The 72,089-nt window shown below is 42.9% G+C and overlaps 3 protein-coding genes across 3 annotated transcripts; 2 read left to right on the top strand and 1 right to left on the bottom strand.

Moving 5' to 3' along the window:
* Positions 1 to 14,375: 14,375 nt before the first annotated feature.
* On the bottom strand, positions 14,376 to 19,482 carry spata2 (spermatogenesis associated 2). Its single transcript, XM_020112822.2, has 3 exons — positions 19,353 to 19,482; positions 17,635 to 18,420; positions 14,376 to 17,045 (listed from the first exon to the last, which is right to left on the bottom strand). The coding sequence occupies exons 2-3, from the start codon at positions 17,983 to 17,985 to the stop codon at positions 15,696 to 15,698; spliced, it is 1,701 nt and encodes a 566-aa protein (XP_019968381.1). The 5' UTR covers positions 17,986 to 18,420; positions 19,353 to 19,482; the 3' UTR covers positions 14,376 to 15,695.
* A 1,684-nt stretch (positions 19,483 to 21,166) lies between these two features.
* On the top strand, positions 21,167 to 26,427 carry rnf114 (ring finger protein 114). The gene is made up of 6 exons (XM_020095864.2): positions 21,167 to 21,371; positions 22,208 to 22,358; positions 22,566 to 22,672; positions 24,364 to 24,478; positions 24,569 to 24,676; positions 24,764 to 26,427. Exons 1-6 carry the CDS (start codon positions 21,235 to 21,237, stop codon positions 24,827 to 24,829), a joined length of 684 nt encoding a protein of 227 aa, XP_019951423.1. The 5' UTR covers positions 21,167 to 21,234; the 3' UTR covers positions 24,830 to 26,427.
* Positions 26,428 to 64,331: 37,904 nt separating this feature from the next.
* mafba (MAF bZIP transcription factor Ba) lies at positions 64,332 to 68,230 on the top strand. The gene has a single exon (XM_020096392.2). The coding sequence runs from the start codon at positions 64,929 to 64,931 to the stop codon at positions 66,138 to 66,140; it is 1,212 nt and encodes a 403-aa protein (XP_019951951.1). The 5' UTR covers positions 64,332 to 64,928; the 3' UTR covers positions 66,141 to 68,230.
* The last annotated feature ends 3,859 nt before the right edge of the window (positions 68,231 to 72,089 follow it).

The raw sequence follows: 72,089 nt of genomic DNA, 5'->3' as shown, positions 1-72,089 counted from the left end.
GACAGCGTCATCCACCCCGATGCTGGGCTGGTAGGCGAACTGCAACGGATCCATCGATGGTCCAACCAGAGGGCGGAGATGGACGAGGACCAGCCGTTCCAGTGTCTTCATCAGGTGCGATGTCAGCGCCACTGGCCTGTAGCTGTTGAGGTCTTTCGGGTGCGGCGTCTTTGGCACCGGCACCACGCAGGATGTTTTCCACAGTTGTGGAACTCTCCCCAGCTTCAGGCTCAGGTTGAAGACGTGCTCCACAATCCCACAGAGTTGGTCTGCGCAGGACTTGAGGAGCCTGGAACTGATGCCGTCCGGACCTGCAGCCTTTTTCACCTTGATCTTCCTGAGCTCTCTCCTCACCTGGTCGGCAGTGAGGGACAGATCGGGGCTCAAGGGCAGGGTGATTGGGGGTGTGGGGGAGGGTGGAGGTGTGGGAGGAGGTGGGAACATCAGTGGGGGGGGTGGGGGAGTAGAGGTGGGGGCAGTGATGGCTGGCTGTGATCTGAGTGCTGTGAGAGAGTGAGTGGGAGTGGGGGTGGGGGGAGTGGAGAGGGGAAATACAGAGTGTGTCGACAAGGGGGGCTGCAGCAAGGACGACTGGGCTGGGGGAGGGTTAGCTGTCTGATCGAACCTGTTGAAGAATAGGTTCAGGTCGTTCACCCACTTCTGATCCCCCTCAGCCTGGGAGTCAGCCTGTCTGTATCCTGAGATGGTCTTCAGGCCTCTCCAGACTCCGCTGACGTTGTTCTGCTGCAGCTGATCCTCCATCTTCTTCCTGTAGCGGTTCTTCCCCTCTCTGATCTTCCACCTCAACTCCTTCTGCACAGTCTTCAGTCTCTCCTTATCTCCAGACTGAAAGGCCCTCTTTTTCTCCTTAAGAAGGACCTTTATGTCTGGATTAATCCAGGGTTTGTTATTGGAGAAACACCGTACAGTCCTGGTGGGTACAGTGTTCTCCATGCAGAAGTTTATGTAGTCTGTGATGCAGTGAGTGAGACTGTCAATGTCCTCCCCATGAGGATCACAGAGTTCTTCCCACACAGTTGTTTCAAAACAGTCCCTCAGAGCCTCTTCAGTCTCCACAGACCATCTTCTCACTGTGCGGGTCACAGCTGGTTGCCTGTGCACGAGGGGTTCATACACAGGCCGGAGATGAACCAGGTTGTGGTCTGATCTCCCCAGGGGGGGGAGGGGTGTTACATTATATGCGTCCTTGGTATTGGCATACAAAAGATCCAGTATTTTATTGTCTCTGGTGTGGCAGGTGATGTACTGGGTGAATTTGGGTAGAGTTGAGGAAGGAGAGGCATGGTTGAAGTCCCCAGAGATGAGGAAGAGAGCTTGTGGGTGCTGTGTCTGCAGCCTGCTCACAGCTGAGTGCAGGACATCGCAGGCCTGTGTGTGTGTGTGTGTGTGTGTGTGTGCGCTGACCACACATATTTCCTTGATTCCCCATGTTACAGCACTTCCACATCCCGTCTGTTACCATGACAGCACCATATGTCTCCTCTTCTATCCCTCTCTTTTAATCCCCATTTAATTCCGCTCCACATTAACTTCTTCCATAATGACTCATGATCAAAATCCTTTGTACAACTGAGTTTCTAGATAACCTGCTTTCACTGTGGATGTTCACCTGCACCCTGCTTCTTAGTCACAACCAGTTTGTGATCATGTTTAGGATATGATGTCTACACTTCATTGAACATAGCATAAAGTGGTTATTTGTGTAAATGATTGCAACATGATCCAGTTTTGTGATCATTGTCTCTGACCTCTTGATATCCCCAATGACCCAATGACAACTTGCTAATGGACCTTATTTGGATTATGGATGAAAACTGCTGCATTTTATCATTTTTGATTTCATCTGGTTGCTCCTGACAGTTAGACCAACACTTTGCATGGCAGCTGGCTGCCATCAGTGCTGTGTGTGAATGTGTGAAACATAAAAGAGGCAACCTGTGAAGTAGTATTCCATCAATGCAGGCTAGCTTTCACCAGCAGCTAAAGCCAGGAAGAACAAATCGTTTTCAAATGTGTCAAACTTTCATTTAATGGTTTTGCACCAGTGGCAGATGTCACCGCAGTAAAAAACAGACCTGAATCCCCAAGACCATCATGGGCTTAGTTAAGCATTCCAAGACACTCACCCTTTGCTCATCGAATGTTTGTGAGAAATCATGTCTGCTTAATCCACTGCTGGCTTCAAGAGTGTGTAGCCATTTTTGCTCTGATCGACATTTACATATTGCAGAGTCCTTTTTTTGTATCAGAGTGATGCTGGTAGAATATATGGGTTTTTCATTAAAGGCATGCACTAAAGCATTGGGTTTTCATTGTGGATATTCCATTTAAATGAAAAAGAAGTAAATATAAAAAGCAAGTGAGGTTTCAAGCTGACAAGAGCTACAAGCCACCAGCTTCAAATTTAAGGGGTTCTTCATTTGGGAGTAAAAGATAGTTAATGTTCCAAGAACCTCTTCTTTTCTTGAATGTCATTCACTAAGATGACACAAAGAGATACATATTCTATGGACATTTTGAAATATGATGATGACATTGTGCTATTCAGTGAAAATGCACCAATGAGCGCTGTATTTTTTCTATTCAGCATATGTAAATGAGAACTCAAATAAAGCAGCAAAGTAATCTGGAGGAAAGCAGCATGTATCTACCCCATATGTTAGCTATTCAAGTCGTTATGTTTTGTGATAGCCTGATCTCCATTCATTCCCACTACCTTCATTTACCCTCATTCTTATGTGCTGAAGTACTGTACATCAAACATTCCATTGCCAAATCAGGTAAATTGGCAAGACACAAAGTCAAGATAAAACAGAAAGACAGATGTGTCTCCAAAACCCAATGCATACCATCGGCCTGCCTTCTCACAGTCCTGGAGGAACCTTTCCCCTCATTATTATGCAAGAGTGAACTAATAAGGCTTCTAGCTGTCTTATGGACTACAGTTTATCTCCTGTATAGGGATTTCTACCCTAGATTGCCAAATATTCAGCTTCGTGGTTGGGCAATTGCTGGTCATAATCTCTCGGTTCACTCATCTACCCAAGGCTTATCTTGACATTTATTTATTTTTCACGGAACACCTCCCATCCAACACTCCTCACGTTCATCTGAGCTCCTCAGCCACATGGGGAATTGAAAAGCAAGGGCATGGCTAAGAGAAACTTGAGGATGCAGATTCCAGTACATGATTATAATGTGCAGGATTATAATGGAATAATTAACATTCAATAGATAATAATCTTTTCATCTTTGTCATTAGAAGATTTGCATGTTGATGTCATTACGCATCAACGGCTGTGTTGTTTTCCTAAGCCGATTCTCAAGCTGTGTTCTTGTCCTCCAACCAAGGACTTCCCTTGAGGTTGGAGGACCTTGATCGTCACACCAACACTTGGTTGTTAAAATAATACAATGATCGTCATAAAGGTTAAAAGAAATAACCTTGACTATTGGTTTGAAAGGGTAAACAAACAGTTGCCACTCATGTCAAAGTCAACAATTATTTGTTGAACCTCTCATCCATCCCAACCTTCTCACCTTCTCAGTGGACTTTGTTGCAATATAACATCTACAGACTTCCTGCTTTGCTCCCAACACAATCACAAGAAGGCTGTGCCCCTTAAATGTCATTTCAGGGCATTTGCTACTGCATTTCTTTCACGACGTAGACTCAAATCTATGGTCTTATTAAGCTGCTTGCACAAACAGCCACTGGGGTTGAGATAATATTTATTCTCTCTTGTATATATTTTGTTATTGTAAACTTGCATGTACATTAAATATATATATATATATATATATATATCATTGACATGTATGGTCATAACATGAACAAATACAATATTTAAAAAATATATGTACACTATATATTCAAACATATATCTTCATATATCTAGAGGATGTATGATGATAATGATTATACATCACCCTATTGGTAACTTATATGGTGACAGCATTACTCTTGATACAGGGGCATACATGTTATATATTTCATTTCTGTATTGGGTGACTTACTCTTTCTGCTCTGTAGTAAACTGTGCGCCTCATTTGACCAGATTCACCTGCAGTGGTGTTGCTGAGCAGAGATCAAACAAGGCTGCTTCTATATATCGAAGGGCCAGTAATGATGCTGAGGTGAGGCTCTCTAACTTTCCACTGAACCATGGCTGCTCACTCACAGCCACACGGAATCATGCCACTGAAATCAATGAGAGCAGCTACACTTAACTCTATCCTTTTACTCCACTAAATCCTGTGCACAGAAATCAGGGCTTATTAAAAGATTAAAATAATATTTTAATAAATAAAAACAGGGTTCATTTTTCGATGGGTCATGAGTTAATATATGATAATTTCATGTCATTCTAATTTCGTAACAGGTCAGAGAAAAGTGTTGACATTCCCAACTGCCTCTTGGTTTCTCTCTGTCATACAATATGTTGCTGAGAAGTGGTGTTGTCACAACTTTACCACTTCAATGCCAAGGACACCAAACTTTAACTGCATTTAACATAGCACATGAGAATACCGGCTGTCGCTACAACAACTTGTCCTCTCACCCTAAACACAAACTCTATATACTATGACACCTAACCTCCTCCTTTGCTCCTGTTATTACTGTGACCTAACAATGTTAAACTCCATCCACTGACAACCTATGAGCACAATCTTTCCATGTGTCATGGGGTGAAATTAATTGAGTGTGGAAAGATCCAGACTACAGTTTATCTGTTTTCACGCTCCAGGACTTGGCTGTAAATCTGATTGGAGTCACAATCAGCAGGTCGACCTCTCATCCACCCTCCCTCACTTCCTGCTTACCTTCTTTCTCTCACTCAGTCTCCAATCTGATCCTCTCACTGTCTCTGCCTCCTCTGCTGTCAGTCCTCGTCTTGCTCTCCGTCGACACGTCTGTCCCTGGCTCATTCCATTTCTGTGGATCACTCACCTGCTCTCCTGCTGACTGCTTCCATCTTCATCTTCTCCCTGTTCCCACATCCCTCAGTTTCTTTTCATTTTCCAGCACATTCCTCGAACTCCATTTCCCCTCTGTTGCATCATCGCACTTAAGCCGTCACATCATTTCTCATCATTTCATTTTTATAAGCATGTGTCTCCCATTGGCTTGTCACCTGTCATCCAAACCAAAAACCCAACACACACAGTTACACACACACTCTCCTGTCATCCTTAAACACTTAAAGGCTTTCCATTCATGCATCTCCTCTGAGGGGAGGACAAACATATAGCCTGTATGCTCTCCCTCAGCACTTACATGATGCACATCTAATATAACCAATTGCAAAACACCTGCTACTTTTTGTGTCCATCATTATAATCTATGTATTGTTCACATGATCAAAACTGTCTTCTTCCATATGCTAATGTACAAAATTAAGCGAAAGCTCAGTTGAATGGGTAGATGTGTGTATGTGCTCAGTTATAACTGAACGACATTCCACATGGCACAGCATGCTATGTATTCACCATGCCTCCTTATTATGTATGACTCATGGATGCAAATTCCCTTAACTAAGTTCAGGACAAGGATGAAGGTAAAATATTTGTAGAGATAAAAGTACCTGATTCTCTCACATTAGGGGACACTTGTGTTGATGGATGCATAAATTATTTTTGTCCCTCTTTCTGCAGTTCACTGCTTTAGTTCAGGTTTGTACCGCAAAAGTACAATGAGCAGTTCTCAGCGGGAGCGAAGCAAATCTGCACCGCATAAAAAGCATAAAAAACCATGAACATAAAATAAAGAAACACTACCACAGGTTCTCTGTCATGTTTGGAAGGGGAGGGTGAGGTGAGGGGTATTTGGCTTCAATATGCAACTTCACCACTAGTTGTCACTACATTCTACACACTGAACCTTTAACATAAAAAGCAAGCAAAGGAACACTGACTTGCAAAAGCAAAATCACACAGCATGGTGGTTTTATAGCAGTATGAATTTGTGCACATATGATTTAGGTCAATTTATTTCACAGTTATAATGTTCACTTTGGTAGGTTATGGAGTTATGAGGGTCAGTACGAACCAGAACTGGGGAGTTAATATGTTCAGTCCCATAGTTGTTTCACACACAGTACATGTCTGAGGGTGTAAATAATATGATAATAATTAGATTTAACAAAAAGACGGAAACATCTTAGAGGTCTATTTCAAAAACAAGGACACCAGAGCCAAGGGTCAGACATCATACATTAGTAAAAATGTTTCAGGTCATTTCAACACCTGCTGCTTTCTGACGCTCAGTAAACGACAGCGTCTGATCTACTGCTGTATCTTATAATAAATAGCCTGTGGTGTGGTAGCAGTTGCTGTTATATCCCAGGACGACAATTAGGACATGGACAAAAAAAAGGATTGAGCACAAGGTGTACTAGTACATTAAGTCATAAAGCATGCAGTCGCAGAATGTGTAATAAGGGTTCGTGATCACAGCCAGATAACAGATGATGTGTTCAAGTGAAGAGGAAGGTGAATTCCTGACAAGCATTATATATGAGCAGTGTTTAGTAGGTGCAAACCTGGAGGTTAAATGTGAGGATGTGATGTGGGTGTTGAGTGGTTGCTCTCAAGTACAAACATTTCAAGTACTATTTACCTACACACGATAACAAAAACATAAAATACCTCAGAACACATACTTTTGTGTGAAGTTCAAATTCAAGAACAGTAGATTCCTTTTGTGTTTCTTTTGTAAAACCTTTACCATTAGAATCAATAGTTTCTGAGTTTGTTTCTTAATGTGAATGTATGAGAAGACATTGGTCATCAGGATATGTGTGGCTTCCAATGGACCATGTATATATGAAAATACACACACACACACACACACTGAGCACTGTGTCCATTGTCATTATTACAAGTATTCAACATAAGCAAAGTCATATTTTACGATGTTGTCTTGTGTTATTGATAGTATTATCAAATGCATGAGTACTGAACATTCATTTTAAATGTGTCTTAATCACTGATTTTGTTTTTAATCCTGTAAATATACTTTTATAAATGTGTGTGTATTACATCCAATTGTAAGTTAAAATGTGTTTTTAATTTGCTACCCCACAATAGATTCATTTTTCTGTTGAAATCTGCCGCTTTTGATGCAGATTATTGGACTTTGTTGTTTCTATTATAAGAGCTGGAAAAATTACATCACTACTGCTACATCACTTGACCTTGGAGGAAATGTGAGGGCCACTCTAATGTTTATGATTTATAGTAAAATGTATATTAGCATTCGATATGAGTGAAAAGCAGCAGTGAAAAGTGTAGTCATGCAATTTATGGGCACAGCACTGCATCCTACTTATCACAACTCATTGCCGCTAACCACATCACGGCAAGTCCATGTTTCTGTTGGGAAATTGCTTCAGCACTATGGAGCAAATTATGTGTTACACCTTTTTTTTGCAATAACAATGACCCAAGGCTGTTTTATAATTTTCAGCTATGACAGAGATGAAAAGCTGGAGTGAATGTGGCAGCCACTCAGCCGTCTGATTTTCTTAGGACTTCTATAAAGGCCAATGTACTGGAAATAAAAAGGTGAATGCTGACAGAGGAGAGAATATTCATACGCAAACTCATCACTACAAGTAATTAACCTAAGGCAAGGTGTTTGCATTATTCAAAGAAACTTGATTTGTCCAATGACAGTTAGTATGAGATAACAAAATAAAAATACAGAGGGAAACTGAACAGAGTAATTTTGGATGTGAGGTGCATCTTGAGCATCTACTGTATAATACAGCCTGTATTATACAGGACTAAATAACTGTAACGACAATTATTGTTCACATGCAGGAGATTAACAAAAAAAAGTCTTGGTCTAAAGTCAACATGATGATTACGATTATTTATTCATTTATTGGCAGTTTCAGTCCTCCACAGCGGCCTGCAGGAGTGTCAAGGTTGTGTGTGGGTGACATGGACATGTGAAGCACAATAAATTGTCATCATCCATCACAGTTTACAAATAATCCATCAGCAACTACACTTTATTTGTTTAATTCATCATTAAACAATTCACCTCTTTATCATTGTGTAAAATTGATTTTGGCCCACTGCATCTTCTTTTTATCTCATCAATCAGGAGAACAACCTGTGGGGGGAATTTTACACATAGCAACATGCCTCATTATCTATTGTGGGTCTGAGAACTTGATGCATTGCAACTAAAGAAAAGACAAAGACATATAAAAGCAAAAGAGGAGAATATCTTCACCAATCTGATAAAAGTAATGTGACAACTAATTATTGAAAGGTCCAGAAAATCCAATCAAATACTGAAACGTGTTGCAAATACAGGAGCTGTGATCAAATACAGAAAATACAGCTAAATATACAAACGCATGAAAATACAGAAAGTACATCCAATTACTGACTATGTATGCAATTTATATATAAATTATGATTCATCCATCACAATAAAAACAAAATGCAGTGGAGAGAAGAGGAAGGGAGAGAGAGAGAGAGACAGAGAGAGTGTGAAAGCGAGGAAGCCTGTGAAGTAATTAAGCAGTGAGTAAAGACGAATGTGGGTTTAAAAGGTCCAGTGTGTAAGATTTGGGTGAAAGGGAACTATTGGCAGAAATTTAATGTAGAATAATTTTGATGTTTTCACTAGTTCTTTTCATCTAAATTGTATGAATTGTAGTTTTCTTTACCCCAGAAAAGGGCCTTTATATTTAAATACCTTATATTTACATCGAGGGGGTCCTCTCTATGGAGGCCGCCATGTTTTTTACATTAGTCCAGACTGAACAAACTAATCACCTTTTGAGTTTTTAGAACAACTGAAGCTACCACAGGTTCGTCTTTATGTTTGGAAGGAGAGGGGGGGGTGAGGGGTGTTCAGCTGCAACATGCAATTTCAACACTAGATATCACAAAATTCTACACACTGTACCTTTAAATCTCGTCTCTAACACCCTCAAGTCTTCCTCCTACCCCGCTCACCTCATTCCTGTCACAAGTGCATGTACATGTGTGAATGTAAAAGCGGTGTATGAATTATCCCTGGCATAGGTGCAGCGTTAGGAAAGAGTGACATTACATGTGTGGATGGACAACACAGTGATACACACAGTGTGGTGCGGTGTGACCATTACTGTCCTGATTAGGAGTGACACGATTTCAGATTATAAATGCAGTCCATTAGAAACCGCGCTCACCTTCCCCAGCTAATGATCAGCTGCTCCTAACCCCCAACTGTAGAAATCTTCTGCTGCTGGAATCTCACAATGAACATTGGAATTGGCCCATTTTATTCAACAATTATATGTCACCATGGAGATGGTTGAATACATGGAAGGATTATATGCATTAAAGAATACAGAATATACCTACATATGCATCTCTTAATGAATTCTGTACAGTGTTGTCTAAATTAATCATTAACTAAGATGACATATTACTGCTGCTGGTGGATTAATTCAAAGGCTAAGCAGTTTGCCATCAGTCATTATCTTTCTTTCCTGCTGAACAGCAATGTTCATTACTCATTATGTCTTCGGTTCCCTCGAGGCTGGTAAATGCTGTAAGTCAGCACAGAGCTGACATGTCCTGGAGGAGAGGGTGATGCAAGGACTGGCACTCACTCTGCATTTCAGTCACTGCAGAGGTTCTGCTGATGTCCATCTCTGCCTGTCTCCTCTCTGTGTTGGATAATCTCAGCTCCTGCTATCCTTCATCTAACATGGCTTCGTTGGAGGAAGGCGCTGATCCAATTATTATAAGCAAAATGGAAGATTATTTGGACTAGCTATGGGCGGCAAGCTCCAGTTCTCATTTGTTAAAGGACTGTGAGCCAAAATACACATCTGCAAGTTTACCCCAAGCAGGAATTCCTAAATGATCTTCTGGTGGTATATGAAACATGTCACGTGGATCTGAGGTACCAGCTAAATGAAGATTGTTAATATAAAAAGGAATTCCAACCTGAGCTTCGGTTGGTTCAAATGAGAGATCCTGTCTCATATTTAGGAACTGCACATCACAAATTAAAGAAAAGGAAACAGTCAAATATTGAACATACTCATAGCACTCACTTTTGGTCATCTATAGGACGCTACCCAACAACTGTTGGGTGGTAAATAAATCCTGCTCATGTGAAATCTCATTCATAGCTCTGTACTCACCTCATCAGTTATTTGTCTCAGATAATGTTTCATGTCACTCAAGCTCACTCAAGGATGTGGTATGGGCCGGCAAATAACTCATTATATTTCCATGTGGCTCTGGATCAGGGGGTCCATCCAGGAATATTTTTCACTCTATTTAACATGAGGAGCGTTTTCTTTACTTTTTTAAATTGTATTTCTCAGAGAGTAAATCATGGCTCTTAGTGAAGAAAACAAGGCACAATTCAAATAAAAATGAGGATCTAGTGAATTTAAATTTGGTTTCATGTGAAAGCGGTTGGGCTTTGGTGCAGGTCAACGTTATTCCAGTTGTTCATGTACTTGCAGAGGTGGCAAAAGTACTCACATTCTTTACTTAAGTAAAAGTACAGATACTTGTGTTAAAAAAGACTGGTAAAAGTAGAAGTACTGATTCAACTCCTCTACTCAAGTAAAAGTACAGGCTCTGAAATGTACAAAAGTAAAAAAACTTCAATGATACACGATGCCTCGTTTTGAGAATGTAAGGAGTAGAATGTACAGATATTTGTATTCAAATGTAGGGACTAAAAGTAAAAAGTTCTCAGGAAAATAAATACTCAAGTAAAGTACAGATACAATCTAGTTAAGTACGGTAACGAAGTATTTGTACTTCGTTACTTTCCACCTCTATGTACTTGGTTAATGTGATGTCAACATCTGTTCCTTATTTTTAACAAAGTAAAAGAAAACAAGTTCTCTGGTAAATCCTCACTGTCAATTCTGTGCCAGTACATGTTTGCATTTGATCACTTCTATACCCAACTCTGTCTCCTCTTGCCTCGTCAGAGACATAAAGGTTTTCAGAAAACAGTGGAGCAAAATATGCAGAGAAAATGGGGCTGCCTCTCCTCTGTGGTTGACTTTCTCTAATGAGGATAACTGAGGCAAACACATACATTCAGTATTCCAACTGTTTCCCATCTTACCCATATATCTGCTCACAATGTTAAGTGATATTGATTTTAATGACTAATGTCGACCCACCCAAGGAGCAAATGCCATCAAATCTCACTTGGGACACATATATTAGGTTAAAACACACTTTTTCAGCAGGACTGGTGTATTTTAATCAGCTTTAGTCAATGTAAATGTGGGTGTTTGTTGCCATCTATTGGTCATATAGGGAAAAGCCTAATTATGCAGGTCACGGGAGCCAGCAAACTCAAAAGCTCATACATGTCTTGAGTTTGTGAATTAGGAAATAGAAACAAAGTTAGAGGATTGGGTTTATAATCATTTAAATACTGAACTGACAGAAGGTGAACAAATGATGTTAATGTCAGTAGCAGGAAAGTTTTGAGGCTTCAGTGATGTTAGATGAAGAACAGTGCTAGATTGTCATGGTACACATTTAAATGTGTGATTCCAACAGGCCAATTAACTAAATAAAAAAGGTACAGTCATTTAAAAAAGCAAAACTATAGTTGTACTCATTCAACAGTAAAGTCTACAAACACATAAATTCAAAACTCCACACCTCCAAGACAGAAAACAGTATTTTTTTTCTAGAATTTTATTCTTTAAATTATTTTATAAAATCTCATTTACATTTCTCTCTATGTATATATTTATATATATTCACCAATTAACAATTTTGGCTATTTTCCCTTTCCACCCGATGTATGTCCATATTGATATCAAGGTCTGTACCCCTTCACATAGACATTGTGCAATGATCCTCAGTGCCGAAGGCGGAGGAAAGGAGGGTGAGGGTACATGTAGGGGTGAGGGAGAGGAGGTGTAAGTTTGGGCCTTTTACAGAGCATGCTGAGAAAAGGGTTTTGGAGAAACACGGAATGGTAAAAACGGGGGCTGCCTAACTACACCACCACTATCTATATCAGTAAGAACCACACAAAGAGGTAAAGGGAGCATTGACTTCCACGGTGACTTGAGTATGGGTTAAACCAATCATGTTCAAATGGTTCAATGTATTCAAAGACACAAAATAAAATAGCTCTTGATTCTCTTCATCAGTACATCAGTACTTCCTCTCCACAGATTAATAAAAAGTAAGCTCCACGTCAGATATTTACCTACAAGTCAGTTGTTCACCTCAAGATTAAAATGATGTCCACAAACTTAGCAGCAGCCCTGAAGACTGTTTAGCCCTTTGTAGAGACATCTACAAATGATTAGTCCGCTAATCCAAGTCAAAGCCACGTCCCATGATGTGCAGGTAGGTATCTGTGTTGATTTTTCACCTTCTAGGCTAACATCTACAGACACAAGGCTAAACTTTAGAAAGATCAAAGATTTCTCTAATATCAACTGTACATCCAGCCAAGCCACATGATTCTGTTTCCTACTCCAACAGGAGATTTGTTCTTCATTTGGCAATATGATCACTCTTGCAACATGGCTCAATACTTGTGAAAAGTCTTTGTTGCTGGTATGATTTGCGGTGAACAGAGTCGAGCAACTGAAATACATCTGTGATAAATATTGAAAGAATTCAGAGAGGCTTCATTAGATGAAAACCAACCTCCCCTGAGGTCGCTCAAGATCTATGTGGTGCCCATGTTAGTTAATGTTGACCCGAGAACATCTTTCAAAGAATCCTAAAGCTACATCCAAATGCTATCAAAACATCCCTTCTTCATTTTGTTTTAAAAGAATGAACATACAACAGGATTTTAAGGGGAAGGAATGGACAGCAGTATGAGATCAGACAATAGTCCCTCAAACCAAATGTCTTTGATCATATTTGTAAGAAAAAGAAAATATTAATAAAATTTGAATCAGCGTACATGATTACTATCACAGATTTCACCCCTGTAAGACTATTCTATGAAAACTTGTCAATAAAGTGGGAATTTACACATAATTGTGTCAATATTTATGGTTCAATATTACGGTTTTTGAAACTCTGCTTGGTGTTTAATCTATACTAACACACAATTTATTATCTTATGTATTTTTTATGCTTTCCTGTGCTGTTATAAAACAGGCTTTAATTCATGTAGCTTGGCAAGACCATGTCATTGTTTACAGGCTGGTACAATGTAATGTAAATGACCAAAAACCTAAAATACTCCAGGACATGACAGCTGAATGAGCTTAAGGCATCAAGAGGGTTTTCCTTACAGAACATAAAGGCAACCAAAGCCTACACAGTCCGTCAAAACAACCCTTGCAATATACTGCATTAATCATCTAATCTGATCACAAAATCTTCCCTCTTAATTGGTGACAGCTTTAAATGTTAATTGTTTTTTAGCTGTAAGCCCCAAGCCTTTGACTTAGACTAATAAATTAGTTAAAATGGTCATGATGAGGAAAACTCATGCTAACCAAAGATGCACCTGATTAAAGGTCTGCGGCTTTCTGGGTCTAAACTATGCAAAAAACATGTTGTAAACCTGAATTACTTGGAAAATCACCACAAAACTTAAATGACTGCAAACTTGAAATCACTATGTTGTAAAGGTGGGTAGGCGCAACAACATGAATCCCTGTTAAATACAGTGCAATAGCCATTTAATTCAATTTAAGAATTTCCTCCAGGAGGCTAAAAAAATTAAATGTTTTAAACAAGGTGTTAATCTTTTCAGACCATAGTATAACACTGCATGAGATTTAAAAGTTACAGTGCTATGTAATTAACTTTGCAGAAACACAACATATAAACTGAGAAATTAGATAAATCTCCAGTGCTTTTCGTTAAGTCTCTTCATGATTGAAGTGTTTGTTGCGCTACTGAACTAAGGCACGTACTTCTAATTTCAGTTGTTCATGTTTTTGTGTCAACCCCCCCGTATATACAGAAACTGTAACCAGCCACAGCTCAGGATTATCTCACAGAATAAATAACCTCTGTTAACATTTAACAGGTGAAAGAGAACTATTGGCAGATATTGAATATAAAATAAATCCTAGTGATGTTTTCACTAGTGTTTCATCTAAATTGTACAAATTGTTGTTTTCTTTACACCAGAATGGACCCCTTATATTTAAATACTTTATATTTACATCAGGAGTGGGTTCTTCTACGGAGTCCGCCATGTTTTTTCCAGTAGTCCAAACTGGAAAAAATTTAAACTAACAACTGAAATCTACCACAGGTTCTCTTTCATGTTTGTAAGGGGAGGGGCATTCAGCTGCAACATGCAACTTCACCACTAGATGTCAGTAAATTATACTCACTGAACCTTTAAAAATGGGTAAATCTGTTGATTGCAAGAGACATTTTATAATCAATCAAAACAAAAAGTGCAAATCAGAGAAGAATAATGTAATAAGCTCAGTATTTCTTCAGCTTTTTGGGCTCGTTGAAACCACAATGTCAAACTGGGTGTGTTCGCTGTAGCCATTTGAGGTAGACAGAAACCGTGTCAGAGATTACACTCTCATACTGTCTAAGACCAATCAGCTCACATGCTATCAGAACAACTGCAATTGCTTGTGGTCCAGTGTGAGTTTCCTTTGACTCCCACCTGAGACTGACAGGGGACCGCTGATCTGGTCGGAGAGAACTACAACATCATGGTCCATGGAGATGTAATGAAAGGGAGGGGGTAGAAGGCTTGGAAATGACACAACTCCACAGGCTATATACCAGTAAGAAGTCAACACCATACATCTTCAATGTCTCAAGTCAACAGCAGCATTTAAACCTCAGTCATATAACCAGAAACAATTGAGGGTTAATTTACAAGGCATAATCTTTTAAATAGAATATATGGCATCTGACCATTGTCTCAATATGTCCCTTTGAGATCTCCCACCCCACGTCCCAAAGACACACATTTATACCCCAAAATCCCAATGCCACACCTCATGCCCATTTAACAGTCTCACATTGTTCTACAGAATAGATTAAAAATATATACTATTGACTTATTAACGTCCAGTGTATTTTTTCTCTGTTTTCCTTACATTTTTTAAGTTTAAAAAGATCTCCTTTGTCACAATGCAAGCTCAGAGGTCTTTTCTACACACACACACACGCACACACACACACACACACATATACAGTATATATTTATTTATATATATATGTATATATATATATATTTATATATTAGAGGAATTTTTAGCTGAGAAGTGAGGCAAAGTAAATATGTTCATTTGGACGGAATTCATTCAAGATGAGAAGGAATTAAACTCTCTTTTCTCTAGTTTCCCTTTTGAGGAGGACAACATTTAAGGAATTTGGGAAGCGCTACAACATCACATGACTACTCAAGAGCAGGTATCAAGGTAAAAGGAAGAAGAAGAAATAGATTAAAAAGGCCTGAACTTGTACAAGGCAGAGAGAAGGGCACACGATCTGGCTCTCTGTGGCGTGTGCATTCCAGGGTCCTACTGACAGCAAGAGAAAAACGTACAAAGTTCAAGAGAATGTTAGAGAGAGCGAAAAAGACCATCAGATAAAGGGCAAGAGAGTGAGTTGTTTAAGTGGTAACAGAGCTAAAGCAGTAGTGCAAGATTACACCATGGGGTTAAGGGAGGTACGAGAGGGGAGAAAAAATATTCAGTCTGCCTGATTCATCGGTACACCAGGTGAGATATAGTGCCAGATTTGAAGTTGAGCTGATGGTTGGGCACAAAGCTGTGCTGCGGATTCTTTCGTGTGCAGATATCCTTTGCATACAAGCCCATGCACGAGTCACAGGACACCTTAGAGCAGTTCACACAGGTGTGCGTTGCACCTGGCTTGTTGCAGAACCCGCAGCGCGATCCCCCCAAGCTTATTCGCTCACTGCTGACTCCCTTTGGTGTTGTCAGGGCAACAGACTTGCTTGCAAACAGCTTTGTGGACATGAGGGTTTTTTCCACCATCTGGGGGTGGGGGTGAGAGTGCGAGTGAGTCAGTGTGAGGGGATGCGGGTGGAGATGGGAGTGGGAGTGGGTATTCGAGTAGACAGAGAGCTTTTCCTTGACAGGGATGTATCCATCAAGGGGTCGTGGGGATTTGGGGTGGTAGTCCTGGAGGCCACAGCAAGGGGAGGGGTCCACATCATGACAGGCAGAACAGAGGATCATGTCACACCTCTGGCAGGCAGCCATAGTTGAGCAGCTCAGCCCACAACCTTGACACTTCACACTACCATGAGCTTTGAGCAGCCACCCGTCTCTTGCATCCCGAGGCTCTCTGGATGGAGGTCGAGAGGGAGTCTGCCTTCCCCCTGTCCCAGCACCGCCCCTCTCAGTGTACAAGTCAATCTCATCCAAAGAGGACAGGTGGTAGGATGTGTAAACATCAGCCGGGGGAGGCGACTGAATTGGGAAGAAATCTGCAACAGGGCTGTAGGAAGGTGGGGCTACCACAGAGAAGAGAGATGCTGAGGTGCTGGGCCTGATGATCTCATCCTTCATATCTTCCTCTGCATCCACAAACAGGGGCTCCTTCCTCAGACTCAATGAGGCCTTTAAGACAGGCTTGCTAACTGCTGGATGCCAGTGACCAGCCCCATCCGTAACATCCACAGACTTAGATGGTCGGCTACCTCGCCTCAGGTGGTGGGCATGAGGCCTTTCTATATCCATCGGCCGCACAGACAGACGAGCCATATCTGCCCCAAGGCTATCACGTCTGCGGAGCGCCTCGGCACAGCCAGCTGCGTCATCTCTGCAACCCCTGCGGAGTTCCAGGGCCTCCAGCTCTGAGGCTGAACCGCGGGCCAGGGCCACTACCTCTCCCAGAAGACGACACTCTGCCTGGGCCAGGAAGAGCTCAAACGCCAACTGGCGCAGATGATTTGCTCCTCCTGGGTGCTCCTGCAAATGGAACTGCGAATCATGGTCAACCGCGTAGCCAATGGTGCGCATTACAGATCGCAGTTCAGCTTCAGAAATGGCTGACTGCAGATGGTACACGTACGGGCCAGTGAAGGTCTAAAAGAAAAATGAGTTCATCAGCATTAGTGTCAGTCAGTTAAAACAGCTTGACATGATTGAGCAACACTGAGCCTCACATGTTATTCCTCTGATATCATATAATTCAAAGTAAAGGGTTTCATTTAGTACGTATGTAAAAATATAAACAGCATATAGATGTTGCCTAAAAATAAAACATTTGGGTTTTACCTTTAACACACTGTACAGTGTTCTTAGAAAATAAATACTCCTTTAACAAGAATTATATGGAGGATATGCAGATGTAAATTACATTGTAGGATGTAAATCTCGGGGAACCTTAAGTCATGATGCTTTATAGAAATGATTAGATACACAACTTTTAGGCTGATTTCAACAGTATAAAATAATATTTTGTTTATGTGAGGGTGATTCAATTTTTCACAACTTTATTTCATGATTTTGAAATTATACATACAGAGGTTAAGTAATTTATCGAATTGTGATCAATACACACTCCTGGGGAAAACAATATCAAAAGCTAATGGTGTTCAAGATTCAAATTTTGGTTGATATCAGCATTAAACATAAGAATAAAATGTCAACACTGTGAGTCTACTAAACTCACCTTTATACATCTGAACTCCTTCTTCCAGGGGAAGAGTAAGAGGTTGGTGCAGATGGTTTCCAGAGTATGAAAGGCTCTCTCCAGGCTCCTGAGGTTGCCCCCTCTCTGGCAGCGGAGAGAGTTCTCCACCACCTCATAGAAACGCACCATGCGGAAACGTTGTGCAGGATCTGGCTGGTATGCCCCTAGCAGAGCTGTGGCTGTGGAGAGCAGGGCCTCACTGTCCTTGTGTCTGCTTTTGTCCCCCTCTGGTGCAGCTCCAATCCCTCTGTATTCCCCTCCCTCCTCCAGGCGCCTCTCCAGTGCCGTCACATACCTCCGAAACAGGTCCTCTTTTAACTTGGCATCCATTATCGGCAGCAGACTATCAGTCAGCTGTTGTACTTTTCTGAGAGAACCTCACCCCTTTTGGCACACACTGCACCAGGATGCGATGCTCAGGCACCATTTTTTGCCACCATTATTCACCCCACACACGGTCTCACACTCAACGTTAATAACGTTTTAGAGAGGTGGAAGAGGAACGAGACGTCACGTCTGATCAGCAGCACATCCTCTAAACAGCGTTCAGTTGGCGTAGCTAGGCTTGCAGCCTGTAGGGATGCCTTCTTACGGGCATCTCTGGTACCGGCTCATAGTCTGACTTGTTTCCAGTCAAACAGGCCGATTGTTTGTGTCTACAGTTGAACTTATTCCATTCCTCGGTTTGAGCATGTGCAGAGTTGAAGGTCGCTCATCATGAAGACACGTACATGGTTGAGTAATTTTTTCTGAGCCGTCTTCAAGCTGCAACGAAAACAGGAGAGCAGTCAGAAAATAGGGCAGGAGGGACATTGGGCATCATTTTATTCTGATTCATTGAATGCTAATCCAATCCACAAAAAATACAGTCGTAACAATCATCGTTAAAGGTGAATACAAAAATCGAATGGTTCAGATAAGAGGGGGCGTGTATGAGTACCAGAGAAGCAGTGCATGTGCTGTGTGTGGGATGATGTGAGGATGCATCGTGTGGCTTATTTAACAGCCACTGGGTTGAAGTGAGATTATTATCACGAAACACGCCACCTCGACACACCATCTGAATTACAGTGCTCATAACCAGCATCGACACTTACGGTCGACTGTGCCTTTGCTCTTGCGCTCCTGTTTGCGCCAGTGAATGTGTGAGCTACGTTACAGGCGTGTAACCCGTGGTACCCTCCACTTAGCATCGGTTTGTGTGGGTGTGTTTGAGACTCAAATCTGATAGCAGGCTTGAACCCCAGCGAGCTGACCGGCTATTCCAGTTACCACACACACACCAACCTTAGCGAGCAGCCGTTTAGCGAGTTAGCATGTCTAAGCTAATAACAGCATGTCTTACTACTGCGCATCACAAGGAGCCACTACACCACGACCCACGCTAACAATGAGAGAGAGAGAGGGTGTTTATCCTTAATGACTCTCAACCCCGACTGAACCCGATGCCGTGGCTGGCGTGGGCCCCCAGCTGAGCGCAGGCTGTGAGCAGTGAACGCCCATTTCTGCGCAGCTGTCTAGCTAACAATTGCTGTAGCTAGCATGGGCGGTCTGTGGCTACATGGGAATCTGTGGCGGTTCTTCCAGCCAACTGTCCGGACAGTAACCGTGACCCCGGCTCCAGGTCTAACGCTGCCTCGGTTGAGAGATCTCACCGTTTTTATCCGCTGAAACACCCTCAACCCCGCACACCTTACCTTTAGCACCTGCTAGCCGCGGCTAACTACGCCTCCTCCACTGTTGGAAATGCCCATCGTCGCACCGCGCATGCGCAGAGTTGTGACAGGTCAGCAGCATCAGGGGCCCACGTGCTGAGGAGGAGAGGACGCAGAGCCCACGAGCTGCATCACCAGCAGTGTTGAAGTGTGAGGTTTGTTTTGGAGACCAAAATATAATTCTATAAAAATTCACATACAAAATATTCAACTCTGCAAAAGATTTAGAAGCAAAATGAATATGTTTTATTTACCAACTAACGTCATACAAAGTAAATAAGAGAAAAACTTAAAACTTAACTTAAAAATCATTATTTGGTGTGAACAAGCTTTGAAACAGCACTATTTCTACTTGGAGCCTGGTAGTTTGTTTTATTTTAGAACCACCAGCGGATGTTAGTGACTTGTCTTCAGTTATGTACCTAAAATATTTAGTATATCTGCAGAGCACTCAAACAATGATAATGTCCAGGAAGTAATTTTAAGGGAACTATTATTTTATTCACTTCACTGTTATGGTTCAACTTCATACAATATTTTAAGTCAACAACTAAGTGATGTAAATCTTTAAAATGGCCATTATTCTTAGCATAATTAAAGATAATAATAATAATAATAAAGTAAAGCATTGTCCAATTCCAGCTTTTCCAATGTGAACTTTTCTGTTTTCTCTGTTTTGGTCGCTTAAAACATGATGTCACCAAAATATGCAGCACTTGATCATTTTATAAAGAATGTCTTGATTAATTGATTATATCTGGGCTTGTAAAGTCAAGAGCAGAAGCAAAAGGTAGAAGCGTTTAACTCCGAGGTGAAGGATTGTGCAGGAAGTGGACTCTGTTTCCTTATTGGTATGTGTTTGCCTTTAATCTCGATCTAACCTTATCTCTACCCTGAACATGTTTTGTCCTATGATGCATAACATGGCCCCAACTTGACCCTAATCTGCCATCTCGTCCAAGCCTGTTACCACACCCAAGACACAAATAATGTATGAAAATGAAAAATCTGTCTTCATTCAGTCCCATGTAATTATTGAACTACAGAAACATAATCCATTTATCATTGTATCATGGTACGTTGTTTATCTGGCTATATTAGATTTAGCCACCACTTTACCCAGCTCTAAAACCCACTCCTGTTCTTTTGGCAATAATTCTCAGGTAGGTAAAACTAGAGCTTAATGAGCAGTGAGTTGATAAGCTGTTCAAGACACTGCTTGGCCAAAATCAGAGACCAAAAACTGTCTTACTTTTTCTTCTCAGCAGCTGACTTTAAAGTCGTTTGAGGCTGTTACCTGTTTAAACTGGGTTAAGTGACCAAAAGGCTTAAGTACACATGAATTTGACGGCTGAAATCCCATGTCGACACTCTGACAAAACGTAAACACCATGATGACATGTGATCAATGTGTTGTTGAGGCATTAAAAGTACCTCATATAACCTCATGTAACCTGTATGTTATCGACACATATGTGTTTGAGCGTCTTTGCACTCTGCACCACTGAACTATGTCCTCTGGTAAGAATTAGGAGTTAAATGTTTCTTGTCCACACGTATGCACATATTTCTATTGTTTATGTTGTGAGTTTCTGGTGGTCTGTTGTCAATTGTATGTCTATTTGTGTAAGTACACTGAGCTCAACTACACCGGAGTCAAATTCCTGGTATGTGTACTCATACACATCAAATAAAGTTGATTCTGTCAATGTGTTGTTAACGTGTTGTTTACGTGTAGATGGCGCGTGGGAAAATGCACGTGTGTTTGAACCGTCGCGCTTTCCGTACCCCGCCCTCGCGCTTTAAAACAACAGAGCCAGCAGCCGGTGACGTCACTGGGCGACTGATCCAGTGAAGAAAAGAAATGGCGATGCTCGGAGGCTTCAGCGCAGCTCAGCACAAGAAAAACGTGTCGGACGGCGGCGGCGACGTGTCAGAGTTCGTGTGTCCGGTCTGCCTAGAAATCTTCGACAGTCCCGTCAAAACACAATGCGGACATACGTGAGTATCTTTGCCTTTATCTCCTATTGTCACCCTCTGAACCCACGTCCACCAGCTGCGGTGCGATCGTTCGAGGAGAGAATAAAGCGACACAGCGCTTGTTTTCAAACGTGTCGTGCAGCCACACTCACGTCACCCCCTCCCCGCGTCTGTCTGCTTCTACCACAAGCTTTCAATTGTGTTCTACTCGTTTTAACGTTGGATAAAATCATTGCCAGCTCGCTCAATCAGTTTCAGTTTTGTTTACACCGATGAGGAGGCCTCACCTGGGAGTTGTAGTTCAGATCTCCGCTGCTGGAATTCTCTAAATCGTTTGAAAGACTACAAATCCCTTCGCCCTCTTGAGGTGGGGACTTCCCATCTGAATTACAGGAAGCTCTGGTTCCTGAGCTGTGCAGGGATCATCCAGCTAATGTCAGTATCAAGTTCTTCATGTCAGACATTGTTGTTCATGGCAGCACAGAAAAAAGTCCCCACAGGTCAAGTTAAAGCCGATCACACATGATCAAGTGTCAAGGTTCCCATGGTGACTATCCCACATCCGTGTTGCTCAGAGTAACATCTCATCGAGAAACTTGGGAAAGGCCATTTCCCACAAACCAGGACAGTTTGGATTTTAAACGAAACTTTTAAATTATTGTTTGTACCAAACCTTGTTGACATTGTGTGAAAACAAGACACAACCACACAGATTATCAGAAACCTGCATAACCTGCCTTCTCACGTTCCATGTAAACATCACATCTTGAACATGAAACCAGTGTAAAGCCCCGACACTAGTGCACATGATGCAAACACACTCGCTTTCTTCCTCATCGGGCCATTTCTCTCATCAGGTTTTGCCAGAGTTGTCTGCAGGAGTGTTTGCGACCACAGAAGCCCGTTTGTGCTGTATGTAGGGCCACGCTGGGCCACTGGACTAAAGCTGCTGACTTAGAGGCCCTCATCCAATCATCTGTGGCAGCCTGCAAGGGATGCGGAGCTCAGGTATGACCTTTGCAAAAGCTGTCCCAAGGTATGAAACTGTGTGTCTTCCGGTCCTCCAAGAACAATTCAAACCTTGTTCAAACAGATGAATGTATACCATCAACAGAAACATGATAGTGCTTTTACTTTGAAACAGGTGCAGGATGTAGGGTACATGATGTTGGTCATGCAGTGGTAGTTACTGACATGTGTTCTCTCATTCTTCAGATTGGCCTTTCTCAGATGAGAAGCCACACAGCTGCCTGTTCAAAATACCAGGATTACATTGAGGAGGGAGTGAGGACCACTGCCCAGAGTCAGCCTTCCATTATCAGGTGAAGAAAAAAACACGACTCTCAGTGGCTTGACACTACACTACAAGTGTAGCAGTGGACATTTTTCTCATGACAACAACGTTACTGATCTACACAATACGTTTTACAGCAACAGATGTGCTGACTCAGTAACTGTAGAGATGTCCGCAGTATCCCTCTAGCAGTGCACTTGAAGGTGTGTGCAGTGTTAATTACAGAGACGCTGACGGCCCACAATGTTTAATTTGTTTAAGCTTTTACACTTCTCATAATAATATAAAAGATCTGTTACTTACACTTTTGAACCGTTGCCTCATTGTAGAGTAGTGCAGAGCTCTGAACTGCTTTCACTCTCTCACTCTATCAAACCTCCCCCTTAAAAAAAACACTCCTGATGTGACTCTGCTCCTGCTTGGAGCAGACGCTTTCATTTTCACTTTGTAGCTGCACAGACAGACTAAGTATTTATAACTAGTGCTTTACAAATTAGAGTGTGTTTGCTTTTTTGCCAAATGTGGGAGCAACCGCTGACACACGCAAATAAATTATATTGATACCTATTTTTTTAGCATCTGATAAGCTTTTTAAACTCTTAGGTCTCTTGCTCATTTCATGTCTCACTGATCTCTAAAACAACACCCCTACATCAACACAAGTGTTTACAGCCTCCCTGTGAACATATGTATCGAATATGAAGCACTGCATTGTGGGATGTCTTTTAGGAGGCACAAAGTAGAGGTGGTTCTGAGGCCACTATATACTGTTTATAGGGTATACGCTGCATTTTACACAGGATTAAGGCACTCAAGAAACTGTAGTGACCCAGATGTACATTTCATTCATTTTACATAATTCCTCATATGATACAAAGGTCTTACTGGGATAATTTAGAATCTGCATAATGTTTTTCTCACCACCCGCTTTCCTTTGTACACAAAACAATCAACCGGCAGGGTGAAGCCATATGTACGTAGCTCACAAGTGCAAAACACAGTCGTAATGAATTCTTTGATCATTTAGACTCAGAATGAACCTTTTCAGTTGAGATAAGACTGAAAGCTTGTGTTTCCTCAGCCTGATAAACAGAATTGTCAGTTTGTTTTCACTTGGAGACACTAGCAAAAAACACATGATGTAATGTATAATGTGGACATGATGACGAATCAGATTGTGGCAGTTATAGTTGTCACCCAGAATTAAATAATATATCTGAATTAAACACCCAGTTAGTTTAATTCAGATGATCAATGATATTGCTTAGCTGTAAGATGGCATTTAGTCTAGGGATGTGTGATATGACGATAGTAGATCGTGAATCTGTTGTCATCTTAATCTGCATGTATGCTTGACTCATCCACCCATCCCCCACCCTAAGGAATTATTTTATCCAATTAAGAGACCCACACACGCATGAACATTCCACTCCACCTCCACTGGTGTTATGGTGGTAACATATCACACTTGTGTCCGGGCCAAAGATTTGCTTAATAGTCTTTAAACCAACATGATAAAAAAAAAAAATTGTGATAAGATCTTGGATCGTGATCCTGCCTGAAAAATTCTTACCAGTTAATGCTTAATATCATTACAACCAAATTGCAACATTCTTATATTTAAATAACAAATCTCTTTGAAGAAAAAAAATGTAAATGAAGAATAGGTTGCATTTTCTATTTTTAATACTTTCTCTTTCCTTCTAAATTTCTTTCTAGTCCAGTGCCAAATCGCTACACCTTCACCTGCCCGTACTGCAACTGCCAGAACCTCGATCAGGACGGCCTGGTCGAACATTGCACTTCCCAGCATGCTCGAGATACACGCCAAGTAGTAAGAAATCAACATTGCATTGTGATCCCACCAGTTCTCAGTTTCCAACCGAATCATGGTTGAAGTCACTCTCACTTTGTGTCTGTTCAGGTGTGCCCCATCTGTGCCTCAATGCCCTGGGGGGACCCCAACTACAGGAGTGCTGATTTTTTCCAGCACCTGAAGATCAGACACACCTTCTCCTATGATACATTTGTTGTAGGTTAAGACCCTAAACGCTATATTGAGTGTCTGTTTGCATTTCATCCATCAGTTAACAGTTTTTTTAAATCTTATTATTTGCAGGACTACTCTACAGATGAGCACACGATGATCCAGGAGGCTCTACAGCGCTCCCTCTTGGACAACTAGAGCATGAGGAACAACCCATCAGAGCAGGAATCCAGTGACGTGAAGGGTAGATTGTGAAGTCTTGAGAAGACCAAGCAAAACACTTAATCATCATCCATCGATCATAAGGTTGTTGGTACTGTATTACTATGGGTAATCAGTTTCACAGGGAATTGGTATTGTAACTATGAATCTATTAGGTTTATTATTCAGATAATAAATTAAGCAATATGGTTAAAGAAGCATATTGTACTGTCTGATTTAGGATACAGTGTTTCTGGTGTGATAATCTTTTATCTTCCCCCATGAGTTGAGTCTGTAGATTTGATAGTTTGTTGAATATCTATTAAACTATGTTTATTGAAGCTGTTCATCGATGACATGTTGGTGTCATATAGCCAAAAACTTCCAAAGTTGTGATTAAAATCAATACTTGATGTTATGAAAGGGTTTGACCACTAGGTGGCTAACTATTGCCAGCAAACAACGAGCTTCTCTCTGAAGTCATCGGTCAAGTGATGTTAACAGTAATATATAATAAAATACTCAAGAGTGACGATGCATGTTTACTCTCAAAAGAGAAGAGGGTTTTTTAGTTTTGGTTTATTAGCAGATGGAAGCACTGTTTTTTTTATGTTGTGTCTGGGTGAAGTGTGTGTGTGTGTGTGTGTGTGTGTGAGAGAGAGTGTGTGTGTTCTCTCTGTTTTCAGAGATCTACTGGAAAGAATAAATAATACAAGGGTCAAACAAAGCCAGAGATGGCTGTTTGCTTTATTGTAATGTTTCTCCCACATGTCTTTGTGCCTGCTAGTAGATCTTGTTTCTGACTTCCAAAACTCATAGGGCTAATACGTCATCCAGTGAACCAACCGATAGCAGAACATTCAGTGTCTCAAAAGGTCAGCGCATGTGATTCTTTCTGTTTTATTTGGTGAGAGTTTCTCTGCATGCTTATGGCCATAGGAGGGCAGTAGAGTTCCACCGTTCTCTGGCAGGTCGGTGGACGACAGCGCTGACACTCACCCAGCTGTGTTGCAACACATTACTCAACACAGATTTCATTCTAAAATGATGTGCCCGGCTCAAATGAGTTGGTGTCCTGCTCAGTTTATTAACAGTTTTTTTCTTTTTTTCCAAACGCATTATACACAGCTGTCACTGGTCTTTTGAAACTGAGGTCTTGGTGGAGTTACATGTTATAGTTTTAGCTGAATAACAATTACTTCACCTTTAAACAGTTGATGACGTGATATGACTTTTACTGTACCTACTGTTGTGTGTTTTTTCATTTCAAGTGTCTCGGATCCTTAAAAAAGGAAGAAAATCATATTTCTGAACATCACTACCAATGGTTGTCTAGAAGAAAAAAAGAATCGACATTTTGTTATTTGTGTCCTTCCAAATACTGGCGGCATGTGATGTAATGAGAATTTTGTTTGACTTTTTTTTTTAGCTAGATATTTGTATTTTAATTTATAAAATGAGAAATGTGTCTTGTTTTACATGTGTTGTTTTCCAATAACTTGTAATTGACCTTATACAGTAGCACAAGTCTTCACACACAGATGCATTGCATTTGTCTTCAACCGACAGGTAAATAAAAACAGCATTCACCCAGATCAAGTAGCTCTAGAGCAGAACCTTAATGCCTTCTCACTTTAGTCTTTGGTGCCACTTAGGCCTCAATGTCCATTATACTCTCCAGTAAAATGTGTAATAATTTCTGTATGTGTTTCTCATGTATGATGACCGTTTTTCTTTTCTTTCTTTCTTAATATATCTCTCATTTTCTTTTGTCAGCCCTACTGTCAGGGGGTGCTAAATCCTGATAAATTAAACCTCTTTAATTATTTAAACCCTGGCCCCAGAAATCAGGCACAGTGATTTATACCTGTGTGTATGAGACTTGTGGGGGGAAGAAACAACACTCGCTGCTTTGATGGATGACCTGTGTGTGTGTGTGTGAGAGAGAGAGAGAGCAGTTAAAGGGAACGTAATGTCATCAGTTGAATCTCTTGATTTGCTCTGCTGTCATAAACGGGGAAAAGGAAAAAGGTGTGTGTTAGTGAAAAGAACAAATTGTGGATTCTATTAAATGACACAAGCAATCTACAAACTTTTGTTGATGTATTGGAAATCAGGACGATGCTCTTGTCACACCCACAATGATCTTTGCAATGTGTTTCTGCACATTCTTGAATCCGTGCTGAGTTAATGATGAAACTCAGGCCCTTCGGTGTACATTGTCCACAGGGAGAGAAAACCCTCTCATCTCCCTTTGTTTCCTTTGTGCACTTCTTGTTTCTGTAATTACTGTAGTTAAATGATATTACAGTCTCTCACCTTGCTCTGCAGAGAATCTCACCCACCAAACTTCTTGATGTAGTCCCCACCCCCCCCCACACACACACACACACACACACACACACACACACACACACTCCCCAATCAGGTTTTTGCTCCTGGCAGAGAGAGGAGAGATGTTAGCTGTGAGAGAACTAACGAGATACTTGAGTGCTTCTGGGCAGGAAGGAAGTCGAGCTGAAAAATATGGCAGAGAGAGAGAAGTCTTTCTTGTCTGTTTGGTGGCGGAGCTAAAAAAAAAAAAAAAAAAAGAGGGGGAGAGGGGGGCCAAGGTGGGGAATAGGAATAGGAAGAAAGAGGGAAAAGGGGAAGACAAGTGAACACATTGAATAAAAATTTCATAAAGTTCAGCATGTGGTTTCTTTGATGCGAGCAATAGATGGTGTGCGCAGTCTGCAGGCTCTGTGGAGGCAGCAATTAATGCTACATGTACCCAAAGGCACAGTGCGAGAGGCGTGGGGACGGTGGCTGGTTTTAGAAGTGTGTCACAGCACCACTCCACCTTAGACACCCCTTCACCAGCCTATTGTTTTCTTATGTGTTTAAACCTCCTCCTTCCTCCCGATTCAAGGTGCTGTGATTGAAATCCATGCATCCCTGAACCTCTGAGTTCATGCCTCCAGCTGCCTCAACTGATTATTAGCAAGACATTTGAACAGATGAAACTATCATAAGCTCAGTCAATATTTTCTTATATTGTTGAAATTGCACAATTCTGAAGGCCCCAGCGGCCCCATGCACACTCAGACTCCTCTCTGTCTGTCGACTTGACTTTTGGCAGCGGTCCGCAGAGCTTTCCGTTTGAACCAGGTCCAGAGAGATGTTCTTCCTCCTGCTATCACATGTATCACAGAGTACATTCTGCAATAAGTCACCCAAAAATAACCTTTTGGAATATCTATGACCACAATGTCCATCACCATGATAATATCCATGTGATATCCAACAGAAAAAGGGTGAAATGTAGTTTTGTGTGATACATGGAAAGAGTGACAAAAGACAGGAACTCCTGAAATGCCTGGAAAGTTCTCTCTCTTTCAGTCGATCTCTCTAGTTTTTGCTGAGGCAGGTATCTGTGATGAGGTGTGGGGCGTGTGAGAAGAGCACTGGGAGTTTGCTCACCATAAAAAATTCCTCAAAGTAAGGAGAAACAGGAAGAGCGGGAATCCTGCCGCCCGGGCGCTGCCGCACGGCAGGCCGGTCCTCTCAAATGTTTGAACAGAAAGCGCCAGTGGGCTTCCCTGACATCAATCCTGGTTCTACACCAACTCTTCTTCCGCTTTTAAACTCTTAACAACCAAACCCCCCCGCCCACCCCAGCCACACACACACTTCTTGTGTTGCTATAGCCTAAGAGCGACGAGTCTTAACTTTGATTTTATAATGCCTGCAACCAACATGGCCCTGTATCAGCTAGAGTGAAACTTGCATATCGTGTGTGTCTGCCCTCTCAAATATCACAATATTATGCCAGAGGTACTCAGAACGGCAGGGATTACACAGATTATATTTACACTTGTCTTCAACACTATACTCTGTGTACTTTACTTAAGTGGCTGCAAATAAAACTCTTTGCACCAGTTTTCGTAGCCTCTCCGAAAGCTTGGAAAGTTCTCAAAATCCCTGTTTCTGCAGAAATGTTCTCTGGAAGTGAAAATGAATATGAAACACATTGATAACTATCAGGAGAATTGCTAATCATTGCATCCTCATTTATTTATTTATCTATTTGAAATCTGCACTGTACTAATATTTGAAAGTTAAGCCCTCTAAGGTGCAAGCGAAAAGTCCCTGGTGTATGTGGATGTGTGTGCGTGTGTGTGCACTCATGCACTGGTATGTGCGCTTGTGTCACAGTGGAATAGCGGGCCAAGTGAGGCGAATGGATCTAAATATTATCCCCCACCCTCTCAGTCTCTCTCTCTCTCTCTCGCTCTCTGTGCGTCCCCCTGTAGACCAACTAAGATGTGTGTGTGGAAGAGAGCGAGGCCCAAGGCTATTATTCTCCCATTAATTTTTCCATTTGAAATCAAACCTCGGTGGGGGTGCATGAGGGAATCAGGAGGGGGGGGGACCACAGTGGGCTTAACCTATCATGGTGGGGGGGTGTGAAGTGTTGGTTGTATTAGCGTTAATGTCCAATAGGGGAGGCAATTTCACTTTCAAAGGGAGCCTCTGTCTCTGCAAATTCCTGAGTCGTCCTTGTCCAGCAGGCCCAGAGAGAAAACACGCTATTATTATTAAGACACTATTGGTATTTTGGATTTACAGCTGCATGGTTGTTCGAACATTTTTAGCTTTCATTAGTTTGAGATGTGATTATCAGGTACATAAACCGTTCACTCGCACCAGCCCAGTCCTGTGAATGTTCTTTTTCTATCTATTCCACTTCCACTGCCACAAACTTTTACATCATATACGAATACTCTCACATCTTTATATTCCTCAGCACGCGAACATTTGATAAGACCTGTTGACCTCCATTCCTCCCCCCTGCCTACCCACGCAAACACACACCTCCTTTACCTCACGCTTCCCTTTCCAGCCTCCTTCAATTCCAATCACGGCCCCCCCACCCCCCTCCATCTTTCTTTGAAAAACGCCAGTGCTTGCTAATCTGTCAATCACATGTTGTCCTGTTGTGGCAATGATAAGGGGTGGGGGGGCTGCGTGGTGGTGGGCCGTACACCTCCAGCAGCTCACGGCTCAGAGCAGGTTGATGATTAACCAGACAGGTAGTGAGTCAAACTGCTGACAGCAGAAACACACTGACAGCTGATTTGGAAGACAATGGTCCCGCTCCCTCTACTTAACTTGTCACGGCAGTCAAAGCACCTTCTCTATTAACTTCTGACGTATCCGCGAAGATGGAGGGAAACATTCAGGGGCTGCATTTCACTCAAGCACAAATATAAATACTTCAAATATTGCTGAAGATCTTAGTTCTTGCACAAAATTGTGATCATACCATTAAGTAGTTGGCCATAAAAACTGAAGAATTAAATTCTGAAGAACAGTTTATAAAGTATAATAGTATAATGGGCATTATTTAAGTACTATAAGTTGTTATTACCTCCAACAAGGACGTTATGTTTTAACTACCGTTTAGTGAATAGTTGCAGGATTCAAAATTAAAAACCATTGAAACAATTTCCCAAGGAGGAACCTATTCAATTTCGGAGTGGAATCCGGACCCAGAAATTGTTAGATAGGGCGTTACAGCCTTGGTGGAGGTATGTGCTCTCTGACTGCCCTTCTAGTCGTGATAGGACTTTGAATAGCGTCATCATAAGATCAACTGTACATCCAGGGGGAGAGGCTGTGGTGTCAGAGCTATGACGGCGCACAAAAACCAAACCCAACGTTGCCTTGTCTCTCAGATTAATAGTCCAACACTTCCCAATTATTAACCGGCCCTGTAGTGTACCATTCGTATTCACGGCCATTTACCTCCCTCCACTTCCTGTCCTTTGTGTCCTGTGTCTTTATAGGATGGGAATGGATGACACAGGCAGATCTGTCAGTCAAAATGGCAGTCGCTCCCCCAACCAGCAGTGATTGCCCGTAAACAGCCGTCCATACACCTCCACCGGCTCTGGTCCCTTCTCAGCTCAATGAGTAACTAACCTGCAGGTACTGAATCAAACTGCTGACAAGCATGTGGAGGGGGAGTGGGTGGGCGGGGAGGTGGGGGCTGTGTAGGTGGATGGATGGAAAGACAGAAAAGAAAGGGGGGGGGGGGGTAAAGATGACGATGACAATGGCATAATTTTATAACCCATACCTTGGTGACGTAACCTTTAAGTTTGCACCAAAAAAAAGATGTGCACCTTTCTCATCTCTCCAGCCACAGCCTGAAATATCCCTTCTCCCCCCTCATTTCTCCTTCTAAGTGATGGGCTGTCCCGCTCTCATCTTGTCTTCTTAGACAGATGAGTGCTGTCAGCGCTGCCATCACTGCCCAGCTAAACATTAATGACTCTCTTGCCTGACAAGTGTTGGCGGGGAAGAGGGGAGGTGAAAGGGGGACGCCTCTGGACAAAACCAGGGATGAAAAAGGAGAAGTGATGGCTTTATCTGCTTGACAGATTCCCCTTTGTCTCTCTGAACTTGCGTATATGTATGTGTGCCATCAGCAGATTCTTGGCTCGACGTGACGGTTTTATTGCCCTGTTTTCCCCTCGTCTCTCAGGAGCTGGACCTCTTTGTATTCCCACTGCCCCTCATCCTTCCTACTGGCATTGCTGGCATTCCTTCAAGTATCTGTGCAAAGTGCGAGTGTGTTTGAGCTGCTACTTATTTGTGGGTTTTCACTCATGTTTCCTTTGTATCCTCGTGTGCATTTCTTGGATGGAGCATCCTGGACTTTGATGTTGGCAACTGTGATGGTGGTGGTGACGGTGCAGGTCACAGGGAAGAGTCATCCCAGAGGGACGGGTAGTGAGAGGAGAAGAGGATAGAGAGAGGAGAGGGGGGGGGGGGGGGGGGGGGGGGCTGGAGAGAGGGAAAGGCTTATGCCAGTGTAGTCTGTGGGTCAGTTTTAAATGTATTCAGTTTTCTCCGAAGTGAAATACTTGGAATATTTCTTTATTACTCTCCACTGTATCCCTCCTTCCCACTGTGGTCACTTTTTCCACACTTTCACTGGTCTCGCTCTCCGTGTTGTCACTCAGGCCTATGGTCTCTCTCCCCCTCTCTCTTTTGAATTATTAACTCCCCAGCTCAGGGGAGTGAATGGGTACTGGAGATCCGGCGTCACGTTGCCCGCTTTTCAAAAGTCTGTCCATTTAAAGGGGGTAAAGTTGCCGGTCCCAGCAGCCCCTGCCTCATGCACACTCACACACAGAGACCCAAATTCAGGTCGTCAAACCAGTTCAGGACCTTTTTTCATTATGACCAGCTGATTATCGGACAGTGAGATAAACAGTCAAGTGTCTATGTCTCTGTGCCAGCATTCCTTTACTGTAGCGCCACAGGCCTCCTGTGGTGCAGCCGCCCACTCTCTTGGCTTACTTCTCCCCAGGCAGCCTCTGTCTCCTCTGGATTCCCGGAGCAATGATTAACCTTAGTTCTGATCAATGCTTCTGCTGACTCTGATACATCACTGGAGCCTTGCAGCTGCCATGTAAAGGAAGCGTCAACTCTGCGCTGCCCGTGACAGAGCATACCCACTCCATCACTTACTGCAGCGCGTTCACACAGACACACACATGCACACACCGGGGGGGGGGGGGGTGGAGAAAAAAATAGGAACACCTGACATAACCATGCAATTCAGAAGTCCTGTTACAAATACTAATTGTTTTTAATTATCAGTTTTAATTGAGAATATTAGATGTTTTTCATGCTGGACTGTATAATATATTAAGGACTCTGAGTTAAAATTAAAATCAAATCGAGGGTTAAATTTCCCAGTTCAGTTGCCGTACAGAATCTGTGATTCTTCTGAATACGATACTCTACTAAAACACAGTTATTTGTGTCATTAGTTTTTGAGGAAAGGAGTAAAGAGAATTAAAGAGAACACAGCTACCGAGAAACAGAAGAACAATATGAGAGATTGGCATCACTCATCACCCGGTGGTGCTTTACCTCGACAGCAGGGGGAAGCCCTGATTTCCTGAAGATGACAGGAAACACAATGGCGGAGTGTTCTGTCAGCACATCCTACTCACAGAGCCAGGTTAATGATTCTGTAGCCAGAGCTGAGCTGGAGAGAGGGATGAGCAGAGGGAGGGAGCAGGAGGAGAAAAAGAGTTGGAGAGGGCTGGAATTCAGCTACACTAAGGCCATCATTACAGCTGCATTAGGAATGATGGTGTGTTTTTGTCATTTTAATTACCTTTAATCTGATCTCTTCATACTCGGGCCGTTCGTTAATGAGGCAGAACAAAAACCACATGTCACACATGTTTAGCAGGGATCCACGCTATCAGTCATACAGCTAAACATGGCACAATGTGACAGCGACTTCGAGTGTTCTGCATCTTAGCAGAAAACTACCAAATACTGTAACTTGATGAGTACTAAGAAAAACAATGGATTTAAAAGCACATGAATCCATCAGTGTACAACATATATATCTGTGTGAATGAATCCAAAACTGTCAGTGAGATTTGCAGCAATGTGGAACATTCCCTGCAGGTCTGTCTGTTATTAGATTAAAAGTAAAACTTTTAAATCTTTGTCTGATATATTTGTACCTGACCAATATTCTATTATTATAATTATTATTGTTGTTGCTGTTATTATTACTATATATACAGTATAGTATACAAGTTATAGAAGTAAAAGAAGAAGAGTTGAGTTAAAAGAGTTAGTCTTAAAAGAAGAAAATTAAAACCTGGATTTCATATCGTGCAATATTTTAGTTTTAGTTTAACATTGCTTTTTCTACTTTCTTGCTTTATTCTCTCTCTGAACACTTCTGCTCAGTGTAGTTGTTTTGAATGTGCTTTATGAATAAACTTTGACTTGTCACAATCTTTCAGTCTTTTGAATGGCAATGGCAGCCAAATAGAATGTCAAATGTTAATTAGAAATATTACAAGTTCTGAAATGTATTTATTGTATTTGTTTTTTATTTTGTAATGGTTATATTTTATTCTTTGTATCTCTTCTCTTTGTAATAAATGTATAATCGTTGACAGAGATGAAGACAACAGGTTTAGGATCTTCTAGAGATATCATGTCAAACTCTAAGAGTAGAGGGGGGACGGGGGGGCTGGGTGTCCCCCCTCCCTTCGTCCCTACATACCAGGACTTGGTTAAAGTATTACCCCACTGCTGCCTAACAATATTGCTGACTGGTGTGTGGAAACAGGAGGGATCAAAGTTATCATGTAGAAGAGAAAGGCGCCTTTCACTGGGCCCATAGAGCCTGTCCACTCCATCTTACCAGCCCATTCAGAGCAGCTCCACACAGCAACACTCAGGACACCATCCTCCCACTCCTCACCTCCCTCATCCTACTCTCATTTTTTATTCCTCACCCTTTCATTTAACACGTCCTCCACCTGCTTTTCCACTCATCACTCCTTCACGCACATATTATTAAATCATTATTTATTCCCCCCCTCCCCCTCTTTGCAGTCCATCACTTTCTCCAGGACTGTCCATCCATCTCTCCGTCTGTCACCTGGCAGAGGAATCACATCCAGATTTGATAAGGCTGGGTAGGTGGGTCATAAAAAGTTTATGCTTGTGATTCTGGAGTCTCATTTATTATCCCTGCTAATGTAGCAGTTGGGAGTGGCAGGAGGTGGGGGGGGGGGGGCAGAACGAGTGTGAGAGGTTGCGGTGGCCGCATTAAGAGATCATTACTCGTCTATAGGCTCTGTCCCTCGCTTTCAGGTCCTCTTTATGCTTTATGGCCTTGATGAAGACAGTGCTCTCTGTATTTAAGTGTTCCATAGCCACTAAGAGTTCAAGATGCTTATGGCACAGGAGGTAGTTACAGTTCTCTAACCACAGAGCTACTGGCTTAAGCCCTAATGCCTGTGTCTATTTCCTTTACGTTTACTTCACTGGTAGATGTGGAGACGTGCAGCTTTTTAACTGATATAGTTCGGTGCTGTACGGGTCAAATCTTAAATTAGAATAAAGTTGGGGAAGTAAAGTCGATGTGTGGAAATCATTGTTGATTGTTGAACAACTTCATAAACTGAATAATCTACTGACTCCAGAGGAAGAGAAGTGGAAAACAGGTTTTCACAATGTGCTGATATTTTGTGTTTTCATAATTTTGACCCTGTCTGTTGTGTGTTTGTTGTTTGTTTGTCAGCAGGATTACGCAAAAACTCCTGAGCAGAAACTTGGTGAAACGATGGAACATGGGCCAATGAGACCCCATTACATTTTGGTGCAGATCAGGATTTTTTTCACTTTCTTCAACATTGCGAGAACATTTATCTTACATTCTCAACAATTTCCCCAGGAATAATTCACATATCTTAAAACAGACATATTAACAGGACTGATATCTATGAGTGTGTGAAATATGGTGCAGCTTGACTGAAGGTAAAGAAACTTTTTGGCCTTGGCAGAGGTATGTGCTGTACGGAGTGCCATTCTAGTTCTTAGTGTCATTGTCAGTTCCATGAAAATGCCACAACCAACAATAAACCAATCCAATAAAAGTATTTTGTGTGTATCCAAAGCTTGGTACAGCTTATTCCTCCGTGCCACAGAGCTCTGTTGTTTTATAGTTCTTCCAACAATCACTGTCCTATTGCTGCTGTAAATATTTGAGCTCACTAAATCCACTGCAGAAAAGAATCCCCAACAAATACACTAAATACTCCTGTTTGAGCAACATTGGCTAAAACCTACAGTTAGTTTAGGGAGTTATCTCACCATTTGTTTTATTGAAAGTAAATATTTATGATGTGTTTATAAATATTAACATCTTCAGTACAAAAAAATGGGTTTGACACTGAGTGGCAAGTCAGTTTTTAGAGACAGACTAACGGAAGCCTTTTCATAGGATTTGTTCATAATGAGAAAACTATAGATTTTTAGAAGCTCTGATGATGAGCTATTGTTTCAAAATGTGCTCCATCATTCAAACAATAAAGCCTATGGTTTTATGGAAAAATGTAAAAGAAAAGAGAGAGAGAGAGAGCATGATGGGAACGTGCAGATGGGACGGCGAGGGAGTATGAGCATGTATGAGTGTATTAGTGTTGGGGGGAGGCTACCCAGAGGCATAGATAGTGATAGATTGGCCTGGGAGAACTGTGATGCAGATCCACTCATCAAGATTGATGTTCTGCCATTCTGCTTTAAGTGCAATTAAATTGGCCCCTGTGTTAAAAAGCCCAGCCGATAACGTGGCTGAGGCAGAGATTACGCTACATTTCCCTTGCGTTTTCCTCCACCTGCATCCCTGCCACAGCTACTCACAGATTTACTTTACATACTCCGCCTCCTTTGGACAGGAACTTTCCCGGCATCCTGATCAGTTCATCGGCCATGATTTACTTTATGTACGGCTCGTGTTTTTTTCCACATAGCCCGCAAAGTACTTTTTAAATCAATGCCCCCTAAAAGTTTTTAATCACTTTCTGGTTGTTGTCTTACCACAAAATTGATCACTTGTACATTAGTGCATGTTTAATGTGTAATAATGCATGGTGATTACTGAGAGGAAGGAAGTTTAATGTCTTCATGAACAATTCCAACATAACTCATCTCTGGCGGCCAGGTTGACAAGCTGTTCTATTTAGTCCAGAAGCAAAACTCTGAAGTAAGGACAAGGTCACCCGGAGATACGTCATCACTTGTTTTCACTTCTTCTGCAACAGTCGCTGGAAATGGACACAATTTGTGTGCAAACAGTTCTGATCAAACCGTTTGTATGAAAATCATTCTCACATGTCCATCAGCTTGTGTACATCACAATCTACTCAATTTTCTGCTAAATGGAAATGTTTGCAATAATTCAAATTGAATGTCGATCACAGTCCAATCCATCTCTCTATCTGTCTCACTCTCCATTCTGCCGCGGGCCTCGCCCACTTCTGTCAGTGTCAAGTTGTTAACCCCGTGTCAACAGTGGCGCAGGGCGTATTTGGACCCGGTTGATGGATGGGTCTTGGTGGACTTGTCCCACGCAAACATATTCTCAGAGTCAGCTGAGAGAGGTGCAGCGCGTGTGTGTGGGTGGAGGGGTCGAGACACACACACACACACACATGCATACACACACATGTCCGTCCATGATCAAGTCCCCAAACTCGGGTAGTGTGGAGCCCCTCTCCGTCACCTTCTGACACCTCATGTCTCCAGTTTAGACCCAGATGGGTGGGGCTCTGACCCCACTGTCACAAAACGAAGGAAAACAGATTCAAGATTTTTTCCCCCCTGCAAATGTTAAACTTGACCCATCTCCTTTGCATCATTACGTTTCCTTGTGAGAGCTTGACATCCTGTTCCCCTAACAAACCAGTAAAATTAACTTTGCCAGCTCTCCCCAAGGGAAACATGTAATAATCCAGGGGAGGGCCATTACAAATTAGCGTGGTTTCATATCTATTGTCATCATCTGAGCAGACTTTAATTGGATATTAAAGCCAGTTTTAGAAGTATTTGAGTTTAGATGGAGAATTCTTGTCATTTTAACTGATGTTTGTCTTATTTGTAGATGGAAATGAATGAAACAACAACAAATGACAAAATCTCTTCTGCATTGGGATCTTTATCAGATGCTGCAAAATCAAAACATAGACTAATTAAACATGAGATAACAAGTTGTGTGATTGATAACATAAATATATTGTATATAAATTGAATGCATACTTGTATAGAACCCACAGAACTCTGTCATGTTAAGTTGAAATGTTCCCTTTAGTTCTTTATAATAGAAGTATAAGCACAAGTATTGTATTAAATCGAGACAGAAAAACATTACATCACCCTGCAGCTTTTGAACACTGGGTTTGGGGCAGAGATGGCATCAGCATATGACTGATCACTCGTCAATATCACGAGTTCATCCGGCCCCATTAGTCATCCTCACTGCGTCCTGTCACTCCACACAGCTGCTCGCCATCCCTCTCCTCCACCTCTCATTTTTCTCTTCCTGCCCAACTTTCTCGGTTCTTTTTATACTCCCTCGCCAAACGTGCCAAGATTCTAAGGCATTCCTGCCGTAGTTTATGGAGCCGGGGTTGAAAACAGGCTGAATAAAAAAGGAAAAGGGGAGAGTGCCGTGGCTCATATGTAGGCGTGTGAGTTGAGTTTCATGCCATGTGTTCTCTTTTTACGTTTTGGAGGGGGGGGTTGTCATAATGTGTTGCGTTGTCCACTCTGGCTCAGAGGGTCAGATTAACAAGGAGTGCGGGCCCCTCTTTGCAGTGGTCCCCTCACAGGGCACAATGACAGGGGCGATCCATCACTTCTGTCCCAAACAGGGTGGGGGTCAGGGGGGGTGGAGGCTGTGGGGCTGGGGCCTGGCTCTGGCTGGCTGACGGAGAGTTGTGGGGAACAGGATGGGGCTGGTTAAACTTTAACCAGCTCTCTTCCTACACACTGAAGACCACATTCAGCCTCCATTCTCTGCTGTGGGAGATTCTGATGTTTCATCAACCCCGAGATCCATGACCCGCCGCCCACTGGGGACCCCCTCTCGCCCACTCACGGCCCTGCGCCCACCTGCTTCCATATGGATCACTATAGCGGAGCCCCAAACATTTGGCTGTAGCGTGGGAAGAAAATAGCTCTGAGGTCTCCCCTCCATCTGCGTGCAGAGCAAGTGGCTATATTAACCCAGCCCTCTGCACGTGCCACACAGCCCTGATATACTCACCATGACTGCTCTGTTTCGCCTCTATTTGTCTGAGGCACTGTCATATTCACTGTCAACACATTTTAACAGCGCATCAATAGCAATAGTCTTCTTTGTGATCATAGAGGGGTTATTCCACGGCCACTCCATGGTTATGGCATGAAAAATGATGGCTGGCCTTTTGATAGTCATTTAATACACAGTTGCACACTTTGATAGAATTTGGCAAAAGCCTCTCCCCGGTGAGTTAACAATGCGTACGGAAAATCATATTTCCATGGCGGCCCATTCAATCTTATCCCCCTGTCCCAGGGAAAACTGCAGTGACAAATGGGATGTGAGCACGATCTGGGTGGCTGCGGGTCACATCAGGTGCAGAGCAGGTTGGAGGTGTTAACCCAATGTGTTCCTGTTCACTGGTCCAATCATCTTCATTGATTGCACCGATGATTGAGAGGCTCCTACCTTTTCTTTATTATGTCAGCAGGAAGAGGTAAAGGCTTTTAGGAGTTTACAGAGATGGACAATAAATGAAAATGGCAAATAGAGGAAAATAAATACTCAGCAATAGTCTACTGTTCATGTGGATTTTCTTTTACACATATAACATATTGCAACACACATTTACAGTCAATTTATTTTTTGTTTAAGTTGGATGATTTTATAAAACCATTAGAAGGGAAAGGTTTACCTAATTCTCCATATTTGTCAATTATGTCCATGGGAGTGGAGTCATGTGACAGCCTGATTTAATTAGATTTGATGAGATGACTCGAGTCTCCGCACACACTTAATAATGCAGTAATTTCTTCCCATTTGACATGGCGAGAGTGAGGGAGTGACACTCTAAGGGGAAAGGGTGAGGGCGAGGTAGGTGTGGGGGAGTGGGTTACAGGGGCAGAGAGGAATAAGGTGCTGCTGGGTGGAGGAGCGAGGAGGTGAGAGGGAGGGGAGTCGGGGAGCTGTCCATTTGTACAAAGCTAAGAATCTGTCATGTGTCGGGTCGTGTTTTCTTCGCCCCAACGCTGAGGTGGTTTTGACAGCCAGGACTTTCTCTCCTTCATTCATGCTGCAAATGACATTACAGAAATTGTGTTTGTGGCGTTTGCCTAGGCCAGGGACTCCTGGGAAACCTGGCAGGGTCACGGGGGTCTGGTGGAAAGAGGGAAAGAGTGGGGATGGAGAGAGAGAGCAAGAGGAAAGGGAAGAAACCAAGACAGAATAAACGACAACACTTAAATTGAACATAAATAAACTGGAAATTAGTAAACTGGATGAAATAATAATGAAAAGGCTCATTATCTGAATAAAGCCAGTATATGACGACGTTTGCCAAACATACATTTGCCACAACCTTGGCAGTAATTTACTTACATTAACAAAGCTCACCTGGGCCAGGATGTGCAGGGATTACTCCTTCAAGCACTTTCAGGGCTGTGTATTAGATTTGCCACTTCTAGTCTCTTATGGCACGCTCAGGCTCCTAAATATTTCAGCAGTAGAAATGAACTGCTCTCTCAGGGGGGCAATCCTGTGCCTGATTGCCCTGGCCTGACGTTTATAGCCTGGGATGTTCCGGGTCGACCTGGGCCTGGCCATGGTCCCCACCATGCAGGTCTACACATCCCTAACCTTCACTAACAAGGACCAGGGGATCAGCACGACCTCCTCCATAAAGTATAATTACAAGCTAAAGGAAGGATTTTGTGCTATATATGTGTGTGATTTCCCCCTTTACAGCTCACAATCAATCTTTAATGAGCCATTGAATATTAACTGGATTTGTAGGAACTGAGTGTCAACTCCCATGAGTGTAAGCTGGAGGCCCAAGGTTTAGCAGACAGTGAAGATGGAGGCAAGAGGGGGCACGGTGAGCCTTTCCAAGGTGGGGGTGGAGTGTTTTACATGGGGTTTATATGCAAAAAGTGGTTATAGTCAATTACAATTACAATAATTCACCACGGGAAGGACAACCAGGGTAATTGTAGTCTCAGTGCCCCCCGACAAGCTGCTACAGTAACTGCATTACAATGGGGGCAAACACTGGTGCAAGAGGGACGGACAAAAAAGTGACATGATCATAGATCTTAGAGATTTTAGAAGTCTGATAAATCTGTAAAATCACAGCTCAGTCACAGCTGTTGATTAATTACACTGACCACAACAGAGCCCCTTGTCTGGTCCCTCATGAAGACCTCCGCAGGCCTGAGGAACAGCCTGGACCCTCCAGCAGGACTGGAGCAACTCCCTGGACTCTAACCCCCTGCCAGGCAATCTCTTTGTCACTGTGCTGCCTGCTACTGATTAATGGACGTAGTCTTGTGATCAGAAGGCTCAGATGTTGCTGAGTTCCTGCGCTCTCTGTGTCTGTGAGAGCTGCACATGGGCCTAGCGGACTGAGACGGATTAGGCCTTGATGCTGACCCCTGCGGAGAGACCTCAGGGGTGGAGGAGCAGGCCAGGGGGCCGAGGGATAATGGGACCCCTCTCACACCTTTTAAAAGAGAACATGTTTATGGCTACTTAGAGGAAATTGATTTGATTGTGCCAGAAATGCATGTGTGAACACCCCTGGCACTTTTATTGGCTATTTGTCTTTTAAGTCACAGCTGGAGAAATTTATGCCCACGTTGGGGGTTTGGAGAGTGGGTGTGCGTGTGTGTATGTTTGTGTGTTTAGGAGAGTAAATATTAATATGTGTGTGTGCATGAGGTGCCCGAGAGCAGGTCATGATAAGCGATGCACTGTAGTGTGCACTTTAACTGGGTGTCAATCATTAAGTATCAGCCCTAATGACTAAAGCGCATAATGGAGGCACTGGCGGAAATATAGCAACAAGATTTGTTGGGACACATTAATTCTGCAAACTGATGTCAACAGGCAGCTACTTTTCCCCGCTCGTGTTTTCCTGCTCATTCATCCTGACTCAATCCAATGACACATGTTTGAACATGAATTTCAGCTCATGATGAACATTCTGTGTTTTGGTGGTTTGTTTTCCACCGTTTTCTGTGTGTAGGACACAAATGTTAGGGACCGAGGGTTTGAAAATCAAGATGGATAACTTGATCCAGCTCTGCAGCTGCACACGATTTCTCGTCATAATAGACAAACATAGAACCAGCGGAGATAGTTTGTTGCTATTTTCAAACCATACAGGTGCACATCTCAAAAGCTGCTGCTCTCCTCTCACTCTCTGTGCTGGGTTTTACATATAGTCTGTTCTCTACTTTCCTTTCTGCACTCCTCTTCCTCATAATCAATCAGTGTTTCTCATTTGAGTTGTGACGTCAAATCGTGACCCCTCTACACAGAGTCTATGTGTATAAGTATCAGTAGTGAGCAGCTCAAGTATTTCACTATAACAAAGAAACATAGAGGCAAAACAAGGGGGAATACATACATCACGTTGTTTTCCCACATCTTCTTTCTTATATCTTAAATATCATCTCACCCAGACTCATCTGATAACGTGTGGAGGCATACCCCCAGTTTATCAACTGCTTTATAGTCATGGGAATACTGCCATGGGACTATTTGTTAGTTAAGCGCATTTGTTTACATTGATTTGTAAAATATAGTATACAGAAAAAAGGGAATAAATGGAAAAAACGTTATTAATTTTTGTGTTAGTCATTTTTCAAGTGGTTCAACAATTTTCTTTTTACAGTGTAACTAAAGTTATCTAACTAAATCTGTCTGGAAAAGAGTATTTGCTCGAGGTCAAGAGAGGCGTGTTCATCCGAACTGAAAATAGAACAGTGTAATAGGCTGATGCTGCTCTCTGTCCCCATGAGAACATTATATTCTTTTGTAAGCAATGTCACATCAAAGTCGGGCAGCGTGCGTGGTGAGATGGAGGGATGATGGACTGAAAGAGTGAAGGTGAAGAGCATTCTCGCTCCTTTTGAAACAGAAGCAACCGGGGGGGGGGGGGGGGGGCTTTATGCTCGTCAAAACACTCTGATTTATGCAAATTGAAGAATGGTATCGATTGGTAATTGATTTACCTTGATACATGAATTCACGGCTGTGCTAGTAATGCAGTGATGTAGGGCCCCGCCACCTCACGGTTTGTCTGCATTAAGACAAATCAAATTCATCTGTCCATCCTTTCTCTCTCTGTTGCCATCCATCAGGCCGTTGACAAACCCAACGTACGTGTGTGTGTGTGTGTGTGTTTGTGTGTGTGTGTGTCTCTCAATGATTGTGGGGACGTTTTGGCTGAAACTCACAACTTCAAAGTGCTTTTTGAAGGTTAAGAGCTTAGAATTAGGTTCAAGTTGGGATAAATGGTGGGTTCGGGATTAAGTTTTGATGGTGGAGGTTAGAGTAAAGGGCTAAGGATTGTGTTTCCTCAGGATGTGTGTGCGAGTGCACACATGGATTTAATGTGTGCAAATTTGACCTGATCCCATGCAACCTCCACTCGTCTCTGCATAGGGCTCAGATACTGCATGTAAAGGGCACAGTGGAAACAGAGAGCAACACATGAATGCAAACAACCACAGACAGTGAAACAAACAAACAACAGCACAGGGAGAAATGTTATTCACTAAGTCATTGTGATCTAATGTCTTTCAGCAACTTTATTATGGATCTATTTAGTTGCCATTTATTTACATGCAGTATTGATTCTATTATCCTGCCGGTAAAAGGGGTTCATAGAAGCCTGTGTTCATCTTAATGATTGAGTGTGTGTTTGTGTGCGTCTGTGTACGTCTGCGCACTGACACTGAAATCTATTTAGGCCATAGAGTGTATGTTAATGTGTGTGCGTGCATGCGTGTGTGTGAGAGAGAATTATTTGGCCATCCCCAGGGGAACAGGGCTTGTGCTCCTCTCTCTTAGGTAATGGAAGCAATGTGTCCGTAATCCCAGTGAATGACTAATAAAAGAGAGTAGCGCCTTGGGCCTGTTCCCTCAGCAATATTATGGCTGGGTATTAAACTGAGTGCCTGTGTAATACTGTCAAGTCACTGTTTTCTCCAACACATTCCACGTTCACTTTATTTATTTATTCTCTCTTGCATATATCTGTATGCGCAAATGAAATCAAAAGTGCTCTTTATGAGGAGAGATTGTTCTCATCGGTGTAAAAGCTGTTTATAAAGTCCTGGGTACTTGAATCATCGCGACTCCGACGTCGGATCCATCGAGACACCTGAGGCGCTCGTGAGCGCCGCCTTAATGGAAACCAAACGCTGCTTGAATACTAATAAGCCATGACACCATCACCCGCAGCCCTCCACCTGATACCCCTGTACTCTCTTTAAATGCTCTTTAATGGCCGTGTCAGTGTTATACAAGACGCTCATTAGACACTTTAATTGGTTTGCCCAGTGTTGACAGCGGTGTTGATTGGCCGAGCCAGAGCGTGGAGTTAGCATGGTGGTTTGTGGGGGTCAGTGTTAGGGTGCTGTTGGTGACTAATGTGGTTGTAGTGGACACTGTGTGCAGGCTGAGGAGCTGATTAGGACGGGGCAGCGGGGGGGGGGGGGGTTCCCTGTGGCAACATGAGGTCATTGTCTCCTGTTCCTAACTAGTGAGGTCTATGAAAATCAAGGCCTGGAGCCATGGTTCAGTTTGTACTAATTAGAGGAGTTTTTAAATGATCCGCCTCCTGGTTTGTATTGATTATGCCAGTTTTGTGGCAATGATGTCACTTTGCCTGTCTCTGTTGTCATGATGATATTGGAGGAGTGTGGTGTTGCTGCTTTCTGACATCAGTGCAATCTGCAATAATAAAGAGAAACCCCAACCATTTTATAGACATCAAAGTCTGTTTACTGGTGTTTGAGAAAGGACAAAACTGTATGAAACCATTTGTGGCTCCAGAGCGAACTGAACGAACTCTGATAAGTTGGACCAAGTGAGTCAGTGTTGGTTGGAGCTGGAGTTTGAAAACAAAATGAAAAAGAGAAGTGAGCTAGACTCTGTTGTCTGCCCCTTGAGGGTAGCAGCTCGAGACCAATGAGCCTTAATTAGCACAACATACATGAATCTCTGACCAAACCTGTTGGCAATGTGAGTTATACTGTGGGTAATGTAGGTTAGAAGAGTCGCAATGCTAAACTGGTGGAGTCATTTTAATAGTCTAGCACTTGTTTTTCTCCTTCTGGAGGAAACGTATACTTCAGCAAGAGCAGCCTCAGCTGGAACATGAACCCTTCAAAAAGTTAATTTAATAGAAATCACCTCTAACATTTGTGTCTGACTGTAAACAAATATTTTGATTTCCTATCTTTTTTCAATGGTCTTTTATTTTGAGGACATTATTTCTTCATTTTATATTCACATTTTGTAATAGATTTGTTTCTCTTACTCTTTCAGTTTTTGTGAAGTAAACATTCCCCCAATCAAAAGAATGTCAGGTTTGACATGGACCAATAAAATTGTCACTGTCTCATTGTGGGTGCGTTTGTTTTACTTCTCACTGCGTTCCTTACTGTCTGTTACTGTTAAACCAGGTTTTGACGATCCCTCATCGGCATGAATCTTTTTTAAATTATTTTTAATGGTGCAGTTTTGTTATGCAAATTGAATAGGTGACGTCATACTAGTTTCTGCAGCTGTTGAAGATCTGTATATCCAGCCAGGCAAAGATCCGGTGAACACATATGTGAAAGAAATATTTTCCCATAAACGTTATAAAGTCGTGAAACCACATTAAACAGAGCTGCACATAAGAACGAGGCTCATATAGATTATCAACTTCTTATCTGACACTTTGACATGTCCCTGGAGGAAAAGCACAAGTGTAAATGATGGAATCAATTACAATTGAATTCCAACTATGACAAGTTAAAATGTCTGCGGTGGAAAAAGGCCTACGACCATCTGTATTTCTCCTCAGTGAGCGTCTAATATGCAATCCTCTTTTTACTATTCATCTTTGATCAAACTATAAAATGAATGAATGGAGGAGTGGAGTCCTGTCACCCCTCTTTCCACTCAGTGCACCATCCCAGCCTCCGCGTGCAATGATTGATTTGGGTTTGGGACATATATTGCTTTGGAGGGTCTATTCTGACTGTACTTCATCACCAGAGATGGCTAAATGCTTTAAAAGCATTGATTTGCCTGAATTACAACATGGCATCAGACCTCTCACCTGTCTGTGGGTGGTTGTGTGTGTGTGAATGTGTGTGTTTCGGTGAGTGTGAATGTGTGCGAGGGAGAGAGTAAAGACAGATCTCGCCTCCACATATCATAACACTCGGCTCTCCTCTCCCTTTATCCCCGTCATCTGCCACCCCTCCCATCGATTTGCCCCATAAAAGGTGTTTAATTCAATCAAGAGGAAAGTGAGTGCCTGTTTTTCTGGGTCCCTGTCGATAGCAGTATAATCAGTTAGAGTGGGCCGACTAGACCTCCCTCTCTCTCCCTCTCTCTGACTCACTTACACGAGCTGGCTTTATAAAAACTCCATACTATCTATTTCCATTCTGTCCTATGACTTCCTACCCACACACACACACACACACACACACACACACTCAACATGTGGTGGTTCTCAACTCCACATTCCTTCAAGTTGAAAGGTCTGGAAAAAAATCTAGGAATTTTAAGTTTAAACTATCAACATTTTTTGATAGTTAATAACAAGAATTTATGGATTTCACAAAATTCCTATATGGATTTTACAGTGTACTATATTTGGCTTCAGCCCTGCTCCCTTGAGCAAGGCATCGTTTACAGTGCACTAATATGTACAAACACACACACACACACACACACACACACTTTTATCAGTTTGCTACACTGTTATACTATATGTTGTACTTCTACTCACATGGGTTCCAACAGGGCGCTCAACCCACTCGAGCGCACAAATGTACGACACCTAACCACTAGACAATAAAGGGAATGAAGAAATAAAAGGTCCGATTCATCAAAATCACACAAGGCTCTACCACCCAGTAAATTAAACAATATTTCATAATCACTCTGACAATGAGACAAGAGACAGCAATTTGGGCTGAGAGCTTCTTCTCAGCGGAGGAGCGCGCACACACACACACACACACACATGCCGACACATATAATTATCAGAGCGGACATGCTCTGGAGACCCCAGACACTCCCCTCGTACCTGCCCAATCAACTGTCCAACAACAGACACCCACCCGGCCTTCATTTATCTTGTCTGTGAGTGTGTGTGCATGTGTGTGAGTGTGTGTGTATCAAGCTAATTACCACCATGAAGCATCCCACACACAGACCTAACCCAGACATTGTGGCGCTGTCCAGGGACATGGGAGGTGGGTAATTAGCCTTCCATTATTACAACGCACACGCACGCACACACGCACGCACGCACACACACACACACACCTAGCAGTCAGTGGAGGGGCAGTCGGAGGGCCGGGAGGTTGTGTAAGTACTTGTTTTGGGTCTAAAGACACTGCAGCAGGTCAGTAAGCAGGTATTTGGATTTTTATATTAGGAATATTAGTTGTCATTTAACACAACATGTCATTTTATTTGCATCTTTGTTTAACAGACAACTACTGGGTCAGCGGAAAGAGTGAAAAACGACTTTTGAGAACTTACATGCATATTTTTTTGAATAACTTCTTTACTGTTTTTGCATAAGTTTAATCTTATAACTTGACAATATAAAGGATATATACACTTAATTACATTTAGTTAATTACAATTTTCTTCTGTTTTCTCACAATTGCAACAATGTGCAGACACTTCATTGCAGTGAATATGTGTCTCTCTTTCCTCAAATCTGGTTTTCATATCAAATTCAGGAGAAAATCGTTCCAAAATGGATAACTCATCATGTCAGGAAATCAACTGCGCACATTTTCAAATTTCTGCATGTCACATGTACTGTTAGCTCTGGATTGGTTGTGACAATGATTGTGTTTATTCTATAATTGTCATGATTGTGTCCTAATTCATTGTGTGTTCTGAAAGGAGAACAGATGAAGGAGGATGTCAAGAATGAGTCATAAGTCACCTGCGACAAAACAGCTAGAAACAAGACAAACACAACTCTGCTCGGCTCTCCAAGAAATCAACACTTTGCCAAAGCTTAATTCCACCTTGGAGCCGTGCGTGTGTGCGTGTGGGGACGAAAGGTGCAGCTGGGTTGGAAAAAAAAAAAAAATCTCATAACTCCAAGCTGGCCCAAAAAGTACTCCATCCCACCGCTGGCCCAGCTGTTATCTAGGGGTGTGTAATTGTGTCAAAACCTTCCATTCGCCTCCAAGAGTGTCCCCCTAAAGCAGTTAGACGCCTCCCCCCACATGGTCCCGGGCATCATCATTTTCCTGCAACCATCCATCTTCGGCCTGCGATTAATTCTCTTCATTTCCGAGCACAGGCCATAAATCCTGGCACACTTAATTAATTTCACGGCCAACACGGGGCTCCTGTAAAGCGAGGATTGTTCTCGCAAAAGCCCATATTAATTATGCTATTTTACAGCCATCTCATTGACGGCTGTGTTTCATCTTTCATAATTACATTTTCAACAACAACGGGGGCAACAAAAGGAGTCTAATTATGGATTTGGCGGCACGCTCCCTTGTAATAAGTCAATGTTAGCATCGAGCCCGGCGACGTGGCGCTAAGGCGTTACGACACAGAGCCACCCAGCAGAATCAATGTGAACCTCCATGTTTTATTGTTGTTACAGTAACTATGATTTTAGCTGAGAGGACAATCATGATGCAGAACATATTGAAAGCATTTGGTGGCCTGCTGGTGTAAATTGTGTTGATGAAGTTAGAGGAGATTATTGTCACATTGAGGCTGTGGTGATCATTACTCTTGTGATGGAGCTCGTCGGGTCTCTGTAGTGGAGCTCGTCAGCTGCGCTCCTGATGTTCAGGCGTTAGTGTCTCCCTGCTGTGCCCCATCATGCAACATGCTTCTATCTCTCATGTGTCCTACGATCCACAGCCTCAACAGATACAGTTGTAGCTCCATTGGCTTATTACATCGTGTTCATCTTTTTAATCTACAAGACGCCTGGAAAATATCTGTGAAGGCATTTTCCTTCCTGGGCCTCGTGTCACGTTCCACTGCTGGTCTGTGCCACAGGTCACCACCCAGTCGTGATGGCTGTCGGAGCCTGTGTTAACAGCCGCCCACACAGTTCACCCGCATCTCGCCTCGCACCCACACACTCCTGGAACTAAGCAGTAATGATATACTCAAACACACATGCTCAACACAAGAGCTGCCATAAGTACGCTGTGATGCATGGGCTGTCATGGCTGCCTGGTTGGTGGTAAAGTTGAGACAGAAGGCCTGTGCTTGTTAAGTCGTGATGACGGGGCGTCACTTTTGACTTTTGATCGTTGCATAGCAGTGCTGAAAAGATTAGTCTGTTTTCATAATCAATGATAATAAATTGGAAACACTCACCGGTTACAGCTTCTCCAACCTTATAGATTTGGCTTTTGGGGCTATTGTTCACAAAACTAAAGGGTATGATCATCATTTTCTGTCTTCAATAACAAGTTGCTAATACAAATGTTGAAAGAGGTTGCAGTAATTACTTATTACCTTAATGTGTTTCCACTGTAATGGGGACAAAATCCACAATCTCCCTCCATATTATTATCTTCATCCAGAGCTGATAAGAGGCTTTAATAATAAGACAGATCCCCTTTATTGTTACCGTCCCTCCACTGCAGCTCAGAGAAACACAAAGAGGGAGTCTACACTGAGGACTGTAGACTTTGTTCACTGTCACTTACATTGAAAGCACATTAATAACTGATTAACTTTATGGACAGTATGAGCAGGAGGAATGATTACTGCAAGCAAAACATGTTTCAACTATTTTTTTTAAGCCATAAACTGTGAGACTATTCTTAAAGTCTGGACAAGTATGATTTTATACACTAAACATTTATTCTAGTATTATTTATTGTTTGACTGTTCATTAATGAAAATGTGTGATAAATTCACAATAATAATACAATTGATGATCAACCAAGAAATGTAGAACTAATGTAAAACGCCAACATGCGAGTGTGCTAAAAACATTTCTATAGAAAAATGGTCACTGTTCAGAATAGAGGACACACACAGAGTCGCAGTGATCGTTCTTCAGATGTTACCAAACGTGCACTTTATCAGAAGAAAGACAATAACCCTTAAAGTGAATTTGTGATAGAGAATGTGGTGATAATGGCCGCCTGGCTGACCTGAGCGTGCAGCTATGTCACCTCTGATCAGTGGTGTTACAGTCCACTGCCAGGTAGTCCTTTCACTTCCTATTAGGGTCCTCAAGCTGAGAGTCTGTGCAGTGGCAAGGGCCATAAGTCCTTTGACAGCGACCTTGAACATATGTGTGTGTGTGTTTATTCATGTGCAACCACAACAAGCACCTCTGCCCGTGTGTGTGTGTGTGTGTGTGTGTGTGTGTGTGAGTGTGAGTGTTTGTGTGTGAGTGTGTGTGTGTGTGTGTGTGTGTGTGTGTGTGTGTGTGTGTGTGTGTGTGTGAAATCTCTTCCTCTCCCCTCCACTCCTTCCTTGTCAAGGCCATCGGTGATCAGTGGAGGTTAAAAGTTACAAATCACCCCTCCTCCCCCACTCTGCCCTCCAATCCACCTCCTCCCTCCCCTCTCCTCCCCTCCCCACCTGTCCTTACACTCACCCAGGCGAGGGGCCTCTGGGGGCCTGGGTCTCATTCGTATTTGGGGCCAAGGCTCCTGTTGAGGGTCTGCAGGGGATCAGAGGCAGTGGAGGGCAATTACTCCTCGGCTTTAATTGGCATTATCATTTTAGCGGGCTGACAAAGATGGATCACCCGGCAGGACCCGGCTACTGTCAGGCGGGGAGGGAGAGGGAGAGGGAGAAGGTGTGGGCCTGGTGGGCACAAGAGAGAGAGAGAAGGAGAGGATGAGGGGAGAAGAACACGTAAGAGGAAGAGAGGAGCTCGAGATGAAGGGCAGAAGAGGCAAAATAAATCGGATATCAGCATCTCCTGAACAACTTGAACAAATAACCTCCATTATACAAGAAAGGTGTTTGAAGGAATTGTGTGGGCCAGTACCTTTGTGTGTGTGCTCATCTCATAAATGTGTGTGTGTGTGTGTGTTTGTGTATGGCCGATTTTGTGCCTGTGTGTGCAGGGGGAAAGGGCAGGGATGGGGGAGGAGGTGTATTAGTGTAACCCACTGTGAATCCTGGCGAGGGCCTAACGAGCAGTATGGCTGTGGCTCCATAACTCAGGACCTGTAAAGCTGTCAGTGGAATTAAGAGGCACCCATTATAGGTGCCCATACAAGTGCCTCAATGCAAAATACCAGTCTTCTCCCTGGGGCCAGCAGCGGCAGATAATTTTAGCTACTTAGTGAATCATCTTCAAAGCCAGAGCTGAGTCTTTTCTGCTCTGTGGTTCCAGCCTCAGCGGTAAGGACACATTGTTATAGCGTGCTCTGCTCTGCACCTTCATTTGTTCTTTTTGAATTGAAGTTCCTTCGTTACATCAGACCCCCAGGTCTCTCCCCCAAGATTCTCAGCATCTCCAGAGACTGACACAGACAACACGAGACAGAAACGCATGATGGATGGATGAAAAATTATTATGAAGCTGTCCGGCCGTTGAATTATTGTTCTGTCTGTTGATAATCCCTTATTTTTCTCTTCCTGACATCCAACAAAATCTCTCAGTCAGACTAAAAAAAAAGCGAGGGACGGCTGATGGAAGATGATGAAGTGAGTGGAAGGAGGGGATGTGGGGCCCTTGCTTCCCGCCTCTTTTAGGGAAAGAACATACTTGAAGGGAATGCTGTACACCCTCTCTCTCTCTCTCTTTCCCCCTCTCTCCCTGATATGAAAAATGAAAACTATAAGGGATACAATAATAAAAATAGCAGTATGAGTGGACAGGCCGGAGCAGTCCATTACTCACAGCTGCTTTGGGCTGCGTGGTAAAAATGTGCTGCTCGCTGCAAAAGCATGCATCACCGCCGGCCCAAAACAAATGGGCTGTCTCCAGCGTATTTACCTCCAATTGTTCAAGCATTTGTGGGGAGAGCTACGGCCTGTCCAGACAACTCAGGCCTGTCCGTCTGAGGGACAAGAGAGCAGGTTATTGGGAGACATGATGAGAGAGACATCGGATGCGCTGAATGACAATAACACAGGAGAAGAAGGATTGAGATAAGGGACAAAACAGTAAGAAGGGAAAGTTTGTGAAAATGAAAATGAGAAAGGGGATATATAGAAAAAAGGGGGATATATAGAAAAACAAATGATTGGTCAATTGAGAGAAAATTAATCAACAGTTTTTGTTAATGTTTGTCATTTATATAACAAAACATACATTCACATGGTTACAGTTTTTTAAATGGGAGAATTTACTGCTTTTTACTTTTAAATATCATAGATGGGACACAAAATCAATTTGAAAAAATCAGTGGATGTCATGGATGGCAGGGACACTCTGGCTTGAGTTAAAGAAAGAACGAAGGAGAGCAAACTTGAAAATGTTGAAGATGAGGAGCTAAAATTTTGAAAAAAGCTAATTTGGGATACGTAACAATGTATCTTTACATTTATCAAATTGGTTATAAAATGTAACTTTTTTCAGACCACAGTATTTTTAATGATGAGTGGGAATTGGGGAGTGTGATGACTGAACGAAAAGTCTGTCTTTCAATGTCAAGACATATCTCAACACACACAAAACCAGTGGTTCTCATACTTGTTTGATACACGCTCCTTAAAATTTTGGGTGCTTGGGTTGTCGATGTGAGCCCAGTCCTGCCTGTAACACGCTCTCATGCCCACCCTAAGTAACAGGCACAGAGAGGGCCAGGAAACAGACTGACAGGGCCACTAAAAACTTCATGGATAATTTGATGGTCCACGGACCCACTGATGCAGTGGCCCACCAGGTGCCTGGAGGCCAGAGCATGTATGTCCATGGTCAGTGTGAACATCAACAGGAAATAAGATTCTTATTCAATGTTAACTAGTTTAATCTACCTTTTCGTCACTCTACTCTTTCTTTTTCTCTTCTTCCATTCTCTCTCTATCCCTCAATAGCCTCAGCCCTGTGTCGTCGCATGAATCTATTTCCTGTATCTGTCATTTCAAATTAAAAGAGTTCTGCAGAGTAGTGTTATCGCTGAAAATATAAATGATAAACAATAAAGTAATAAGAGCATCCAAGTAAAATTTCAGTGAACAGAACAATAGCATCAGCAAACTGTTTATTTTCATTGAATAAACTATATTCATTGAACTCACTTTCACTCCATATTTTGTTCTCGTCCACCCCCCCTCCCTATAGTCTGAGAACCACTGGTGAAAAAAGGAAAGCTCATTAACCTGGAAAGAAAAGCAAATCCTCCTTTAAGTTGTTATTTTTTTGTGTTGGTGTGTTACAGAGAAGCGTCATTCTCATGCTTGGACTTTCGATTTGTTTTCTCTCTGAAGCCCCTGATGATTGCGGAGAGGGAGACGAGGAGAGAGGGGAGTGTTGTGTATAAACGGAGCGCAGGAGACAGAAGGAGTGAGGGAGGGGCAGTCACATCAACTACAGAGTCAACTCGTCTCAACCCCCATCATCAAGTTTGGGAACGTCCCTGGGAGGCTGTGACTCAGACCTTCAGTGGTGGGTAGTAATTTCATTTGGCTGCATGTTTTAGGCACTTATCTTTCTATTCCTGATCATTTGGTGCTTTAACGGGGCGATGAGAACGACGCTGAAACCCCTGCAAAGCTCGAGGCTGGGATCTGAGCCGGCTCCACACTGCAGCTTTACAGCTCAACATCTCCCATATCCTGGTGTGATGCAGCTGTGCCTAATGTCGAAGCCCCACTGTTAAACAGCTCCCCTGATTAAGATGGCTCTCCACATCGCCTGTTTATCTCCGGCGTGGTCGTTAGCCAGGATGGGCCAGCTAATGATGAGTAGTTTACAATATGGCACTCTGGCATAATCGAGCCTCCCGTCATCGTGTTGTGACGAGAGCGGAGCCCGCCCAGCTCCAGCCTGTAGCTCTTTACCCGCCGCCCTTTCGAGAGACAGCAGATTTTAGAGAGCATCACAGTGATAAACAGGAACAAGTCAACATAGTTGTTCTTATCGTGATCTGTCTGTAAGTACGTCAAACGCCACCCAATGATGAGAACATCAAATAATATGCTGGAGGCACAGTGGTAATCAGTGAGAAGCACCTTTATTGTCTCTATCGCATTACACGGAAAACTGGGATTGAGATGTATGCAACCACTGTGTTATTGTTCCTCCCACAAAATCATCGCTGACTGCTGTAGGTTTGATGTGTGTGAAACGAGGTAACCGATGTAAAGCGAACAAAAGTGTAAGGAAATGAATACAGCTTAAAGGAGTAATGAAAAGGGAATTGGGGAACACAGAGGTAAAGATTAGGGATAGAGAGAGAGAAAGTGAGAAGTAGAAAGAGCTGCTTATTTAATTTATGTGGGGAGTGGAGGAGAGTGGCAGTGATACATGGGTTTGTTAGTCAATTGATAAAGGAGAGGAAATTTCTAAAAAAAAACATTCATCACCAAGAGATATGGCCGCCATACATCACCTATTTGCAAACAACAAGGGCTAATATTTATCCCTAGAAGGGACAGAATGACCCCAACACACACACACACACACACACAATGACCTAATTAAGCCAAGAGAATAGACCTTAATTGGAAAAAGAAAACTGAATTCTACAGAACACCAGAAAATGACAAACAGCTCATCCCTTATTGTAGAGGTGAATGCCTTAATGTTGTGGTTGTGTTGTTATTCATTATTTTTTGTCAACACAGATACACAATGAGCCTTTAGTGCTGCAGTGGTTGTAGTAATGGAGCGTCCCAAAGAAGTGGCCTCGATGAGGAGAGAGAAGACGAATCTGGCAGACCTTCGTGCTTACTATGTGTCCGTGTGTGTGACAATACATAAGCTAAAAACTGTTTATCCCTACACTAACACACACACACACACACACACACACACACACACACACACACACACACACACACACACACACACACACACACACACACACACACACTCCCTGTAATGTATTAAATGCTGAATCCGTCTTGCTGCAGGCGGAATCTTTCATCTTTCCCCCCTTTTCCACATTCAGTCGACTTTGTGTGTGGAGACTTTTAAATTGTCACGGCTGAAATTTAATTATTTAATCCCCTGTGATCGATCATTAGTTAAAATGTCCGATCCACAAACCCTGCACCCCACCCTTCATCACCACCAGCCCACACCACCCATTAAGACACAGACAGCGTTTTAAAGAAAAAGGGGGGAGTGGATCGTGTTTCATTCACAAAATAAAAAAACAATAAATTCCAACCCCCCCACCCCCACCAGCAGCAGTTTCCATTTAATTCAACAAACAAACAAATAAATAAATAAATTGGTAAATAAATATGGCTGCTGCGTGGGAGGGGTGTTGGGTGTTTAGACGTGTGTGTGTGTGTGTGTGTGTGTGTGTGTGTGAGTGTGCGTTGGGGATGTATTGGGGGCGTCTTTCTTGCGAGTCATAGTCCAGATGGATGACTTGTACAGGGGAGTGTATTTATTTTGCAGCGAGGCGACATCAGGAGATTTGTTATTCCCTGGCGTTGCCGAGTTTTTCACATTGCTCCACATCCCTGGGACCATATTTCATCCCCACACCCCCAATCCCCAAACAGATTTATTTACAAGCTCTGTTCCTGTACCTACACCCGCCTCCAGCACACGCATACATACCGCTACAGACACATATACTCATGCATATGTGCTATAAACAGCAGACGTGCTCAAGCACAGAGGACCACAAACACACCTAATATGAAATCAAATGTATGAACACACACGATACACTTACGTACAAATATAGAGACATTCTTTATCTCTGCGGTGCACTCTATGATTTTCCAATGAGGATATTAAACAATATTGCCAGTTTACCACTCGCTTTAGGTCCACAGTGTCTTCATGATGGGGCTGTAATTGCTCTCATATATTCCACACAACAAGGACTCGTCATCAGCCTGGAAAGAAACCAAATAAGGGACCAAATAAGGGTTCAAGCGAGTACGATTTTCTCTGAACACCAAATGATTATTATAAATGTGCCAAGAAAACTGTGCCGCCAACTTAAAATCTATTACGAAATAGTACATTTATAAAATCAGCTTCTTTCTCTGAATGGTTTTCCTTCTCTGAACTGATCTTAATGAACAAGATGAGAACAGCAGCCTTGATTTTGATGTGGCAGTAAGATGTACCTGCCTGCTTTGATAATTAATTATGCTTATAAATGGCATCTCCATCAGTAGATGTGCATGCTGTTCATCAGTGATGTCGACCTCTACTGCAACTTGAGACTTAAGTGGCTGCTGATACTCAATGTTAAGAGACTAAAGAGACACAGGTGCAGACATGTACTGTGAGCAAGCAGAGACATTTTTTTTCCATCCTTCCCTTTGGCCTCGCAAAACAAGTAGCTGTCAGAGGGTGGACAGTTTCCCTATAAAGAAAGAGAGAAAGGGAGAGAGAGTGAAAGAGAGGGAGAAAGAGATGGAAATGAAAGATTAAGAGAAATGACGAGAGAACAGGCGAAGAGGAAGGATGCAAACAAAGAGTAGAAGGCCCAATCGACTCCCCATCCCTGACTCCCCCTCTCCACAAGACTCTTAATAAAAGGGGGGTGGTTGTAGTGAAATGCCAGGCACTCTGTTTAGAAATGAATAACCTGGGGATGCGTATGTGTGTGTCTGTGTGTCTGTGTGTGTGTGTGCAGGAAGGAGGAGGATGTTAGGGGTTTCTCGGCCCTAGGTCTCTCCCTATCTGTGTGAGTAATGATTCAGACTGCCAGTGAGGTGGTGTCGCCCCATCTATAACCATTTACACGCACACACATACACATACATACAAACAAACACACACACACACACACGCAGAAGATTAATCAGACAGGAAACAGGGCAGGTGGATGGACACGGCGGTAGACTGGGTTCATCCATTCAGTCCTAAAACAGATATGCTGTAAACACACAGGGAGAGTTTTAGGGGAGAGCAGACGCTGACCCACCAGCAGCTTCAGTGACAGCTTCACTAACACAGAGGAGGTATATTATATTATATTCTCTCTCTCTCACACACAAACACACGCATAGGAATATTACAAAAATGAAACAGACCCTGTGTGTGAGTAACAGTGATTTTAATAAAGGCGTTAGCTGTGATATTTACATATATATACACCAATTAAATGTTGATGTATTTAAAAGGTATAATTAAATTTTTCACAATAACAATGTGAAGAGTGCTTGTGGTGACAAACGTATGTGGAATTATTACCTGAATCTGATGCTCCGCTCTGATTTATGAGTTTGCCGCAAAACTTCACTATATCAGTTTCCCCTCTGTGGCTCTGAACACGTCATTTGAGGCTGCAGCCAGGTGAAGACACTACCTGCTCAGCACCAAACAGTGGACACACACACATTAGAGACTACAGCTGTTGAACATAGTACACACCAAAAACAAAGGAATGACCAAATCAATATTAATGTTGCTCTGTAACTGTGGGATATTTAAAATGGCAGCTTTTTTTCAGTCAGACAAATCAACTTTAAATAGGATACATCAACCTATGATTGACAGGTTTATGGTCCAGGCCAATTCTAAACGTCTTGATTTTTATTATATGAAGAGCTTAAACAGCATGATACAAATATCTCTTTTCATTACTCATGCAGCCACATAGAGTGAGAGTGTTATTGGTCGGTGAAGTCATTCCTCTTACCTTTATGGCTGTTATGTGTGAGAACATCACCTCTGAAGGTGCCTCCAATGTAAGTGATGGGGGACAAAATCCACACACCTCTTTTTTGATAAAAATATATTTATCCAAAGCTAAACGTAGGTATTAAACCTGCAGTGTGCAGTATTTGACTCTATTTGTATCACAATGTAAACTTTACATCCCAACCAGAGCAGTAATCCATATCTGCCCTCAGGCTCTTCTCTTCTTTCAACAGCCTCCAATATAAAAAAAGCCACAACCACAGTAAAAGTATGTCCTCTTCATCAAGAACTTTCTTTTTTACACTGTAATACTTCCTCTTAATGACAAGTTTCTTTTTTTATCTGGAGCATCAGACATTTTTCATGTCGCTGCAGCATATACTCTCTGTCACTACAACTGCAGCTCTTCAGCTCTGGAAAACTAAACAGCAACCATGACCAGTGCGAGTGCAGGGAAGTCACCACAGACATGATGGAACTGCTGCTGAAGGGCTTAGTCTGTATTTTGTGAATTTAGTAAGACCAACTTGAAAATGTGAACATGCATGTAATTTAATAAAAGGATTCCAAGCACAAAATATGTAAGAAGGGAAAAAGGATGTGTTCTTACAGAATAAGAAAAAAATGCAAAGATTTTAGAATAATGACAAAAAAAAGGCATTTTGTGTAGTGTATTTATAAGCTTGTTTCTGCAAAACCAATGAAAAAAAACCAGCAAGTAAATAAAACAGCCATTATATTAGGTGATGTAAGTGAACAGGAGTCCTTCATAAATACAGCTTGTCCTGTGGGTTTAGAGTAGGTTGGGGTGTGGTCCAGTGGTCAGGGAAATGGCCGGATGACCTGAACTGTGCTGAGTCATGTCCCATGTGAGGGATATAGCTGCCTCCACCGGGCTCCGGGACGTGCACTTAACCTGCAGTAATTACTGGAAACAACACTGAGAACATGGTAACATGGAAGTCGTGGAAGTGGCTCGAAGATTTCAAATTGCTCTGGGCCTCTTGAGGCAGACTGCGGGAAATTCAGAACCCTAATGTGGAAGCTTGAGTTTGATTTATCAGACAGGAGTCCATCACTCAAACAACTGAAAACATGTTTTCCAACTGCAATTTAAATCCTTTGCATCATAAAATCTGTAAAAGAGAGAAAATAGTTATATTGAAGGAACTAATGGCAATCACACATGTATGGATAATGACCTTACACAAACAGTCAACATTGATTGGATTTGCAGTGAATGGGAGGTGGAGAGGAGTAAAAGCGAGAAATCAGAGGGTACAGAGAGTGGTAGAAGAAATAGGTTAAAGGAAAGAAAGAGAACAGAATGAGTGGAGAAAATAAGAAAAAGGGCAAACAGATAGAAAGAGAGAAAGACCCTGCGAATGAGACCCAAATGGCTGCTAAAAATCATTAATCTTGTGGGGATCTGTGTCAGCGAACGGCGGCGACACAAAGAGCTCTAGGAGCAGCAAGGAGAGCAGCTCAGTGACCCGAACCCAATAGGCTGAGAAAGGCCCACCAGGCTTTAATAGACTTTTGCTGATCCGACACTTGTTTGCTGGGAGCCACAAAGAGGCGATTGCAGGGGCTGACAGGGGCCTGCAGGCCCGGGGGCTCCCCTCCTGGTCCATGATAAATGACCCAGGGTGGGCAGGGCCAGGGCCAGGGCTAGAGGAGAGGGGTGAGAGAGCCGAGAGGCAAGGAGGTCACTCAGCAAGGGAGGATGGACAGAGGTGGAGGAGAGGGGGGAAGAGGGGGAAGAGGGGATGTGGAGGAGTGGGGAATAAATATGTTTAATAAAAGCATCATATTCAGATGTACTCTGTGAATGAGGAGCCCAGAGACTATGATGAGCAGGGAGAGGAGAAGAGAGAGGAAAGGAGAGGGGGGGGGGGCTCAGTCATGCCCACACACTCTCACTCTGCAATAAACTGACCTGGGGTCTGCTCACAGCTCGTCTTCCTAAGTGAACACTGAGAACAAACTAACTACGGATCTTAAACATTTACACTTTACACACTTGACAGGAAAACAAAACGTCTCCTCCGATATTACACAGAGCCTTTGGGGATTATTAAAAGCCTTTCTTTGCTCTTAGCATAATAACACACTGGTGCTGTATATACCCTATACTGCAGATGACGTACATTTTCCAGAAGATAATATGAAGTGGAAATTTAATATAAGCCAGAGATATGTACTGACAGCTCCATGTGCGAGCGATTAGAGAAGACCATGGACTGCAGAGGACGATCCTCGACTCTGACATGTTAATGCCAAAGTGAAGCTGAGCTAAAGCAAAGAAAAGGTTTAATAGAAAACATGAGTTAATTATATAAGAAAAAGGTGCCACTCATAGATATAATTCCACAAAGAATCCAGTAACTTGTATGTAGAATTACAGTAGCCAGTTATTTATAATACAGATGTAAACTGTGGTTATGACCAGAGAATATCAGGCTTTAATTATGTTATGCCTGCTCTCTGATATTTGGTTCTTGTGGCGTCGCCTACACTCTGTGGTCACACAGTCCTGGTTTACGATTGAAAAAAAAATAGTGTTATGCATAAGCCTCAGCAAAGAGCCAACTGGAACGGAGCCAAACAATTGTACATAGCATCGCAATTTACATTAATGAAATGACCACAGCAAACGGTAGATTTACTGCTCTTTTTCTTCTGGGATTAAGCCAGTACAGTGCATACTGACATTTATTTGTTGTTATATTTACAACACGTCAATCAGAGACATCTAATCTCGGAGAGGGCCTACAATTATGCCGTGGCCTCACTATCACATTTCAATATCTTCCGCCTGCCGCGCTGTCATTTAAAAAAGAGAGTGAACGACTTCAGTGGTGAAGTTGGAGCTGTCTGCATGAGGCAGAGGAAATAAATAAATAACCACTGCATGTCACTGATGATACACATCAAACCATTAGCAATGAGTAAATGCGCCACCAGAGGCGCCCTGTCACAAGAAATAAGCCCTAATTTCCCCCTGCACACACAACTACACCTCCTCAGCGGGTAAATGGTGAGTGTGACTGCTGTGATAACACCGGCAGAGAGTTATGACTGTGTGCAGCAGGCCTGTGCATGATGAACAGAACATGCAGAGTGGAATTTTTTAGGGGAGGAGGTACATAAACATTTGGTTTTCACTGTTAAATCGATGCGTTTTCATATTAATGAGATTGTAAGAATTTGCACTTATCTCACCTCTTGCTGTTCTCCCGAAAGACTCCTCAGTCAATTACCCGCGATAAGGATGTTGCTTCGTGCGGAGACTGGCCTCTGCCTGTTTACACCGGCGACGAGTCTTAATAATACATGTTTTCACAAGAGACAATCGATCAGTCTGGAGTAAACAAGGATGCCCGAGATGCTGCACTGTTGTAAACGGAACATGTTAGAGGGGGGGGGGGGGGATTTAACTCACAAACATGTAGAATTTATATTATTCTAAGTCAGTGAAGGTCAGATTCTGGAAACAGTCATTCTGTGTTGAAATCTGTAAAAGTGACAAAAATGCACTTTGTTACATAACTAACCGATAATCAATGAATTAATGACAAGATCAAATGTGAATAATGGTCAATTAACCGAATAATTCTTTGTCACTTTTGTTCCATTAAGTTAAATCATAAACCAAATGGCAGATCTATGTTGTAGTGACATATTTGACGTTTATCCTTATTACTTCTCCGAGGGAAAAGTTAGTTATAATACGTTTAAACTGGTATTTACTGCGTAATGGAAGCGGTCACGTTTCAAACTTTTTCGAAGGATGAGGTCTGGGTTACACGAGCCCTGCGCGTCTCTCTTTTCCCTCCTGCGTCAAAGACTTTTAAAAAGCAGCACCGTCTCCCCTTCTCCATCCCTCACTCCCTCTCCCTCTCATGGGCCTTCCACCTCGGCTGTACCTCCCGTTTTTACTCTGCAGCGTTTCCAGGAACGGTCGAGGAGGGAGCCCATAAGGCATTATCATTACGCACGCCAAAAGACCACTGAATAAAAGCACATAGTTTACCCCCGGAGTGAGACAAAACGTCTGATTCTGACTCTGAAAGAAAAAGAAAAGTATTCCTTACATCCACTGCATCCTACAGACGGAGTCAGGGTGCACGCACAGATCCGAGGGGTCTTGGCAGAGCGACCCCGGCCTCAGGGCAGTCGGTGCGCACGCATGGGTAAGTCCAGGAGCAGAGTAGAAATCCATTGCCCATTTGTGAGGCGAGTCGCGCCTCTTCCCGTGGACCCACCGTGGGCCTCCAGTGTGAAACCAGCGGGCCTGATGCAGGTGTGAGATGTGAGCTGTGGGGAAGCTCCGCAGCCTCCGCAGCCTCATGCGTCAACTGTTAAATGTAACATTTTAAAGGTGATTTTATTTCTGTTATTCATTCCTAAAATCCGTAGGATGGGACTCTCATTAGGGGGCGAATAAGCAAGCATCAACACTTTTTTTCGCTGTCCATAAGCACACGGATCACTTAATAGATCATTAACCACCGATATGCTGCTGACATGGACGCTTTTTTACATCTCGTCTCTCCATTACAGCCCGTTATTACCGAAGGGGGAGAGCCGCCGGCAGGCCTGCCTGGATCTATTAGACGGTGGACTCGGGCTATACTAGAGAGCATTACGACCTAATGGGGCTGCCGCCGGGTCGGCTTCGCTGGGAAGAGGTTTTAGAGCAGCTCGTCTCGGCACGACGCGGCACGGCACGGCACGACTCGCCCGGGGCGCTTTTCTGAAGTTGGAGCATGAGAAGTGAGAAGCTCGCCTGCAGGTTCAGGAAAATTAAAAAAGGACGAATGTATAACTTCAACATTTCCTACAATTTTTAGGGTGGGGGCTACAAAAAATTATTACAATAATTGACATTAGAGTGTGTGAGTTTAGGGAGATAACATCCAGACACAATGACGCTGGAAAAGAAAAATAAGTGAGTAAAAAACGAAATAGACTTAAAGCTTGAAAAAAAACGAATTGGAATAAAAACGGTCCAAAATGCATTTTCATCATCAAAATAGCCAATTGTAGGTTTGGCTCAAAATAATGTGGGTGCGTAAAATTATTATTATAGTCTTATATTAATATGAACAATATTACTAATAATAAAAATGCTTGGAAGTCATATATCATTCTGCTGTTTCTGTAAAGGTGTCTGGTTGACAGTTACCTCTGGATGCTTCACAACACTATTATTATCCTTTGTAAAATGTTTTTCGACAGTTTGATTTCACGATGTTATATTTACTTTTGAACTTGTGCACAAATATGCTTTAAAATTATCCTTGCAAATGTAAATATTACAGGATATCAGGATTTGGCTTTGGCGTGTGCAGGCTAATGATTTATGACACGAGCTGGATCCAGAGTTCATCTATTGATACACTGCTGCACGACTCGGACTGATTAAGAATTTAAACTAAACAAATAAGCCCTTCATTATCGGCTCTCATCTTTGGCAGCCTCCTCTTACATCCAGCCTGATCAATAGGCTCCGGTCGCGGCTGTGCTCAAGCGTGGATATGAGGTGGAAACGAAATGATAATCCAATCGATCCCTCCAATTGACTCATTTACAAGCAGTTCCCTCTTTTTTTTTTTTTTTTTGCAGGGAAGCGAGACATTTGCTCACACCGCTCCTCTGTTGTTGTCTCCTCGGACAATTAAAAAACAGATCAAATCAATGACACACACATACACACACACACACACACACACACACACACACACTGAAGGATCTGATCCTCATTGGCCAAAACGACCTGTTAGTCAGAGTCCGGGCAGGTGATTAAACACGTGGCAGTGTGTGTCCACGACACTCAAATGACAGGGATTAATAGCTGTCGGTCATATTCGCAGGATGTGACCTTTCCAACGAGCCATACGCGTAAAGATAAATAAGCAGCGAACACAAGGAGATCCTGGTTTTAAGTGCAGCGTCTCAGTTCGCGTGTTCTCCACACAGGGGCGTCCTTGAGCCTGTTTTCTGCAGAGTCCACCCTGTCGTGATGCTGCGCGGTGTAAAACAAAGTGTCCGAGCCAAGAGAGGAGCTTGGTGTGGGAATCTGGGAGTAATAACGGGCTCCGAGCGGAGTCCACTTTACTCTCACCAGAAGGAATCACACTTAACCTATAATGGCTCTAACATAAGGTCACACAAACACAGCCAGGAGCGCTGGGGTCCACATTGGATCAAGTTCGGTGCAGCAAGGTCACGATATACTCACCACAGAGGATCACAAATATATAATCAATGTCAGGAGTGATATGGTTTTATCATGATTGTTGATTACGTGGGTATGATGTTGTCTGAAAGTCGGAGTCTGACTGGAAGATAAGTGTGTTTGTGTCCGCAGCAGAGAACACAAAGTTGTGCGTCCTTGTTTGCAAGAAAGGTCAAGATTCCATTTTGGTCATCAACAATGATAATCTGTGGTATCACTTCACTGTCGACCCTTTTCAACTGGTTCAATCCAGCCGGTGATTAGTTATCTTGTGATTTGTGTGTAGACATGTGGGGACACTGCAACAAATATAAAGTGTGGAAACATTTGATGAGGCAAAGAAGTTTAGAGATGAACTGTTCAAATCATTAGTAAGAGTCCGGACGAAATCTGGTTGTTTGAAGCACTTTGTTGATCACTAATGTTAAATCAGAGGGAGGATCAGGAGGTTTATGTCTGTTTCTTGTTGTTAGACACATTTGCCACATTTCCTGGCAAACGAAACAAAGTGCTTTTGGGGAGTAGTCGAACATTTGTTAACCATAAACCACATTGCTCTTTTTTATAAACTGGTGTCTTATAAAATATCACTTTTGGGGGGGTTAACTTTTAAGTTGTGGCATAAAACTGCGATAGATAATTTCCACTGATCTTACAACACTAAGCCTGAAACCCTCTGGTATCTCTCTCTCGCAGATCTGGAGGTGCCGCGTAAAGAGCCGCGGGTACGGTGTCCGTAAAGTGAAGGCATTTCTCTCTCCCTCTCCTCCACTTTCCTCCCACCTCCTGCTTTTAGGGAAGTCGGTCAGCTGACTGTCTGAAGCTGTCAAGACTGCGCGGTGCGCCCTCCTCTCCGCGGCTCTCCGCCTCCTCCTCTTCCTCCGTTTGTGCGCAGAGTCCCGCTCCCATTGGAGAGCCGAGAGCCACGGATCCAGCCTTTCGCCTCGACGTCACGGCGCGCTATAAGGATAAAGCGCTGGCTCGCTCCGAGCGCAGTCTGCTGGATACCAGAGAGCAGGAGAGAGCGAGAGAAGCGAGCCTTGAAACCTCTGCGGTGCAGAGCTGGAAAAGCTGCTTCTCAGCGAAATTCAGACGCCCTATATTTACCCTGCTTATTTGCTCCTATTCTTTTCCTGGAGAAAAAAGGGACTTACTACCAAGAAGTTGCAACGAGGACTGGTGCCCGTCTCTGCGACCAAATGTGGTATTTCTTGTATTATTATTATTTATGCTGATTTCTTTTTTTGCTGTGTGAGTACAACTCTACTGAAGGGACTGAGGTTTTTATTTTTGCACTGAGACGCATTGCTTTCTACCTCCTGCCTGGTCTCCCTGCCAGATTATCCCGGCAGAAGTAGGCTACATGACGCAAATCGTGTGCAGAGCATTAGTCTGAAAGTTTTTCCTCCACTACTTTTTTTTCCTTTTTCCACCACTCACACGGTGTTTCATGCGACAGCGGTGGAGGAGCCAAAAGAACTATTGCATGAAACAAGAGAGGAGAGAAGAGACGCTGATTAATAAATCCGTTTTTGCGACGCTTGCAAATACCGTTGCATATCTGCAAAAGAGTCGCGACAGCAACATGAGTACAGAGCTGAGCATGGGTCCGGAGCTACCCAGCAGCCCTCTGGCTCTGGAATATGTCAATGATTTTGACCTGATGAAGTTTGACGTGAAGAAGGAAGGCCTGGCCGGACTGGAGCGCAACGGGGTGCGCCAGTGCAACCGCCTCCAACCCCAGGGCTCAGTGTCCTCCACCCCCATCAGTACACCCTGCAGCTCGGTGCCCTCTTCACCCAGCTTCAGCCCCACAGAGCAGAAAAACCACCTAGAGGAGCTGTACTGGATGCCGAACAGCGGGTACCATCAGCAGATAGACCCGCAGACGCTAAGCCTGACCCCGGAGGACGCAGTGGAGGCCCTGATTGGAGCCACAGCTCACGGCCACCCTCCGCCTCCGCACGTCCAGCAGCAGCTGCAGCAGCAAGGCGCCTTCGAGGGCTACAGGGGCCCGCATCACCACCACAGCCACCACGGCCACAACCAGCAGCACCATCACCCGTATGCGGGGGGCATCCCGCACCACACCGAGGAGCTGTCCGGGCACCCGGGCGGACACAGCCACCCACACAGCCAGCATCACCACCTCCACAGCCAGGACCCCGACAGCCCGTCCCCGTTGTCCCCGGACGACCACCAGCCGCTCCATCACCACCGCCACCACCACCACCACCATTCGCACGGCCACCTGGGCCAGTCGGCCTCACACCACGGAAGCGGGGGCGGACTCAACGTGGAGGACCGCTTCTCCGACGACCAGCTGGTGTCCATGTCGGTGAGGGAGCTCAACAGACACCTACGGGGCTTCACCAAGGACGAGGTCATCCGCCTCAAGCAGAAGAGGCGGACCCTGAAGAACCGGGGCTACGCGCAGTCCTGCCGGTTCAAGCGCGTGCAGCAGAAGCACGTGCTCGAGAACGAGAAGACGCAGCTGATGAACCAGGTGGAGCAGCTGAAGGCGGAGATCGGCCGCCTGGCCCGAGAGAGGGACGCCTACAAACTCAAGTGTGAGAAACTGGCGGGCTCAGGGGCCAGTAACGGGTTCCGCGAGGCTGGCTCGACCAGTGACAACCCCTCATCCCCAGAGTTCTTCATGTGAGTTGTCAAAGCCTTTTTCCTCACAACAAAACTTTCCCCCCCCTCTCCACCAACACCTTCTCCTTTTTTTGACTGATGAACAAACGATAATAATCCACTCCTCCCATACTGTTTATGATAATAACACTTATATTAGAAGAGTAATCCATCAAATAGTATCCTCATATATAACCATCTCTCCATCCACGTGTCAACTGAGATACAAAGAGCAACGTAGAGATCAGTCGCAGTATCTTTGTAGATTAGTTGCTTGTAGTGAAGAGACTTTTGTTTGTGTTCCTCCTCAAAGAAGAGGATCGACTGATGAACTCTTTTTTGTCCTCTCTCTCTCCTTCTTTTGAGGCTACAGCTTTTAAATAATCTGTAAGTAGTGTGGGATGGCGTCGAGGTGTCGTTGTCTTGTAATTCTGTTATGAAACAACAAGTAGCTGCAGGGCCATGGCCTCGCAGGCTGCAACTCACATTCGACAAGTGGGCCCGTAAAATCTGAGAAAATCTCCAAAAAGCAAGACTCCACTTTATGCAAAACTTCTGTCTGCTGACCCGTCACAGGGGGGGGGACATTTTTATGCAACATCTCATTGATTTATTGCCTGCTTGGTTATATTCGAATATATATTGAAACAAAAAAAACCTGCATTAATATTAATCCTGCATGCTGGACATGTACGGTAATAATTTCTATTTTGTACCTTCATCTTCTCGTGTATATTAAGAGCATGTTGTTGATCTGCGCTTCTCCATGGTTGTTCGGGGGGGTTAGAGATTTGCAGCGGGGACAGAACAGCAGGACTGCCGGTGCAGTGTCATATGGTGTGGGGTTCTTTTTTTTTTTTTTTTTTTTCTTTGAGCTTGTAAATATTATGCAACCGCAAAACTGCACAACAAGATCGAGGAGGCTGGTTTGAACTTCTTTCTTTCTTTGTGTTGTGTTTTTTGATTTCATTTATTTTTTATGTTTTTTTATGATTTGGGGGTATTGATTGAGAGAGGAGTGCATTTTTTTTTCTTTTTCATTTAAATACAACATGTGTGTCAAGTGCACTTTTTTTTGGAATAATGATTTGCAAGTTTTCATTTTGACTTTTGTGCAGACCTCCCTCCAGGAAGACATACTATGATATGATATTGTCGTATTATTCAGGACGGGCCTGAGTGCAGAGTTTTTAAGAGAAACATCTGGACACACGTGAGAGGCTGAGGAGACGAACGTGTGGCCATGAGTTTATCACACACAGATTGCACAGAAGAGGCCATTGCGCACCACACTCACAACGTGGGTTAGTCCTGTGTGTCGTTTTGATTCAATGTGGCTTTTGTGCCACTAATTCAGAAAAGTCTTGTCTGCCTTTCCATGAACATTTGAACAAACCACATCAAACCAGACCTTATACCCGCTCTGTGTAATTGGCGGCCACCTGTAGCACATTTCCACTGGGCCTAATATCAAGGATTTATATTTTTAACGATATTTAGTAAAAACACGTACATGTCAGGGGTTTTATGTAGAGTTAATATTTAGATAACGCGAGCGTTTGAATACAAAGTTTGACTATTAATGCTCTATGTTTTCCTGATTTTTTTTCTGCAGGTCAGTAAAAAAGGGGACACAGGTTGTGCAAAATTCTCAAAATGAAAACAATATGTACGTTACATATGATGTGTTTGTTTTTTTGTTGTTGTCGGTTTTATTATTATTTGATGATTCTGGTTCTGCTGGCCAGATGCATAGTTAAAGTTTTTATTTTAATGATTTAAATTAACAAAAAACTGTCAGATCATATCATAAGCATGGTGCTTGCATTTGAAACTATTGTTGAAAAGTCACGCATTTAACAATCTTTGGTTTGTTACTGATTCAACTGTGTTGAAATCAAACTGAAACTGCAGCAGCGGGTTGTTGTTATGTTTTCGCCGATTCCATGTACTTTGCGATGATGGGGATCAATTTTCAATCCTGTTTATATAAATAATAGTTAAACACTTAAATTTGAACTGTTCCATTCAGGCTGGTTTCTGTTTTGTCTTATTTTGATTGTTTTTGGAAGAAATTGTTTCCTATTTTGCTTATTAAAGTCATTGAAATGGCAATAATTACCTCTCAGACTTTTTTATTTATATCCCACCATATCTGCGATGTGAAGACAGAGTCAGCCGCACACAAAGTCACATTAACAACATTAGTTAGTGAGAAGAGTAATTAATAATCCCACACAGTGCAGAGACAGCAGCGCCAGGACGCACTCACTTTGTGCCAAAAAAAAAAAAAAAGAAGTAACCTCTCTCGGTTTAACAGATTTTGCGCAGAGCTTCAGGGAAAATATTTTCTCTTCTCAGACCTGATTTTGCGCAGACGTTTAAACTGTTTGCATTGCATCCATCCTTGGCGTTGGTTTTATTTTCAGACTTAAAGGATGACGTGGAAACTTTGGACGGAAGCCTACTGGCCTACTGCGATTAGATCACAGGGTCTGGTCGTTTATGAGGCGCTGCAGGGAGACTCCTGTCCGCGCTGCTGGCCTCTGCTGGCATGCTGACTTCTGCAGAAACCTTCCGTCACAGGAGCGCACGGTAAAAGGAGATCTTTGACCTTGCAACACATCGGGGGAAGAGATGATGGAAAACCTCACACTTATATTTAGTGATATTTTTTTTAATTTTGTTTTGGGCTTGCATGGCTTTGAATACACTCAGAGGCTTAATCCCACCGGTTGTTACACAATTTAAGTTAAATTAAAAAAAAAAAAAAGAAAGTCTGACCCTGTCGCCTAATAATGCGATGAGCCAGACATCAGCCTCGTAATAATCCCCAGTGCGCGCCTGCGGGTGTGATATTTACATCGTTAACATTCATGGAATTTATGATTGTCATGTGTCAACACACGGGTAATATCCTAGAAGTCCATGTTCCCTCTAATCATTGCTGCATGCAAATATGCGCGCAAAATATCAAGTTCGTGGATTAGTTATTTATTCGGATTGCTTTGTTTTGCAGCATTAAGAATCAAATCACCTTCGTGATATTGACGCAGGATGGAAAAAAAATATCCACAAACACTGACGTTCCAAGTGCGTATCCGGGTACATCTGACGCAGAGGGGTAGAAGTAAAGCAGTAAGTGTTGATCTGGTCCCGGTCTAGAGTTTCTGGTGTCAGAACATTATCTGCTCCGTGTCTGCACATTCTCAAGGACAAATCTGCTAGGCACAGAATCAACCAATGAGACCCAAGGAAGGCGAGCCTAGTTTACATTCTCTCCCTCTCTCTCTTTGGACAGCCACTGAAGCCTGGGGGCATGAGTGCAGATGAGGTGAGCCAGGAAAAAGAGGCCTATGTATTTACAGTTGGGATAAAGACCCAAAACAACAAAGACAAAAGACAAGTGTGAAGTTGTCTGTATAAGCTATCCTCTTTTTTCTTTTTGTTACCTTCCTCAGATTTTACACAAAAGCTGCTGTGTGACTGAGTGAGTCAGACACACCAGAGGGTAACTCTCCTGTGTGCATTAGTTATCTTACTGTGGGACCTGTTACAACGTGACAACACGACCCAGACGCAGAAACAAACGGGAAAGAACCTGAGAACAATCACCAAGGTGTCACAGAGAAATCAAACACGATTTCACTAGACAAGCTCAAAATCGACTCATCGGTAAATCTTTTGATGGAAATACAATAATTAATTCTCTTGATATAAGAGAATAATAATAAAAATAAATAATTTCACGTAAATGGATGAACTATAGTGTATCTAACATCAAGCTGCACCACGGCTGTTGCAGGGACGACAGACCGATTTTTGCATGCAGAATTTGTCTGATGCTTTGTGAAAAAAACAGCATGTTTCTGTTGGGAGTGACTGATGTCGTTCTTCACAGAGAAATGTATAGTGGAGAACTGGAAAAGGAGGAGGAAAGCGTGAGTAAGGCAGAAAAAGGCAGATGGGGAAAGTAGAGAAAAGCATCAGCATCAGCCTCAGCGGAAGAGCCAAGGACACAGTGACCAGGCGTACTGTAATGATTTTAGTCTCCGATCACACATCCAGGCCCCCCCACAGAGATCCTATCTGCATTCAGCCAGCTCTGCCTGTCTCTACCTCCACGTATCAGCAGCTGCAGCAGCAGTAGCACTGAGGGGCCGAGAGACAATGGTCCCAAACCTGACCAGCCGCTGTTCATCGCCTGGACTTGAAAACGTTTTTCAGCTCAAGTCAGCTCAACGGTTTTTAGAAGCTCTCCAAGTGTAAGACTCAGCCCTGCTGCAGGTTATTTCAAAGCCTCTAAAGTGTGTGTGTGTGTGTGTGCGTGTGTGTGCGTTACATTCAGTCATCATGAAACACCATGGACTCATTTGCATCTTGCATAATTTGTAAGAAGAGAGTGACGTAATCTTTGCTAATTTTACCACATTTGCTATTTTCACAGCACTGTATTTTAATTACCACCATCTCCTACAAGGTTTGAACTCCTTCTGTGCTATCATGTTGATTTAATTACTTTTAGATAAAATTCCATTTAGCTGTATTGCACGTGCACACAAACACACAGATACACCTACACATTCTCTCACACACACACAAGCAGTCTTGCCCGCCGCCACACCACCGGTCCACAGACTTTCATTAGAAGCGACTTCCCTGTTACTCGAAATCACAATGATTTCCTGGGGAATTAAAGTAGGTTTTTCCCAAGAGACACACACTAACCAGTTATAGAACGTCTTTTCCGTGTGTGTATGTGGGTGTGTGTGGTTGTGTGTGGTTGTGTGTTCACCTTAACCACAACAAACATTGATAATAGGGGATGAAAGATTTATGTTGTCATAATTAATCTTTGTCTCTATGTGTTTTCATTTACACTGTTGGGTATTGTCAGACTCTTCTTGGCCTTGAAAAAAATGTGCTTGTGTTTTCCAGGTATTCACCATATCCCGTGTGTGTGTGTGTGTGTGTGTGTGTGTGTGTGTGTGTGTGTGTGTGTGCAAGTGTGCAAGTGTGCGTGTGCTGGAATCTCACATTCCTCTTCTCATTTGTCTTCCCCTCATCTTGGTCTCAATCCTTCCCTTCATCTTCTCTCTTTTACACCCCCGTCGGTTTCTGTTATTTAATGTGTCTTTAGCCTGTGAAAACACACGTCGATGCACACAATTGAAATTAATCTAACGTCTTGCATGTTTCGATAACACGCACACACGCACAAACACACAATCACACACACTCACTCACACTGACCTGGATTTAAATTTAAAATGTGAGGTTACTTGTTTTGTAAACTACACTTTTGGAAATTGCAGCTGGCTGAAAATATTGCTTTCCAACATAAGTATGTCGAATAGTTGATAGTTACTATACAACATTTTATTACTGTATGTTCATGTTTATACTATGATTGCATTAACATGACGGGATAATATCTGAAAAGACTAAATTTCCTCACCGTTATGCCGCTACGAGAAGTAGCCGCTCCTTTCCACAGACCTCATCCACCGCAGCCTTTCTTTGTGATGAATTTGTATCTTCATGGTCACAACCATTCAATGGTCTGTATGATGGATACCTATGGCCGCAGTGAGTCGATGAAAGTGACCCATGTGTACATCTATGCTTCCGGGATATGTAACCCAATTCCGGGTTGGATTGATCCATGTCTGGCCACTGCGGGGATAAGGCCAGAGGGACGAGATAAGAGCAGACACCGAGCGGTCAATGATACGTTTGAACCTTCAACCTCTTCTGCAAACAGGACGCCAGCCATGGTGACTTTTAAAGGTAGAAACAACATATTTCATCAGGACATGTGAAAGGCACTTGCAGGCACTTGTGAAGTATTTTACTAAAGACAGCAATATTGCAATATAAAAGTTCTCAATTACCGTAACTGACATTAACATACACAAGTATTATTAATACAATAAATTAGCATTTAAAGTAAAGTAAAAGTACATAAATGCAA

Source organism: Paralichthys olivaceus, chromosome 6 (genome assembly GCF_024713975.1).
Source record: "Paralichthys olivaceus isolate ysfri-2021 chromosome 6, ASM2471397v2, whole genome shotgun sequence".
Classification (NCBI taxonomy): Eukaryota; Metazoa; Chordata; class Actinopteri; order Pleuronectiformes; family Paralichthyidae; genus Paralichthys; species Paralichthys olivaceus.
The sequence above is the reverse complement of the archived record's forward strand: the minus strand, read 5'-3'. Positions and strand labels throughout refer to the sequence as shown.

Bases quoted from the DNA above. Each gene is read 5' to 3' on its own strand.
- spata2 (XM_020112822.2), bottom strand. From the start codon at position 17,985: ATGGATGCCAAGTTAAAAGAGGACCTGTTTCGGAGGTATGTGACGGCA. The intron at 17,046-17,634 runs GTGAGTTTAGTA...TTTTTCTTTTAG, and splicing joins AGGAGTTCAGATGTATAAAG to ACCTTCACTGGCCCGTACGT.
- rnf114 (XM_020095864.2), top strand. From the start codon at position 21,235: ATGGCGATGCTCGGAGGCTTCAGCGCAGCTCAGCACAAGAAAAACGTG. The intron at 22,359-22,565 runs GTATGACCTTTG...CTCATTCTTCAG, and splicing joins GCAAGGGATGCGGAGCTCAG to ATTGGCCTTTCTCAGATGAG. The intron at 24,479-24,568 runs GTAAGAAATCAA...GTGTCTGTTCAG, and splicing joins CTCGAGATACACGCCAAGTA to GTGTGCCCCATCTGTGCCTC.
- mafba (XM_020096392.2), top strand. From the start codon at position 64,929: ATGCGACAGCGGTGGAGGAGCCAAAAGAACTATTGCATGAAACAAGAG.